Below are 72,089 nucleotides of genomic sequence, written 5' to 3'. Positions count from 1 at the left end.
GAAATTGCTTGCCTATCGGTTATGTGTCAAAATTATCCGAGAAGGTGTATTTGAATCTCACACAGAATGATTTAAAAGATTTAACTGCTATCTAGGGATAGTTAAATGAAGAAAGAAAAGAAAGTTTTTGTAAGAAATACAGGCAGATTGCATCTCTCATTTTAGTAGTGATCGATGAGCAATTGATAAGAGTAACTATACAATTTTGGGATCCATCCTATAAATGCTTCACTTTTAATCAGGAAGATTTGATGCCAACTATTGAAGAGTATTCAATTTTGCTCGGGATAAAACTACAGTGTCCAAATAAAGTATTCACTTGAAAGCCAAAATCAGGTTATCGTAAAAAGTTAGCCAAGCTTATAGGGGTTAAAGTGAAAACTATTGATTCTTTTACAAAACCTAAAGGTGAACATCTCGACATTCGTTGGGACTTTTTCCAAAACTTCATTCAAGAGCATTTAAATAATGACAAAGGTATACTGTGTTTGCTTTATCATTGTATGGCATGGTAATCTTTTCAAAGACTTTGAGTTACATTGAGATAACTGTGGTAGATTTTTTCGAGCAAATTGAAACCCAAGCAATTAATCCCGCACCAACATTTTTAGCAGAAACCATCCGATCATTGAATTTCTATTGATGAAATGGAAAGGGATGATTCATAGGATGTGCATCGCTATTATATATGTGGGTTAGAAGTCATTTTAAATGTGAGAAAAGTGCATTTTCAAAGCCATATCTATGAAACAAAGCACCAATTAAAGAATTCTGTAAGAGTCAATGGTCAACATTGAAGACTAAGAAAGAGTGAGTCATTTTCTTACGAAAGATTATCGATGATGAAATTGAATGGATGGCACCTTAGATGCCTCAAGTGCCTTTGTTGTATCATGAAAAAAATAAGCCGTGGATACTACAGTTAGGATTATGGGGTATTGTAAGTTATGCTCCGTTGATGGTGCTTAGGTAATTTGGTGCAAAACAGTTTGTTCCTACCACTCATGGCTTAGTTCAGGTAGAATTCATTTATAGAGAATTAAATTCACCAAGAACCTCGGAACAGTTAATCCAAGCATGGAAAAAAATACAAAGAATGAGATTATGGCCTCTCATCAACAAAGTCACCCCTGATTACCACATTTGGAAAGCAAGACGGCCTAGAGACATAGTACTCTCTCCTGATGATAGCTCACACCAATAAGCTAATCTTTCAATAGAAGTACAATTATTAGAAGTTGAGCTTATGAAAAAAGAATTAGAAACTGAAAAAGAAGAAATAAAAAGAGAAAATTTGAGACTTCGTGAGAAGGTGGGACAACTAAAGTATGAAACAGAGATACAAGGAGCAGATTAGAAAAAATCATAAAAGAACGAGATATGGCCAATAATGATTTGAAAGATCTGCACCAGAAAAATAAGAGGTTATGAGTCCAATTCAAGACTGTAAAGGTCACTAAGTCTTACCTTAGTCGATAATACAAAGTGGATGAGCTTCAAAAAGAAATAAACCAATGGAAACGTAAAGCTTAAGAAAAGTAAGGGGAAACCACTAGAATTTCTCAAGAATGCCAGAATTGGAAGAGGTTATACTCTACAACCTCAGCAAGATTGGTGGAATGCCAAAAAATAAAAGAAAAGGTTGAAAGCTATGCTTGCAAAAAAGAGAAGAAAGCACTTTGAAGTACTAAATGAGAAAGAATCACTTCACTGGATAATCCGAAGGTTGGAGCTATAACTGCAAGATCACAAGAACCATATTTTAGCAATGATAAATGAGTGGCATAAAAGAGAAAAAGATTGGATCTTCACATGTGATTCAAAAAGAGATACTCGTAAGATATGAAGACTAGAAAGTTTAGAAAGGCAATAGTGTATAGAGCACATAACCAGTCAAGTTTGTAAAATAATAAAAAAGGCATGAAAAATGGTTGAAAAGGTAAAAGCGTTAAGACAAGAAGTAAATCCTATAGGAGAATATGGTCATCACCTAGTAAACTTTCTAGACGAGGCAAAAGACCATCATGAGCAAGTCAAACGCTTCTATTGATATAATTTTAGGATGATAAATCCCATGTAATCAAAGTTGTATGGAATTAATGAAAATTTCTAGTGTTGAAATTTATCCAAAAGCAAATATTTTTCACTTGCATTCATGTATTATTTGTACCTTTTTTTATTTTTTTTCCAAAAAAAATTTTTAAACAAAAATAAAATTTTTGACACATAGCATTCTGATTTTTCTAAAAATTTTGTGATAATAAAGGTTCAAGAATAGCTCGCCCTTCAAAAATTTTGACTCAACCCACTCGTCATTCATATAACACTAAGACTCAAACAAGAATTATGGAACAAGAACAAACCAGTCGATTTAAGAGAATCGAGAAAGCTTAAGAAGAACTAAGAGGGGATCTCAGTACAATAATGGATATGCTCAGGAAACTTGACAAGGGAAAAGCAGTAGAAGAAAATCTCAGCTTTCAAGAGCAATCACTAGACATGATGGATCTTGTTTACCTTCAAGAGTTTGAGCCACAATCGACTGAACATTCTCAAAGAACTAGAGTACAAATTCTTATTCTCGATAGATATCCTAATCCTTATTCATGAATGACATCCACACCTGTTCTGGGATAATTTCAAAATTTTGTTAATCCTGTTATGATGAAAAAATCACTCGAGCCAATCCTAGTTCCTGATTTGGATGATCTTAAAAAAAAAAAGCTAAGGATAAAGATATCTGAGAAAGTGAAAGATAATAGTGCCCAAGAAAAGATGAAGTTATTAGAAAAAAGGCTTAGAGCAGTTGAAAGAATGAATTTTTATGGTTCCACAGATGCAACCGAACTTTGTTTAGTCCCTGATGTGGTCATTCTGCCTAAATTTAAGGTTCCTGAATTTGAAAAATATGATGACACAAAATGCCTGATAACCCATATCACTATATTTATCGAAAGATGGCAGCACATGCTCGCAATAAAAAGTTGTTAATGCATATATTTCAAGATAGTCTTACGGGTTCTACAACTAGATGGTATGTTCAATTAGATAGGACTCGTATTCATTCTTGGCAAGAGCTTACAAAGGCATTTCTTACACAATATCGACATGTCACAGATCTGGTTTCAGATGGTCTATCTCTACAAAGTATGAAAAAAAAGTAACTGAAAACTTCAAGGAGTACACACAAAGATGGAAAGACGTGGCTGCATAAGTTCAACCTCCTTTCACCGAGAAAGAGATAACTATTTTATTTATGAATACTTTGAAAGCACTATATTATGAGAGATTATAGGCAATGTAACCAAAAACTTTATAGATATGATAATATCGGGTGAGATTATTAAAATTATCATAAAAAATGATAAGCTCGATACAGGAGAGACAAGTGGAGTAAGAAAGGTAAAGCTCCCAAAAAGAAAGAGAATGAACCTCAAGCAGTAAACTATGTAGGGCAACAGTTCAAAGATTTTACGCCCTACTCTGTACCAGTCTACCAAACCTATTACCTTTCTGTAAATATGTTACATCCATCCCTCATCCATATCAACCATATCAACTATGACAACCACCAGCTTATCCATCCCATTTTTAGCCATCTTTTCGAACACCATCTATTCCTATAACCATCTTGATGTACCTATAAGACCAGATTGGAAACCTAATAGTGGTCCAAAAGCCTTAAGAAATACCCAAGAAAAATTTACTTTCGATCTCATTCTCATGACATACACAGATTTGTATCCCCGACTTGGTAAGAAACATGTACTTGCTCCTGTTATTGTTAAACCTTTGAAACCTCTGTTTCTCAAATGATATGACCCCAATTCGCATTGTGATTATCACTATGGGATCCAGGTCATTTCACTGAGAATTGTACTGCTTTGAAGTGTAAAGTGCAGGGGTTAATCAATGAAAGGGTGTTAAACTTTGATATCAAATCATACTAGGCCATCAATAAATGCTTTGGTTGATAGGCAAACAAGCTATGTGAAAAGAAGAATAGAATAGGTCAAAACTCCTATGGCTAAAGTGTTTGAAGCCTTAGTCAAAACTGACGTATTGAAGTCAATAAAATCTCAGAATTGCTCTAAAGCAATTAACTCAACTAAGAGCTGTAATTATCACAAAGGTGCTTTAGGGTATTCTATCGAGAATTATCATCAATTTCATCAAAAAGTACAGAAGTTAATGGATATGGGCCAGATAGAGTTTTACGACTAAATAAAAGAGTTGACGAAAGCTGAAGTGTCTACCATTGATTCAAAGAATAAGTTTATGCGTAGACCGGTAACTATCTATTATGATGAAAAGTCGACATTAAAGCTAGAAAAGCTCGTCTCCTAACCAGTGGTCACAATTAAAGTTTTTGGTCTTTTTTCATATCAGAATGATAAAGTAGTACTATGAAAGTATGATTGTGATGTCATAGTCAATCCAGATACTGCAAACATAATGGGTGTAAGAGACATGATCTGAACTAGGAGATGTTATACTTCAAAAGATTTAAAGAAAGCCAAGAAAGAGAAAACAAAGGTAAGAGAAGAAGAGAAAAGTCAGAATAATCCTGTCATAGCCTCAGAAAAAAAATTTCAGAAATTAGTCTCTGATAGTGAAGCTTGTGAATTCTTAAAGCTAATAAAACATAACGAGTATAGCATGGTAAAACAGTTGAATAAGATGCCAGCTAGAATTTTACTATTATCATTATTGCTCAACTCAAAGTCACACCGTAATGCTTTGTTGAAAGTATTAAATCAGGCATATGTGTCTCTCAATGCTTCTGTTGAATATGTGAAACAGCTTGTTGATAATTTGATAATTACAAACTATACCTCTTTTAGTGATGGAGAGATTCCTCCTAAAAGTTGTGAAAATACCAAGGCTCTCCATATTACTATTAAATGTAAGAGTCATATAATGGCTAAGGTTTTGATTGATAATGGCTTATCCATCAATGTTATACCTATGACCACTCTAGCAAAACTTCATGTTGATGAATCTTATATGAAACCTAGTCATATGATAGTTCGAGCCTTCGACAAGACCCGAAGAGAGGTATTGAGAGACATAAAAATGCCATAGATTGGTCCATGCATTTTCAATGTAAAATTCCAAGTTATGGATATTTCTCTTTCATATAGTTACTTATTTGGTAGACCCATATGACAGGTGTTGTTCTATCCTCATTACATCAAAGAGTCAAATTCATTGGTGATGGAAAATTGATATGTGTAGTAAGAGAAGAAGATTTATTGATCACCCAACCAGTAAATATTCCTTATGTAAAAGTAACGGATGAAGCCCTAGAATGCTCATATAGATCTTTCGAGATTGTTAATGCAGTATATGTGGTTGAGGGATCTAAACTATATTCGTCACACTTATCTACAACAACTGAAATGGTTGTCAAATAGCTTACCAAGATGGGATGACGACCTAGAGCCAGACTAAAGAAGAACCTGCAAGAAATCATGAAGCCATCGACCATACATGACAAGAAAAATAGATTTAACTTAGGGAATAATCCAACAATAGGGGACAAAGTGAGAATGGTGAATGAAAAAAAAATAAGATGATGGCTAATCTTAGAGGATATGAGCCGAAGTTAGAGCCCATTGTAATTCCATACCTTTATGATTCTTTTCGTTCGAGAGGATATATTTACCTAGATCTACCTATAGCCCTAAATGCAAGATTCGTGGAAGAGTTTTCTGAGCTAGCCATTCAAATAGTGGATGACGAAGAAAAGAAGAGTCAAGATGAAGAGTTGTTCGTGCAACCTTATCTTATAAATTTTGAGCTAAATAACTAGAGAGTAGTAGAGCTACCTATTAACTTTAAAACTTCTGAAAAGTAATATGAAACTTTAAATCTCTAATTGCTTTTATGAGCATTAGGTGATCTTTTGTGGTGTCTTTATGTTTGTTATTTTAATAAAAGATTTAAAAGATGCATCCATATTTCTTCTATTGATTTCATCTTTATTTTTTTTTCATTTTCTTTTTTCATTATTTTCTTACCATTTCATTTTTGTGTGCCAATATTATCTTCATCTTACCCTTTTGCAGGGCCTCAAATAAAGAACATGAAGATAATCATGGCAATAATTTTGGATTTGATTTTGAAAACTTAATTCATGTTGATGAACTTAATAATGAGAAAGATTCAGATAATTACATACTGCCTCCTGATTTGTTAAAATTAATAGAATATGAAGATAAGCCAATTGAACCCTACTAAAAAACTATCGAATCAGTAAATTTGAGAGATGGTAAAAATAAAAGAAGGTCAAAGTTGGTACATCCCTTTTACCAACTGAAAGGTTGAAGCTAGAAGAGCTACTTCGAGAATATGTTAATGTATTCACATGATCTTACCAGGATATGCCAGGACTCAGTACTGATATTGTAGAATATAAGTTACCTTTGAAACTAGAATTTAAATCAGTATAGCAAAAGCTAAGGCACATAAAACCAAAAATGTTGTTAAAAATTAAAGATAAGGTAAAAAAGTAATTTGATGTAAGATTTTTAAAAGTGACAAAATATCCTGAATGGGTAGTCAACATAGTACCAATTCTCAAGAAGGATGAAAAAGTGAGAATGTGTGTCGATTATCAAGACCTAAATAGGGCAAGTCCTAAAGATAACTTTTTTCTGCTTCATATCAATACTCTAGTAGATAATACAGCTAGGCACTACATATTTTCCTTTATAGATGATTTCTCAGGCTATAATCAGATCAAGATAGCTTAAGGTGATATAAAAAAAATTACATTTGTGACCATATAAGGGACATTTTGTTATAGAGTCATACCTTTTGGGTTAAAAAATACTGGTGCTACTTACCAAAGAACAATGGTGACCCTCTTTCATGACATGATACATAAAGAGATAAAAGTATATGTGGATGATATGATCGTAAAATCTCATAAAAGAGAGGATCATGTAGTTAATCTTAAAAAGCTATTAGATAGGTTGAGAAGATTTCAGTTAAAGTTGAATCCTGTCAAATGTACATTTGGTGCCAAATGTACATTTGAAGCCAAATCAGAAAAACTATTGGGCTTTGTGGTTAGTGAAAAAGAAATCGAAGTTAATCCAAATAAGATACAAGCCATCCAAAACTTATCTCCTCCTCATACCTTAAAAGAAGTGCGAGGTTTTTAAGGGAGATTAAACTATATTGCTCGTTTCATCTCTCAACTTACTTATAAGTGTGATCTTATTTTCAAGCTTCTTTGAAAACATGATCCTGGACAATGGAATAACGAATGCCAAGAAGCTTTTGATAAGATCAAAGAATACTTGTCAAATCCACTTATGTTGGTGCCACTAATGCTAGGAAAATCTTTGATTTTGTACAGTGCATAAAAATTCAATGGGATGCATGCTAGGGTAAAGAGATGAAACTGATAAGAAAGAATGAGCAATTTACTACTTGAGTAAAAAATTCACTGATTACGAGTCCAAATATTTATCATTAGAGAAGATGTGTTGTACATTAACCTGGACAGCTCGAAGGCTTAGACATTACATGTTTTATCACACTATTTGGCTCATAGCAAAGCTAAATCCTATTAAGTATATCATCAAAAAGCCCTCATTGACAGCGAGAATAGCACAATAGCAAGTTATACTTTCAGAATATGTATTGTTTATGTGACTCAAAAGGCTATTAAAGAAAGTGTAATAACTGAATTCCTCAAAAGGCTATTAAAGAAAGTGCAATAAATGAATTCCTTGCTGATCGTGCAATCGAAAATTATGAGTCAATGAAATTAGATTTTTTTTATGAGGATGTGATGGCCATTGAAAAAAATGAACCTATTGAAGAGTCTTTGAGGATGTATTTTGATGGAGCTGCTAATGCTTTGGGTCATGGTATTGGGGTAATTTTAATATCTCCTGATGGGCACTATTATCCCATTATAGCCAAGTTAAATTTTAATTGCATAAATAATGTAGTTGAGTATAAGGCCTATGTTATGGGTTTACAAGCAGCAATTGAAAAGAAAATCAAAGTATTATATGTGTTTAGAGATTCAACTCCAGTCATCTATCAGTTACGAAGAGAATGGGAAACCAGAGATTCCAAGTTGATACGGTACCATAAGTATATCTCTCAGTTGGTTAAACAATTCAAAGAAGTTCAATTTGAGCATTTGCCTAGAGAGGAAAACCAAATTGCTGATGCATTGGCTACTCTAACTACAATGATTAAAATAGATACAAATACTAAAATCCAACCCATCAAGCTAGATGTGAAAGATGAACCAGCATATTATTCAGGTGTTGAAGAAAAAGTTAATGGGAAGCCATGGTATCATGACATCATGCAATACATTAAAAGCCAGCAATACCTAAAACATGTAACAAAAAATGATAAGAGAACTATTAGAAGGTTGGCTATAAGTTTCTTTCTTGATGGAGATGTCTTATATAAAAGGGGGTCGAGATCAAGTGCTCTTAAGGTGTGTGAATGCAGTTGAAGTGAAGAGGATTATTGAAAAAGTGCATGATGGAGTTTGTGGGGCACATGCAAATGGTCATATGATGGCTAAATAAATTATGAGGGCTGGATACTATTAGTTGACAATGGAGAGTGACTGTATTCATTATGCCAAAAAATGCCATAAGTGTTAGATCTATGCTGACAAGATCTACACTCTTCCAATAACATTACATGTTTTGGCTTCTCCACGACCATTCTCTATGTGGGGTATGGATGTCATCAGTCTCATCACTCCAAAAGCTTCAGATAGACATAGATTCATCTTTGTGATGATTAATTACTTCACAAAATGGGTAAAAGTCGTATCATACACTAGTGTGACCCGATCTGTGGTATGCAAATTCATAAAAATAGAGATAATATACAATATGGGCTTTCAGAGATAATTATTTCTGATAATGTCAAAATTTTGATTAGCAAAATGATAAATGAAGTTTGCACTCAGTTCAAGATTAGTCACCATAATTCGACACCATATCATCCAAAGATGAATAGGGCAGTAGAAGCTGCAAACAAGAATATCAAAAGAATCCTAGAAAAAATGATTGATACTTACAAAGATTGACACGAGAAGTTATCTTTTGCTTTGTATGCTTACAGAACATCAGTTCAAACATCTACTGGAGTCATCCCATTCTCTTTGGTATATGAAATGGAAGCTGCGTTACTGGTCGAAGTAAAAATTTCCTCATTAAGAGTCTTGATAGAGGTAGAGTTAGAGGAAGCAGAATGGGTTCGAAATCGCTACGAGCAGTTAAACCTCATTGAAGAGAAAAGACTTACAGCACTTTGTCATGGTCAATTATATCAAAAGAGGATGATGAGAGCACATGACAAGAAAATCCATCCCCGTTGCTTTAAGGAAGAAGATTTAGTGCTGAAAAAGATCCTTCCAAATCAACATGATAATCGAGGAAAATAGACACCAAATTAGGAAGGCCCGTATGTGGTGAAAAAAACTTTTTCTAATGAGGCATTGATTTTGACAGAGTTGGACGAAAATGATTTACCTACTCTGATAAACTCAGATGCTGTGAAGAAATATTTTGCTTGAAAGAAAAAAAAAAGAAAAAAAAGTAAAAAAGGAAAAAATAATGACTCATCTAAGCTGAAAACCTAAAAAAGGTGGCTTGAATGCGAAGAAGAAGCATCATTCTACAATACAGGGGCAAGTGTAGTTTGATGACCTCTGAAGGATCAAGGAAGTCATCTAATATAGTTTTAGAAAAAGAATTTGAGAATATTTTGTTCATGATTATCTTATGATCATTATTTAGGTACTTTTGTTTCAACTCAAATATTTTACCATACACTTGTTACCAGTCTAATAAAATATGCTATCTTTCTTTTGGAAATAATACCTATCCATTCCTTTATTCTCATTTTTTGTCCCCCATATAAATAGGAGAAATGTGTGATTGCATTTTATTGGTCTTGGACTTAAAATAATGAAAAGAAAAACAAACATGAAAGATCTTAGCATTACTTTTTAAAAGTTAACAAAGGCAAATGAAAAAGGATGAGAAAAGCATGATAAGACATTGATTTTGAAGACTTTTGAAGAAGAAAAATATTGTGGTCAGATGTTAAGAACATATTGGTCATATAAGAATTTGATAAAAAAAAAGACAAAAAATGAGAGATTTCGATAACCTTTTTACTACAATGAATAATTTTGATTGCATTACATGCATTGCATTTAGAGCACTCAGTACATGCATCCATGAGCAATTTTAATAAGGACAGAGACTTTTTATTTCCTAATAAAAATAAGATCAAACAAAAGATTTCAAAAGAGAGAAATTTACTTGTTCAAAAATGAGAACTCGATTTAAAGAAAGATTATTTTTAAAGTTGTTGAGCTTCTACTGAGAGGAGCTTTTTCAAGATGAGAATTTTTAAAGTTGTTGAGTCTCTGTTAAGAGGAGCTTTTCTAAGATAAGAATTTTTAAAATTGTTGAGCCTCTGCTGAGATGAGCTTTTTTCAAGAAGAGAATTTTAAAGTTATTGAGCCTTTACTGAAATGAGCTTTTTCAAGAAAAAAATTTTAAAGTTATTGAGCCTCTGCTGATAGGAGCTTTTGCAAGAAAATAATTTTAAAGTTGTTGAGCCTCTACTAAGAGGAGCTTTTTCAATATGAGAATTTTAAAGTTATTAAGTCTCTACTTAAAGGAACCTTTTTCAAGATGAGAATTTTAAAGTTGTTGAGCCTCTACTGAAAGAAGCTTTTTTAAAATTTTTTAAAGTTGTTGAGCCTTTGCTGAGATGAGCTTTTTTTAGATAATTTTGTTTTTAGTTGTTGAGCCTCTGCTAAGAGGAGCCTTTTAAATTTTCAAAAATATCGTTGAACCTCTGTTTAGATGAGCCCTTTTCAAAAAAAAAATTTATGCTCAATGTTTCATCTTTTTCAAACAAAATGGTTGTTTGTTTATCTTTGCCTTATTCCTGATTCTCAAAAATAGGCAAAGAGGGGCAGCTGTAAACATTATTTTATTTTATTATTATTATTATTGTTTTTTTTTCTTTTTTTTTCTTCTTTTTTCTTTTTTGTCACTTTTTTCCCTCTTCTTCTTCTTCCGTTATCCGGTGCATTAAATACACCATCACCAAAGTCCAAAATACTAATGGCCACCATCACCGGTAATTGCCTAACACATTGCCTAACCGACAAGCGTGGATTTTGGGTTGAAAATGTGAGATTCGAATCTAGAAGATCTAAGATTTGAAGTTCAGAAAGCTCTATAAATAGAGCTTCTAACCTGCAAGGAGAAATGGGGGATTGATTAAAAAACAACAACCGAGGAAACCTACTAAAAAAATAAAAAAAAAAGTTCTCCAGAATAAAAAAAATGTTTTCAGAATCAAAAAATTTTTCTTTCTGTAAAAAAAAAAACAAAATAAAAACCACACAATCCTCTCCATAAAAAGGAACCTAGCGTCAGAGAAGCTAACTACAAAAAAAATCAGTTTTAATTGAAAAGAAAAAAAAAACTAAAAGTTTGAGCCCTGATCTACGCTTATCAAGGCCGTTTCCGATCAAAGGAAGCTTAGATCGGTATTTAGGAGGTCAAGGGGCAATTGTGGGTAAGTTTTGGGATTTTTCGACCACCAACGACGACTATCGATGACCGACGAACGGCGACAACGATGGCGGAGGCACGGTTGAGCGACCACCTATGTTTGGCCGAGAAAAAAAAAAGGATATTTTTTTCTGGAAAGGAAAAAATGAATGAAAAAAAAATTTAACTTTTATATAGAAGACTAATAGCCAAAACAACGTCGTTTCAATAAACATCCAAAATGACGTCGTTTTGAGACCTAAGGATCCGCGTGTCGAGCCGCAATCCAACCTGGGATCCGCTCAACCGATCGGACGACCCGTTCTCCCTTTTGACCCTCGACCTATCCAGGTAAACTAGACCAGACCATCGCTGAACTGTCGAATCGCCGAACTGTCGAATCGCCCAGACCAGACCAGCCCGAACCGATCAAACCGGTCCAAACTTGCGTTGACCGGACCGTTGATAGATCTAGTTCAGGTAAAAAAATTTCTTTTCTTTTTTTTAGATTTTTTTTATATATTATTTTTGTTATTTTAATTATTATTATTAATATTTATGCATGTAAAAATGTTTAAATTTACCAAAATAAATTTTTATTGTTTTATAATATTAATTAATATAATAAAAAATAAGAAAAAAAAATTTTATCCGACGATGAAATTTAGAGGTACTCCAAGTAGTGATACTTATGAAATCTCTAGGTGAAAAATTCTTTTTAAAATATTACCAGTGTATTGAAATATTTATAGAAAAACTTCAATACAATAAAAAAATTTTCTTCAAAATTAAAAATAAAACAATTAATAAAATTTTTAAAAAAGAGAATAAAATGCGTGCATCAACATGTTATTATTTGCATTGCATACATGACATAATTTTTTACAAAAAGTAAATTCAGATCTCCAAAAATGAGATTCCAAGGTATTCCGAGAAGCGATGCCTAAGAAATCTTTAGGTGAGAAAATTCTTCTAATGTTACCAACGGACTGAAACATTTTAAGAATTATTTCAATAAAAAGGCTTTAATTTATTTTTCTCAAATAATATTTGAATATAAAGATAATAAATAATAAATAAAAAATAATCAAGAAAGTTAATTTTCAAACACCAAAAATAAGATTATTTTTTATCAAAATCAAAGGATAACACGTAGTTTTGGTACCGTTTTAAACGGGCACTGTGGGGGTGCTAATCATTCCTCACACGTAATTGACTCCCGAACTCAAACTATTACGCAGACCCTAAACTTATCTTTTTAATAAATTTTAATTAATTTTAAGATTTTATTAAAAGGATATATTTTAATAGATGGTCAATCGCACCTAGTCAAAAAAAGATTAGTAGTGACTCTGTTATTTTTTATTTTATTTTTAAATTCGTCGAGCGAATACAAAATCGTTACAACATGTGTGAATTCCATTTTTCAGGTGAAATTCCATCTAGGGTGGGAGCCCGGTTTATCTTGAAGACTTTGATTTTTTCGATGACAACTTGATAGGTATAATATCATCTTTCTTCTCCCTTTTTATCCGTTTTATTTATTATAAGTGCATATAGCCCTTTCAATTAAATACTTGAATATTATTTATTTATGCATTATATGCAATTGTTTAATGTATTAGAGCAATGACATGCATTTACGCTCTTTCTATTACATAATATAAAACCAATTAAAAAATGAAAATTAATTAAGATTATTGTAATTAGTTCCTAATTAATTGAAAATATGACAAAAGAGAGCAGTGATTGAACGTATCATTTTTCCTCTACTTGCTTATTAATTCATCATTTCAACATTCAACATGTTGGACAATAGATTTTAGGGTAGCACATATAATATGAAATGATTTTTTAAAAAGAAATTACAGTCACAAGGTTAATTGCAAAAATGAAATAAATTTCTTTAAGAATACTTTGATAGGTGTGAAATGCTTGTATCAAAGTGGCATAATATTTCATGGCGTAATATATAATATATGAGGAAGAATTTGTGCCCAAAAAATTTCGTTACATTTAATCTATTTAAAAACTCTAAGTAAAAAAACTTTTAATTATTGTCCTATACATTTAGGGTAATTTTTTGTATACTTTACAAGTGAGGTGAGGGAAACATATCACTTATAATTTTTTTTATTTTTTTTATAATCATCTAATCATAATAAAAAAATTATGTAAAAATTCATCACTTATAAATATATATTTTACATAAAATTTTAATGAGTGTCATACAATTTTAATTATAATTTATTAATTATACTATAATGATTATAAGTAAAATTTTCTCATATGAGAATATCAATGAGTAGGATATAAGCAAGATAGAGCATTTCTCATCTCATCTTCGGATTTTTATATTATACTAATATCTATACTCATATTCATATTCATATTCAACTTCAATAGATATTTTAAATTTATCTTTATCTCTACCTGTTGGTATTTAAGGAATATGAATAATCTCCATATTCATAATTAAAAAAAAAAAACTAAAAATTAAAAAATTAGCTTTTTTTATTTTTATCCTATATATTTAAATAATTTTTATAATATATATTAATATATATTTTTAATAAAAATATATTAATTTTAATTAATTTAAAATAATAATTTATATTATTTAATAAAAAAACCTATATGCTATATATATAAATATATATGTACGAGACGAAGACAAGACAAATGTTATATTATCTATTTTTATTTTTATATTTGATAAAAATTTAAAATCATATATATATTTATTTTTATATTCATAATATTATATTTATTCATTTTTTTATTAAATATTAATGAAATTATACCATCGTGAACCAAAGGAATTGACGCATATCTTCTTAAATTATACTTACAATAATTAATAAATTAATATAATAATACTAATAATTAAAAGGACATGTGACATGGCATTTTGAACCTCTTGCGTTGAGGAAGAATTTCAAAGTTAATATATAAAATAATAATCCTTAAAATTTTGCATCTTATAAATTAAACATCTCCTTTTCTAGGTAGACATCTAGGGTGGATTTCGGACAAGAATTTTTAAGTTTAGGCCCTATCAGAATTGTGGGAATATTTTAATAAATATATTTTTTATTAATTTTAATTCTCAAAATATATTCAATAATATTGCTATATTTAAAAACATGTACTGTATTAATACATAATTTTTTTAATATTTTAAAGTTAATTTTAAATTAAATCATTCAAAATAAATTTTTATGGACCGATAAAGTTTTAGACAAAAATTTTAAAATATCAATTAAGATCGAATTAATTCAGTTTTTGAAAATTTTTAATTTTAGATATATCACAAATAAAAATGTTAATGTGTTAGGTTGAACAAGGCTCAAATCGAACCCATACTTAATATTAATGATTTATATATTTATCCAAATTTAGTTCAATCTATCTTATTATTTTGAATCTCAAATTTTTTTTAACTCAATTAAAGTTAAAAAATAAATTTCTAATCTATTTATTAAACTTATTTATATAATAAAAATTTTAAAAAGATATAAAAAAACTTTTTCTTTTAAAAAATAAAATTTTACATATATTATATATTTTTATAATTATAATATTTTAATTATATATTTTATTTGGACTGAACTTAAATTTTAATTTTTTTATTTAAAGCAGCTCAAAATTTAAATAAATTTAAAAATTATGTTTAAATATATTTAATAAATTTTAAAATTTTTTAAATCCCTTTAAAATTTGACCGGACTTTTAAGGCTTGACGGATAAGCCTGCCCAAAATATTCCACAATGCCTAGGAAACTTAAGCTCACAAGTTTCATGGCGCAACACCTGGGCATTTTCCTGAAGGTTGCTTGGGAAGAAGTTTTAACATCAACAAAAACCAACTGGAAGGGTCAGTGCCTCCGTCTTTGCTTAATTACAAGGATTTGAAACTTGTAGATTTAAGGAACAACAGGTTACATGACACCTTTCCGAATTGGTTAGGAAATTTGGAACTACAAGTCCTTATCTTGAGATGTAACAGATTCTATGGTCGCATAGATGATTTCGATGCTACATTTTCCTTGTCTCATTTGCGAATTATCGATCTCTCTGACAATGACTTCAATGGGTATTTGCCAACAAAATTGTTTGGAAATTTGAATGCCATCAAGGATGGGAATCAAAAGAAAGTTGAAGCAGAGTATATGAGGGATGATTATTATAATCGGAATATTAATGTGTACTATGATCAATCTATATCCATTACAACAAAAGGGTTGGAGAGAGAGTTTGTGAAAATCTTAACCATTTTCACAGCTAAAGACCTAGTAAAATTTTTAATATGCATTTAAATAATTTTTTCAAAGCTCAAATTCAATATTTTTTATGTGATAAGTATTAATTAATATTACAAGGTCTCTTACAATTAGGGAAACACCGAGGGAGGACAAATCTGAGAAGTTGAAAAGGAGATTTTCCAAGCTTGTCCCCGCGGCTGGAAAGAGTTCTCTCATTCCCTAAATAGTGGAGGACTTTCTTTGTTCAATCATATATATATATATATATATAAAAGAATAAATCAATTAATACAGTATAAAAGTTTTTTAATTTTACATATTTTTTTAATAATTGATTTTAATAAATTTAAAAATAAAAAATAATTTAATCAAATCCTTCAAATTTATTAAAATTAAAGATTAAAAAATGTATAGATATATATATATATGACACTAAGAAAGCATGTGATACATATATATATATATATATATATATATTCTCACTTTTACTGTTTTATATGAAATTCGTTGTTGTTTTAAGTTTATAAATTTGGTTAAATGTGGATATTGATGTTTGCCTTTGGCCTTTGCATTGGATCATTTGGGCAACAGCAATTCTTCACCATTCTTCTGATCCACTACCACCTTTTCATAATGTCCGTTTTTAATCCAAAAGTTTAATTTTTTTTTTTTTAATTTGCCTTAAATCTATCTAATCTATCTATCCCTCAGTGCTCCATTAGAATTTAAATGAAATATGAACGAAATTTGCCACATTCACCAGGCATATTTTTTTCAGCCAAAATATCATCAACGTTCAATTTCTCTGCTTCCATTTTTGTTTGGTTAATTCCCCAGGAAAAAAATCCTGCTGAAATATTTGCTTCATTTGACATTAAAAAGTATGAACAAATACAAACTTTTGCAGCATGGAAAACAAAAACAATTTTTAATTACTGCATAAATCCAATGCTTCATATTTTCACTTCAAACCTTTCCAAGCAACAAACATTGTAAAAATGCCAAGTCCACAACTGAAACTCTCAGTTGCAAGTATATCTAAAAGATCATTTCTGAAATCTTCTATTTGTTAGAAGAATTAATATAGCTTTAGCAAGGCCTAAACAAAAGTGGTGCTGCCACCCAATCACCTAACTTTAACCAATTCAACATCAAAAACCAGCCAGGAATTGGGTGGAACATTCTCACGAGCTCCTTCATTTCTATAGCTGCAAAGCAAACCCAGGATACATCATGGAAGGATCAGAGGAGCTGGACTCGGCCTAGAAAATTTGAGAAATGAGCTTCAAGCTCTATTTACCATAATTGAATTGCATACCTCACTGATGGTGGAACAATGAGTCTGCGTCTGCCACCAACTCGCATGCCTAGGAATATTGATGAATTATATTCATAAGAAACATAATTCCATCTAGGACAATTAACATTTTTGTTAATGAAAAAACAAAACCTCAAAAAACAAAAGAAAATTTCATACCATCAAGGCCAACATTCCATAGCTCTGGAACTTTTTCCCCTCCTATAAAAGCAACACATTTAAAAGTCTAACATAAAAGTTTAAAAATCAAATGCATGTATTGGCAAAGAACAACATTTAAAACAAATACTTGCCCACTGTCTCTAATAACCAGTCTCCCTATAAAGTAGAATGTCATTTGTTCTTATAGAACAATGTCATATGATAATTAATTGAATAAACAAAACTTCTTTGAATTAAACACTGACCACACACACTATAGTATTTGCAAAGCATGATTTAACAAAAGATGCTACCTAGATGAAACTTGAAAAGAGCTTTGCCAGCACTTGAATCAAATACTTGCCCACTCTCCTTCAACTTTCCAGTGTAATGGACATGAACCTGACATAAAGAGAACTTTGTAAATAATTTCCTTCAGTTTAGCCTGGCAGAACTTACAAGAAAAGTTTTCTTCATTGAAAGAATATGTGAGTGCGTATCTATTTAGCTCAAATGAAATTCCCACCAATAAATTTCTAAATGTTATTACAAAACGGACAGTAAAAATCAAGACTACATGCCTTTTTACCAAGAGTAGCTATTTTGCCTTCTGGTTTCCCCATTTCTAACTCCTCAATGATGATTCCATTCGACAGCTGAATTGCCTTGTCATTAGCATCGTTGCCTTCCATTGCCACAGATCTATTCTTTTCGTGGGCTGATAAGACAGGTGGTTCCATCTTCATAGCATCCCCATCCTCCTTATTCTTACACCTTTTCTTCTTTTTCCTCCTAGATTGGTATAAGAAAGAAAAATTATTAGCAAATGCAAAACATTTGCAATTGCAGATTAGAACTAGAAAACAATGTCATGTGGGGGCCAATTCAACTCACGCACCCATGAGAGATGTAAATTGGATAGAAAATGAATAAAAAGAATGCAATTGTAGATATGGCCATTCAGAAGTCAGTAAGTTAAATGATGAACACTTACTTATCATTAACTTCCTTTTGAGTTTCCTTATCCTCTATATGTACATCCTTAATTACAGAATCCAAATTCAAATCACCCTTCTGACCTTCATCCTCTTTGGCAGCATTGTCTTTGAGCATTTTCTCTTTTGCATGTTCTTTCCTTTTCCTCTTTAGCTTTGCTTTATCTTCAAGACCCACCTGACTGGAAGCCAGCAAGAGATCATTGTGCTTATTTTCCCTGCAGTAACATATCAGATAGCAGTTATTACAAACAAGAACAATTGCTTGCAAAGGAACCAAGTCGACAAGCATGGAAGTACAAATTTCATTGAACACAATTCTTTAAAGTAATAATATCACGCACTCATTACTAGCCAGCTTCTGATTGTGGTCATTTTGCTCCAACTCCATGTTTCCAATCATGCCATGATCAGCTTCAGGAAATCTTTCCTCCTCTGTCAGCTCTTGTCTTTTCTTCTTTGGCATTAAAGCATTATCAACAACAAGCACATGCTTTTGTTTTTCTTCATTCCTAGCACTTGATTCACTGTAAGCCAGTAAGAATTGATTAAAGTCAAACCCAATCAAGCCTAAGCCAGAAATGATTAATGAAGCAAACAACCATAAGTTAAGTTAGTTTAGCAATTGCGTTGTGTTTCTTTATTGTTTGACAGGCTTCTATGTTTCTTTCAAGTCGAACAGCAATCCTACCTTTTGGGCTGAACACCTATTGCAGCATTACTCCCTTCTAACATGGTAGCTTCATCTTTAGTCTCATTGTGGTTAAGCTTTTCTGTTTCCTTCCCAGCTTTTTCCTCCATATCTGCCTTTCTACTATTTGATGCTTGTTTTGCCTTACAGAGAGAGGAAATAGGCAATGCATCTTCAGTTTCACTGTCCAATACTTCCATGGCAGCAACAGCTCCGGTGAAATCATTTTGCTGAAAACTGTCATCATTTTCAGATTCATTAAACTGGAATTTTTTCCTAAGCCGACACCTTCCTTTGCCATCCTTAGATTTCTTTAAGTCCAACATTTCTTCATTTGCTGAAGTAAGAACCAAAAAAAGGACTTAAATTAGAAAAGACCTACAAATGCATATTTAAACAAAACTTCAAATAAAGAACATAATCATGGAAAACAAAAAGGCTTGTTACTTCAAAACCAACAGCTAACCTCATAATATACAGATTTGGACATGTAATTAAATGACATCAGTACGTCACCAAAACAAGTTTTCATATGCAAGATGATTTTGTGCACACTATTTACAATAATAAAACTAGATTGAAAAACGAGAAGAAAATGATTAGCGTTAAAGGGAGATGAGGTGAGATTACATCCTGGTTGAGCATAAGAGTCTGGAGAAGATGGCAAGACTTGTGGATCATCATCATCGATAAAACTGCCGCCATACTCACTTTCTTCGCTATTCTTTGTTCTTTCTGTTTCTGTCTCTGCAATATCTTCTCCATATGATTCTCTGAGCAGCCTAGTCAATGGAAAAAGTAGGAAAAAAAAAAACAATAATTTGAAGCAAATTGGAAACTTAAAAGAAGGATACGATTCATCATTATGACCATTATGGGAGGAAGTGGGCAGATAGAAACCAGAAAGATGAACAGTTCGAGGGCCAATAACAGAAAACACAACTTCATCAGATTCTTCAAATTCCAAATTGACTTGACAACACTCGGCCTTTTCAGGAAGCAAACTGCATACAAACACTGGCCTCTTATTTCCCACATTACATTGAACTATGCTTTTCTGTGCTCCATTACCCATTCCTAGTGTTGCCTGACAAATATATTTATATATACGTATCTCTTTAGCATTTTGATTTCGCCAACAGATGATGAAAATTAACCATTAATAACCCAACAAAGAAAATAGGGAAATTTATAAATATTACCTGGGAAAGATGAAGCCTTCCGTTGAGAGGTGCATGACTGAATGGTCTTCCAGGCTTCACTTCGGTTCCTGCAAAATATTAACCAATTTTCTTTTTAAAAGGAAAAAAAGAAAAGAAAAGAAAACTTCTTTTTCAGACTGCAAAACAAAATAATAATAAGAGTGAGAAAGAAACCGACCCCAGAAAGCCATTGAAGCTTAGCTGCAAGTAAAAGATGATAAACCCTTTATATTGCAGTTGTAAGTTGCAAGTTACAAGGGAAAATGAGAAGTCCGAAGCGTCTCCGCCGCTCTGCCTCTCAATTTTCAATCAATTTTCTTAAATGCTGTTTAAGCCCCAAAAATATAACATTTACTCTTTACCTTCTACATTTAATATTAATTGACAAAAACAACAGAAAAGAGGCGGCAAAATCCAAAAGGGAGGGAAAGTCATACGGCTTCCCTAAAGCCCTAATATATTTTTAATAAAAAATTATATATTTTATTAAAATAATTAAGATAATTTATTGTAATTCATATAAACTGTCTAAAGGTTTGGCGGCCTGCCGGTTGCCTGCTGACTCGAGTGGACAAGCCTTTTCAAACTTTGAGTTAAAGATCAGTTCCATTCGACATATTGTTTAATTAACAAAAATGTTTTTATTTAATTGTAATTTTAAAATATATTTAAAAATATAAAATATTAAAATTTATTTTTTTAATATTTTTAAAATTTTTAATTCTTTTCACTTGACGAATTGAGTAGATATTGGACAAAGATTTTAAAAAATCAACCAAGCTTAATTTAGTTATATATAAGTTAATTATGCCATGCCAAAATCCTTAGTGGTAACATTAGTAGTTTAGAATGTGATGCAATTTATATTGAATAAAAAAATTTAATTATTGATTAATAAAATTATTTTTTATATTAATTTTATTCATATTTTTAAATAATTATATTTGAATAAAAATAATTATTATATAATAAATACTCATAACTATTTGAATAAAAAAGATAATAACCATTTAAATAAAAATTTATGTCAATTCATTTATTATAAATAAATATTTTAATATAACTATTTTTATTACTTCTACTTAAAGAGTTTTGAGACTATATTGTATTCTAGAAGTACAATTACTTTTTAAAAAGTATTCTTCATGCCTCAAAACTAAAATTATTTTTTATTTATTTTTTATAACAATTTAAAGGTAATTATGTAATTAATATTTCGCATGAAAAAGATACACGAAAAAATTTAACAAAATTGGCAAAATTTACATTTGAAATAAGCATGGAAAGCTTTAATTATCCAAATAGTTTTTTCGTGAAATAAAATACAAACTAAGTTTCTTGTTATTATCTTTTGAGTTTTTATATTTTACTAGAACAGTTGATGATTAATAATTCATAAAAAACCTTAAGTTTCATTGAATTTTGCTTTCTATTCTTTTAATCTTTGGATTCTTAATTAAATTATTTAATTTATGATTTATGATTTAATGATATGTTATATGTGGATTTTCGTAATCATAGCATTGAACAATCTTGAGCATAAAACAGAAATGGAGTACTTGCTAACTTTGGTTATGAATCTTTTATAGCCTTGTTATACTTTGTCAATTACCTTCATTGTATCTTTAAAATTTATCGCTAGTAACTCTTTTACATACCAATTAATCAAGTGGTAAGGGCAAATAAACCTTAATGAAAGTGGCACCATTACACACCTTGAAGCCTTTCTTCAATTTCTCATGATTTTTCTAAACCCTAAGTTCTAACAATCTTAAGGTTTATTTTCACAAGTTTATAAGAAATTTTGATTAAAGGCTGTTGATAAAAGCAAAAGATAGAATTATGATTTATCATCGGAATTTAATCAAGTTGAGAGGCGTGGCTTGAATATAGCATTAGATGTGGCATGGAAATGAATTTTTCATCAACTTAAGCCTTCCGTTGTTCATCTTTCTTTGCAAGCCAAGGAAACAAAAGTTTATTGCTACATAAACCAGGTATGTAATCTATGATTCTATATCACTAGGAAAGAAATTAGAAATTTAAAACAAAAAAAATTAAAAAGTCTCAAAGATAAACACAAAACAATAATTTTATACCCACAGTTGGACAATACAGTAGTCTATAAAATTAAGTTGTATGAATCATAAAGAAAAGGTTTAAGATACAACTCAATTTGTGTTTAATGGTTAAAACAAGTAAGACAAACAAAAAATTTGGAATATAAATGTTCTTACTATATAACTAGGATGCTGTATAACTATGATTGATGAAATTAGCTTATAAAAGGTTGAAGATTAAAGAGATGCTTGTTTAAAAAGAAAATATCAAACCATTATAACTATGAGGTTTATAAAAAGGTCTGGGTTCTAAAATATTATTCTCATTGATGATAGCATTTATAAATTGTTTGAATTTATAATGTAATAAGTTAATGCAAGTTTATTATGTGGAATGAGTATATAATTTCACAAAGAACTATAGCTAGTGGTAATGTAGAATACAGTAAGTATGTATATCTATGGCATCCTTATATTTTATAAATTTTATGTTAGTATCACTAACTAAAATTTGACCAACAATTTGAGCTAATTAGATGATTGATTAAAAGAAAATGCATGTCATTAAAAATATTGAAGTATTTGTCAGTTACTGGCATTTTGAAAGATGCTCATCAATGTCTAATTAGTTATGTTTATAAATTAGAAAAGAACATGCAAATTCAATGTTTTAAAGGCACCAGTACATGCATGTGTTTAATTCCATTTTGTGACAGCATAGAGAATTTTGGTACAGTTTGCCATATATTACGAAAATGAAATGAATGGGATACAAATTTCCTTTTTATGCATATAAGAAAGATATGGACTATAGAGATAGAATGCAATCATCAAATTAATACATTATTGATTAAAGACAATGAAGACATTTTTACTTTTTGTACTTGAAAAAATGGCTTTCTGCAAGCTGTTAAAATGAAAAGTGCATAAGTTTTCATGGTTTTCAATAGTTTTATGACAATGGTAAAGATGTGGCTGGTTATACACTATATTAACATATAAGCTTAAGTAATAATATTGGCTTATGAAAATCGTAAGCTTTAAAGTTAGCCGATCAATGATTTAATACCAATGTAAATTCATCACGAGTTTTTGCATGAAATATGAGTAGAACTCATAATATAATTATTGTTTATGCTATTTTATGAAATGAGTCTTTGGATTCATATTTCATGACTTGTGTTGAGATGGTGATCTAGATATGAACATATTGATTACAAAATAATTGTAAAAGTATTTGAAATTAGAGTTAAATATACTATAGACTCTTATTGTACATAGGCATATTAGTCCTATTAGTAAAGTTTGAATTTATTATATTTTTGAAAATGTTATGAATAATTAAAAGTGATAAATAATATAGATATATACTTAGCCTGCACAATGATGGAGAAATAAAGTTCTTATAAAATTCTAAAATCAAGTTTAGAAGTTTCAATAGTCATTAACTTGAAATTGGCTATTGGGCAATTAATATATGCATTAGAAACTCATGATAACATTTGAAATAGTTGGTTTTCACTAAAAGCCATCACCATAAATGAGATAATTTTAATAGCCAAATTTACATGATTTGTAGGTATGATGTGAATTATTATGGTTGGCTTAGAATAGCCATAAGCCAAAATTGATGCCACAATCTTGATCATGTTGTGTAACTTTTTGTTATTTATATGGTCTAACTCATGAATTGTACAATGATTTATCATCTATGATTTTATTAAAAGTTTTGAAATATAATGAAAATTTTAAAGTATATTTACTTTGGAAGTCATAAGTCATTTTAAGATCTTATGAATATGAAAACTTTTATAATAGCAAAAGAAATGCTATTTGATCCATTTAGGTGATGTAAATGGTTTTTTTCATGGTAATAAAAATTATTAATAGTATCTATGATGAAATAAATTCATATAAGTATTTATGAATTGACATAAAAAGTCTTAAAATGAGCCTATAGAAGTATGATTATATTTGAAATCTATTTATTGATTTAAACTCTTATTTTGAGTTAAAATATAAAAGATCTAAAACTTTTGATGAAAAAGAAATATTAAGATGTAGAATATTTGCTAATTATCTTTCACTAAGGGTGAATTTGAAGGTCTCTTACTTAAAAAAAAAAAGAAAAAAAAATCACCAAATAATGAAAAGATAAATGAAATGGCAACTTGATTAAGTATATATAATATATTGATAATTGAACGAGACATTTTTTAATAAAAGAATGCATACTTGTACATGATAAGGGTAATAAGAATAATAAATAAATAAATGCCACCTTATTGTTGTAAAATTTTAGTATAATTTTATGAACAAATTATACAAGCAAATAAGTTTAGTAAACTTATTAAAGTAAAATCATAAAAAGGTCATTAAAAGTCTTAAAGGGACTAAAATGGTTTGATTTATGTCCAATTGTACTAGAAGTATAATTATATCAAAGATATATACAAGCATGAAAATAGAATGGTTGAAAGTTATGAATATAAAGTTGTGGCCACAACCAAAATCAACTATTTCTTAAAATGACAAGAATGAGACAACAATGTCTAGAGTATACAAATGATATGCAAAATAAAAATTTTGGATATATTAGCCTGCAATAATTATTTTACAGATTCAGTCGGAAGTAATTACCACAAAAGCAAATTAAATTCCAAGATATTTGGTTAATAGGACTATAAGTAGAATGGATTTAAACCCTTACTACTAGACACCAATAATGGGAACCTAACTCTGAATTGTAACCTTTAATTACAAAGTTTAATGGGTAAAAACAAGTTATTGTTATGTGTCTGATAAGCACTAATAAAATCCATTCAAATTTTAAAAATTAATATGATCCATTGTGTGAGAATGATGAGTTTTTATACTCTTAATGGAGTTTTAAATGTCTAAAGCAATGGAGACATAATGGAAACTTTACCTATATAAACATAGAAGTGATGTCGCTTTAACAAGAAAAATTGAGATATCTCTTATAAATATTTATGAATAGGATAAGCACATGGTCATAATAGTGCCAAAGCGATTATAAACCTTTGATAGAAGAATAAATTAGTATTATGTGTGTTATATCTTCAATTTTAACACTAAAAGTCGAGGTTTAATCTATGAACACCACCAACTTTATTAGAATTCTAAGATATATACCTTAATTGAAATGTTAATAAGAGATATCTTCTTGTATTCATAATAGTTGTTTGTGTGGAAAGTTAAAGATTAAGCACCAATATTCTGAACTAGTGGAGGATTGTTAGTAATTTAGAATGTAGTGCATCCCACATTGGATAGAAAGATTTAATTATTGATGAATAAAATTAATTTTTATATTAATTTTATTCATATTTTAAATAATTATGTTTGAACAGAAACAGTGATCATTTGACAAATGGTCATAACTGTTTGAATATAAATAGAATATTATTCATAAAGGTTATGATTATACAAAATGTCATAACCATTTGAATAGAAATTTATGTCTGTTCATTCATTATAAATAAATCTTTCAGTATAACCATTTTCACTGCTTCTACTTGATGGGTTTTGAGGCTTTATTGTATCTTAAAAGCATAATTAACTTTAAGAAAGTATTCTTCATGCCTCAAAACAAAAATTATTTTCTATTATTTTTATTCTCTTATTTATTTTTTTGAAAAGGTAAATGATTCAATTTTGAATTAGATCATGTTTGAATTCAGGTTAACTCTTCTCATGAATCTTATTAGGTCAAGTTATTTTTAGATTAGATTATATTCTAGTTTGGATTTTCCATTTATCAAACCACTCAAGTTTCAAGTCTTCTTAAATTGAGCCAGATTCAAGTTACTATACATTTTAGGGATCATTTTAAAACTTGGATTTGGTTATATCGAATTTGAATTTTTTGGAGTTCAAATAATTTTAAGCTAATTTGAATTGTTTTAGATTTTTATTCAATTCAAGTTATTTTGGATTTAGATAAATTTGAGTTGACTTAATTTAGGTTTGGTTTACCATAAATGTCAAATAATTTCGATTTTTGGGTAATAAGTCAAATAAAGTTGTATATTAGATAATTTCATTTACAGGTCATTTTGGGTTTGAATTATCTTGGATTTGAATTAATTAAATTTCAACTATTTAACTATATTATTGAATTGTAATTGACTTTAGTTTTGGATTAGTAGAATCTAATCCTTAGGATTGAGTTAGCTTTCTCACCTATAATAAAAATTGCTTAGACAAAATAAGGATAAGCATCAAATTTACTGTTATATGGATAGAGCTACCAACAAACGAATTACTTGTCCAATCGTTTCGAATTTTAATTCAATTCAAGTCATTTTGGGCTTGAATAAATTTGAATTGATTTAATTCAGGTTTGGTCCATAAATGTTAAATCATTTTGTTTGGGTTATAAGTAAGATAAAGTTGAATATTATATCATTTCATTTACAGGTAATTTTGGGTTCAAGCTATCTTGGATTTGGATTAATTAAAATTTGACTATTTTACCATATTATTGAATTATAATCGACTTTGGTTTTGGATTAGTAGAATTTGATTCCTAGGATCGAGTCAGCTTTCTCACCTATTAAAAACTATTTAGATAAAACAAGGATAAGCATCAAATTTACTATTATGTGGATAGAGCTACCTACAAACGAATTACTTGTCCAAGCTCATGGCCCTAGTTTGATTCAAATCTAAAATAGACTTTGAGTATTTGTTATATAATAATAATAATACAATGAAAGTTTTGCAAACAATTAATAATTTACAATATATTGATTAGAGCTAAAATCATTATATTAAGATTAGATTATAACATTTTAATGAAATTAATTGTCAAAAAATTACCAAAAATTTAGTCCAACTAATTCATTTTTTTCTCTTAAAAAGTAGGCTTCAATAATATTGAAATTCGATTCTCAACACTTACAAATTCCCTTTCACTCATTTTCCTTAGACTTTGACTTTTCTTGTACCAAAATAAATATAATAATAAGATTCCTTCAAAAAAAACATACAATAATAAGATAGAGTTTTTGGTATTGAACAAAAATGTTGATTATTGTATGTGAAGCAATCTTGGCTCTTAGCATCAAGGAAGAGGGAAGACACCTAAAACTAATCAAGCTTAGCTCCTACTTGTCGCCACCTTGCCACTATCTTGGATATGTTGGATATCAAGTAAGGTTGTTAATATTATACCATATAATATTTCAATTTTCTATAAAAGTATGGTATATACCGGTACAATGTTTTGGTATATTATTTTGGATTTTTTAGTTTAATATAAATATATTTATAAATATGTATGAACTTATACATTATAATACTATTAATAATTTACAAAATAAATATGTAATATTTTCAAAAATCAAATGAATAAGTTTAAAAGTATAAAAAATAATATCATAAATTTTTCATGATGTTTTAAATACTTAATTTGATCATATGATATTTAAAAAAGTATTTTTTTAATGTAAATATTAAGATAAAAACAAAGAGATAAAAAAAAATTAATCAAGACTTTATGATTCTTAAACTTTATAAATGGAGCATAACTATTTTTTTAAAAGAGATTGAACATTGATTTGAAAAAATAAAGCATAAAATTATAAACTTTGGTTTTAAAAAATTAAACATAAAAGAAAATAAGTTATAATAAAAAATAAAGAAACTCAACTTTTAAAAGTTATTTTATTAATTAATTTTATTTTTATTAGATTAAAATAATTAAACAATAAAAGACAAGTTAAAATTACAAAAATATATTTTATATTCATGTATCGACTGAAATATGCTAATTCACCAAAATTTATTGAAACCAATGAAAGCAACCGGCATTATCTGATATTAAATCTTGTATAAAAAATCATTCTTAGGTGTATCATATTTTAATATAATTAGAGCATACTAACTAGTACAATTGGTATTGAAATAAAATTAACAACTATGATATAGAGTGTCAAAGGGATATAATTTGCCAAATACTTCAAAAAATTATATAATTTGCCACCTAAGATTATATAATTTAATTTACATTTATAATTTTTTGTTATAAATATAATTCAAAATTTTTGAGTAAAACATATATAGTTTATAATAATTTCTATAGTTAAGATTTGAAATTATTTTTTTTTAAAATGACTTTTAAAAATAATATATTTTTAAAAAATAAATTATTTTTTTCTAAAACAATTGATTTTTTAAAAAAATAATTTTTATCAAAATTTTTTCTATTTTCTACCTTTCTTTTTTTTTAAATATTTATTTTATAAAAGTTTATTCCCTTAATTCTATGTAATCAACTTTTATAAAGTTTGAGAGTTTATTTGAGTATTATTTCAAGATATTTCAATATAAATTGATAATTAAAATAATAAAACAATTTATTAGAGTATTAAATTTTATAAATATTGATGAATAAATCATTGTAATTCCACGTGAACAATGAGAAATTAATAATAAAAATAAAAATATTAATAAATTTCACAAATATTGGTAATCAAATTTTAATTTTTCAAAAACTGAATGACCAAAAGAAGAACATCTAAAAAGTAAAGTGACTCAAACATATAATATAAAATTTTTTATTTTTTTAAAATATTTTGTAATATCATGTTCATAATTTCATATAAGATCTCAGATGATATAGTAATATTAAATGAGGAATGTCAAAAGACATAACAATGTCATATTAATCCGTCACTAGTAATAATTGAATGATTAAAAAATTCAATTTATGAAATTTTAATAATGAATTTTTTAATAATCAAATACTAAATCAAAATAAAAATTCCCCAAAACTTTAATAAGGAAACAAGTGGTTTACCCATTAAAAACGCGCATGGTCATATATTTTTTTTTCTTTGCTACTGTGTTTGACCACTTTCTTCGACAAAAAAAATGGATGAAAACCACTAGAGAAGAGCATTCATCGCTTTAAACCAATAAAAAACCACTCACTTTAAGTAAATGGAGTCCATTTTTTCGATTTAAGACAGTAAATCAGTAGGACTTTCGGTTTAAGCGATTTTAATAATTAGCTTTTTATGTTGAATTTTTAGACTCCAATGGATTGAAAAATTCAAAATTTAATAATTAAATATTTTAAATAAATAAAAACATTATTAATATTTTCATATTGTAATTAATTTTACCCTTTCTTTCCTTTTACTGTTGTATGCTACCCATAAGTATACGACTTGAATAAATAATATAGTAATATAATGTGAATAGAGTTGAGTAACGTTTTTACGAGAATTATAAATAAAATTATAATAATTATAAAGCTGATGAACATCTTAAATTATATCGAAAATATCAAAATTAACTTATCTGATATGCAAAATTGAAAATTAAACTAACAATTAACTTAACTGAATGCAGTGAATTAACATGCAAAACAGGACACTAAAAAAATGCAATAAACTACAACCTAAACGATGCAGTAAATTAAACAGTTTTTTAAACTGATGCAGTAAATTAAAACTAGTGTAATAAGCATAAAATAGTACTAACTTTACAGGCAGAAAAGTAAAAACTGCAAAAACTGTAATGTAGAAACTAAAAACAGTGAATTAAACCTAATGCAGTAACTAAAATTAAGGCAGAATTATGCAATCTAGCTTAAAATAATATACAGAAAAATTTAAGAGACCCAAAAACAGTAAATAAGTGCCTAAACTAATGTAGCAAACTGAAACTAACGCAAAAAAGTTAATGCAAATGAACACAAAACTATTTACAACAAAAGCCTTCCCTTCTTTCATTTCTTGAAGAGAAAGTAATTCCATTTCTTTCTTGCTTTCAAAGTAAAACTCTTCAGCCTAGGCTCCCTAAACTAGCTTGAATTAAATCTTCATGCAGCTCACTTGTAATCACGTTCAGCCCATGCAGCTTTGGTCTATAAAAATTACGTCAACTTCACAGGAGACTAGGACTCTTGCATATTTCGGTTTTCAAGCTCTAAAACAGAATTTAAATCCTTATCATGTCATCATCCGAGTCAGCCTTGTTATCCAATTAAATTTCATCCGGTGCCCACTCATCCAAAATAACTGTTCTGCACTACATGAAATCACGTGGAATTGCTCAAAATTAAAGTCTGCCTTCTTGATTTCCAATAATTTCAATTTGACAACACTTTTAAAAAATTTCTACTTAAACAATACTTTTTATTGAAACCCTAACCAAGCCAAACAGGACAAAATTTGAGAAGAAAATGGAAGCAGAATAGAAACAATCAGTTTATTAATTTGCAATGACAGTTTGGTGGTAGACTAATCTAATAAGGATGACCAGGAATTATAACAGAAGCTAAGATTTAAGCATCATGATGTTATTTTTGAAAGCTATATATCTGATGTTTGCACAAGAAAATGCATGAACTTAAAACATTTTTGAATAAATGTAAAATATACAGGATGAGAGTGATATGATACAAAATGACTACAATATTCATGTGTCACGACCTTGTTTTACTGAAAGAACGCACACGCCATAAATGCCAATTCATAGCTACTGATTACAGGTATTTTAAGGATTTTATTTTTCTGAAGGGTCCTCTTGAGCAATAATTGAGGTTTAGCAAACAACTTATAATAGCATGTTATAAAAGGGATAAATAAGTTAAGAGAAAACCAAAAGCGATGGTCGTATACCAGCAGAAGGTCCAGTCTAGAAATATTTTATCTTCTTGCCTTGCATTTCATCATGTGGACTACCCTTTTCAATTAGCAGGCATTGTGCTAAAGCCACGGTCTGCTGGACTGCTGTTAAAGTGGCAGCAGCACCAGCACACGCATTCTTTCCAAAATCATCGCCATTCTCTATCAACCTTGGGGTCATAAATATGTCAGAGGTCTCACTGATGTTTGGACGTGACAACAGTTAGCCAGGACCTATGGAGGTGCAGATATCAGCACTCATTGACTTTGAGCTTGTATTTGCACTAGTAAGAAAACATTTATTTATAGTTGGTTATAATATTACAATTTATATTTTTATATTTTTAGAATTAAATATTTGTATTTTTAAAATTAGAGATAAAAAATTATGATAAACAATCTTTTAATTATAAGATTAGTTTTAGAAAGATTTAGTTTCTTTTACCCACTAGTTAGTTGTATATAAACTTAAAGTGTTTGTATAATTCTTTATGAGCAGTTTTTTAATATACATTCAGTTTTACTCTTAGTTTTCTATACAATTTTATTTTTTAGTTTTTTCACATGATATCAAAGCTTTAGGCTCTTCTTGTTAAATCTTGCCAAATCTTGTTAAATCTTTCAGTCTTATTTTTTCTTTCTTTAGCCTTCATTGCCTAGAATCGTCTCTAGTTAAACATTTACTATGAAGACTCATTTTAGTTTTGAGAAAGATAACTATGCCAAAATTGCAAAATCTGCCACTATTATCTAATTTGAGAAAGTGACAACTTGTAAAATCACTAGAGTACTACAAAAGTCTTGAGAGCAAAAAAAATTGAACAGAAAAGAGATTGAGAAATTAAGAAGCCTATTGAAAACTCTTAAAAGCATACTGGGGTATATTTTTTGGGTAAGGTCTCTTGTTCAACTAAAGCTTCTGGTTTTCATGGATTAAATGTCTCGATTAAGCCTATTATGAGTTTTTGGGTCATTAACTCAGGAGCCACAAACCATATGACATATTCCTCACAGAAGTTTAGTATAAATACCCTATGTCCTAGTAATAAAAAAATTATTATTGCTGATAGTTCATTTATTACAGTGGCAGGCTTAGGAGATGTTTAAATTAATCTCTCGTTTGTTTTTAAAAATGTTCTTCATGTTCACGAATTATCTATTAATCTGATATTTATACAAAAACTTACCAGAGACATGAATTGCAAAGTGACTTTTTATCCTTCTTTTTGTGAATTTCGAGACCAGAGTTTAAGAAAAATGATTGGACTTGCTATGGAGAATGATGGATTATACTATCTTAAGACATCAAACAATATAAATAATATCAAAATTAGTTTACCTTTGTCATTTCTTTATGAAAAATCTCCATTAAAGACAAAATATAGCTTTATCATTTTTATCTTAGACATTCTTCTTTTAGAACTTTGAAAAACATGTTTCCTTCTTTGTTCAAAGTATTAAATGTTGAGAATTTTCATTGTGATATTTGTGAACTTGCAAAGCATAAACGTGTGTCTTTTTTAGTTAGAAATAAAATAAGTTTTACTCTTTTTTACTTGGTTCATAGTGACATATGAAGTCCCTCTACAATTTTTAATATTTTTGGTGTAAGGTGGTTTGTTTCTTTCATAGATGATTGTATCAGATGTAAATAATATATTTTTAAGCTTTTAGAACATGATCCAAAATCAATTTGAAGTGAAAATCAAGAGATTTAGGTTTAATAATACAAGAGACTATTTCAATAAGAGAGGTTTATCCATGAGTTATTTTGTATTAATACTCTACAGCAGAATGGAGTCGCAGAGAGGAATAATAATCATTTACTAGCCATAACCTGAGTTTTACTTTTTCAAGCAAATATATCCAAATCTTATTAGGGGGAAGCTGTTCTCACTATCGCACATATTATAAATAGGTTATCTTCAAGGGTTTGAGATTTAAAACTTCTATGAAACTACTCTCACAATTCTATCACAACTTTAATACCACAAATAACCTCACACCTAGGATATTTAGTTGTACATTATTTGTTCATATTCACAATCATAATAGGAAAAAGTTAGATTCTAGAGCAATTAACTACATTTTTATGGGGTATTCATCAACTCAAAAAGGGTATAAATGCTATTATCCTTTTACTAAAAAAATTTATGTATCTGTAGATATCATTTTTGAAAAAAGTAAATTATTTTTTTACTCAACTTTATTTTTAAAAGGAGACTCCATTCATGAAAGATAAGGATGAAGACTTCTTTTTGCTTGATTTGTCTTTTCCTTCAATATTTTCACCTATTAATTCTTTTGAGTCTAAACTTGCTTTTTTTTAGATCAAGTCAAACACTAAATTTGAGTCTGAACCCATTTCAAACACAGAAGATATGACAAAGGATAATATTATTCTTGATTCTATGAAGGAATTATAGGTATACTCAAGAAGAAAAGTTTCAGATCCTGAACTTGTGCAAGTTTAAAAATCTGATCCTAACTCCGAAAATGAGGTAACTATAGTCTTTGACTCTATTTTTAAAAATGAGCATAAATCTTCTAAAACTATGACTAATGATTATGATCTGCCTATTGTCATTAGGAAAGGAACTAGAGAATGTATTAAGCATTCACTATACCCAATCTCTAATTTTGTGTCATTTGAAAAGTTCTCACCATCCCATAAAAACTTTCTTGTGAGTCTAAACACTATTTTTATTCCAACTACATTATTCGAGGCATTATCTAATGGGAAATGGAGGCAAGCCATGAAAATAAAAATAAAGGCTTTAGAGAAAAATAAGATATGGGAATTGGTAGAGTTGTTTAAAGAAAAAAATTCAATTGGGTATAAATGAGTTTTCACTATAAAATATAAAGTGGACGGTACTGTTGAAAGGTATAAAGCCTAGTGGCTAAGAGCTACACCCGAACTTATAAAGTGAATTATTAAGAAACTTTTACTTTAGTTACCAAGATGAATACAGTTAAGATTTTATTATCATTGGCTACAAATTACAATTGATAGCTTCAACAATTTGATGTAAAGAATGCTTTTCTACATGGTGATTTGGAATAATAAATATATATGAAGGTTTCATGGGGATTTGGAGGTCATCTAGAAGCAAACAAATTATGCAAGTTGAAAAAGGCTTTATATGACCTTAAACAATCTTTTAGGGCTTGGTTCGAGAGATTTACCAAAGTGATGCTAACAATGAGATATAAGCAAAGTCAAGAAAATCACACATTGTTTATTAAGTAATTTGATTTAGGTAGAGTCACAGTTCTATTAGTGTATGTTGATGGTATAATTATAATCGAAGATCATGAAAAAGAGAGAGAATCTTTAAAACAGTGTTTGGATAAAGAATTTGAGATTAAAGAGCTAAGGAGATTATAATACTTCTTAAAAATTGAAATAACTCACTCACGGTATGGTATTTTCATCACAACTAAACTATATGATAGATCTTTTGAAGGAAATTGAGAAGCTCGCATGTAAACCTATAAATACACCTATAGATCCTAATCATAAACTTGAAGAAGCTAATGAAAATGTTATTGTAGATAGAGAGATGTACCAAAAATTAGTTGAAAGACTCATTTATTTCTCATATACTAGACTTAATATAGCATATGTTGTGAGTGTGATAAGTCAATTTATATATAGTTTTAAAAAAATGTACCTCTAGGTTGTCTATCGTATATTGCACTACTTGAAGATCAATCTTGGAAGAGGTATCTTATTAAAAAAAAATTCATGGCTGGTTTTAAAGACATATACAAATGTAAATTATGCAAGTTCAGTAACTAATAAAAGATCCATCTCAAGCTACTGCACTTTCTTAGGTGTAATCTTGTGACTTTGAGGAGTAAAAAAATAGAATGTGGTGGCAAGATCAAGTGCTGAAGCAGAGTTTAGAGCAATGGCTCAAGAAAATTATAAACTAATATGGTTAATGATTATCCTAGAAGATTTTAACATCAAGTGGGATAGACCAATTAGACTCTACTGTGATAATAAGTCTACAATAAGCATTGTATATAGTTCTGTGAATATGACAGAACAAAATACATTGAAGTAGATTGACATTTCATAAAAGAGAAACTAGATAGTGGGTTAATTTGTACACTGTATGTATCAACCAAGGGTCAACTTATAGATGTGTTAACTAAAGGTCTCAGCAGTGCAACATTTTAAGAAATTATTTCCAAGCTGGGAATGAAAAACACCTATTCACCAATTTGAGGGGGAGTGTGAGAAAACACTTATTTATAGTTGGTTGTGATATTTTAATCTGTATATTTATATATCTAGAATTAAGTATTTATATCTCTAGAATTAAGGACAGAAAATTAGGATAGATAATCTCTTAATTATAGGATCAGTTTTAGAAAGATTTAGTTTTCTAGTTTACCCACTAGTTAGTTGTATATAAACCTAAAGTGCTTAGATAATTCTTTATGAGTAGTTTTTCAATATACTTTCAGTTTTACTCTTAGTTTTCTATACAGTTTTATTTTTTAGTTTTTTCATAAAAACTAATTTTATTTGTGCCTTTAGTAGAAAACCTATGAAAAATTGATTCATAATACTAAGAATAATTTAACAAGAATTTGAAAAAAAGGTAATATTAAGACCTTTTCAAAATTTACTTGATGTACAGTACGTAAGCTGAGAACACCAGTAACAGGAACTAAAACCTAGATGCCACTTTAGTTGACTCCAAGTTTAGCCTGAAATGAACAAAATGACTTCAATCAATAAAAATAAGCTTGAAAATAACAACATCTAGTATACCACTTAGAAGTTCAGGCTATGCATTAAATAATCACGGTTTGAAGAATTAAAAGAATGGCTTGTGTTGAAAAGAAAATTTGCAATGCATGAGTATTATATCTTAGAATGAGAACATTAGGCTCTTAATTTTTTTTCTATTATTGAATAAGCATATTGCCTCTTCATATGTCATACATGATTTAAAATCTTAAAACTCAAAATAAAAATTTTAAGCAACTATATTACCTTGAGAAAAATGTCTATTAGGTAAAACCTGTTATTGGTTCAATAATGCCATAAATACATATTGACATGCAAAAGAGACTTCGAACATACTAATCTCTCAAATTTTGAAGCATGATACAAATGAACCAAAATAATATGCAATTAATTGCTAAATAAGAATGTATTCACATTGAAAGAAAAACAAGGAGGAAAATTTTGTCCAGATGTGTGAATAAGCAACTCAATGCATGTATGTACAATCCCTAAAAAGATAAAATTAAACTACATATAAATATTCCAATTAACTTTATTCAATATTTTTACAAATAAAAAAATCAATATACAAGCCTATCTAATCAAAGGTGTTTCCTTAAAACTCATCTATAAGGATTAAGTCGCCATAAATGTATTCTAGCACCCCCTTTTTTAGATAAACCATTGAAACAATTATAAATGTTTCGCCATCTTATAATTAAGCACCTTCGTAAGTTGTTATTTTTTCCAAACTTCCAAAATGACTTAAAGTTTCACCCATAAATACTTGGAATAAATAAAAAAGATAAGAAGACTACTAATCCAAAATTTATTGGTGAACAAGCAAAGTTTTAAACAGCCACAATGAAATGCTTTTGATTTTAAATGTTGGACATGGCATTTGCTTCAAATAGTAGATCTTTTGTCTTCAGGAGCAACATTTTGGCAAAAATTATTTACCATAAAGCAAAAAAGACTATCTTAACAAAATTTAAAGAACTCAAAGTATAAAGCTAAACACATGAACACTATACAAAATGATACAACTAGATCCTCAAACCAAAGGTATTCAAGAAGCAGATTTCTAATTTCATATAAAAAAGTTAATATTACTTTATACAATAATAAAAAGTTGAAATCACCTAGGCATACACATGCAGGCATTATTGAACTATAATCAGGCTCACCTAGAAAGCACTTCACTACTATAATAGATGATTAATTAAGACTTGTTTAATCATATTTAATGATATATGATTTGCACTTTATCATCTACTTCTATAAGAAAAAGCAAAAACAAATTATGAAAAACCAAGTAACAAAAGAAAACAATCAACTAAAGCCTAATACTTTGCCTAGTTAAAACTATAGGAAGTTGAGAAGAAAAGATTAAAAGGAATGCAAACATTAGTTTTCTTTTAACTAGTGTTATTGTTTGGAAAAATTTGAAAGTGTATGTATGGAAAGAAAAATTTTACTTTTGTCTTTTGATTTATAGAGCCTAAAAGTGAAAGAAAAGAAAATGAAACCATTATTATTTTAAATTATAACCCTTGGTAACTAGAGATAAAACAACAAAATTAAATAGATATGGACAGGATTGTAAATTTGCTACACTTGTTCATTTTCTTTTCCCTAATCTTTTTAGTTGGAGTGAATTGATATTTGTTAGGATGTATAAAAATAGTAATCACTTGTATTTTCCCTCCTCTCACTATTCTCTCTTACTAAGCACAAGTAAAGAAAATCAGCAACCTCTTTTCCATCCTCCCACTTCTATATTTTATCAAGCAAAACCAAATTCACTATTTTGATGTTATTCTCCTACTTGCTTTCTACTATTTGGTTAAAAAAAGGAAATAGCTGAATATAATTATTTAATAAAAAGATTCATTTAAGTTTTTAATTTTTCAAAATATTTTCTTTTGTACTTTTAGATCCTAATGTAAAATTTTGCTTATTGCTTCAAAAGGTAAAAGAAAATAGTAAACGTAGCCACAAGAAAAAGAAAAATCAAATGAAAAAAAATACTTGAAGATAAGAGAACTTCTCAAGCAAGTCAAAGTCATTAGCCATGAGTTGATTCTTCATCTAATTCTCCCTCTTCGCCATTTCATTTCCTTCTTACCATGCTTTCATTGACAGTGGATGCTTTGGTAACCCTTTTACCGACCTAATTTTTAAATTCCATATTTATTAAAAAAAATTAAACAGCATTATATTTACAAGAAAAAAAGTAACTAACAGATTATAGTATTCATTTTTACATTTACAAGAAATTGAAGGCCTCATCTAATCAAAATGCACCGAGTGAACTAGAACAAAGCAGCCACAACAATGCATACAACAAAAATAACCTTACTTGTATGTGCCAAGTTGCCTAAGAATGGCAAAATCCTGAAATCACTTAAAAGTGAAAAAAAATAGTTAAGGATAAAAGTTGTTGGTGATCTCAATGATTGTATTATTATTTTAAGTTAGATATCGATCTAAAAGTGAAAGGTGAAAGTAATGAGATAAAGACTTAAAAGTAAGAGAGTTTAAGATAGATAAAGAAGAAAGTAATGAGGTAAAGAATTAAAAGCTTCTGGTTCATGAAATCTTAGAATTTAGGGGAAAGTGTGATATTTGAAAAAGTTTGATACTTGAAGTTTATGTTCATTTTTAGGGCATCTTATAATCAAATTCACTCATTTGGTTGCAAAAAATCTTAGTTTATTAATTCATATATAATTATCATAATCTTTTTGACAAGCTGTAAGTAACTTTTCATTTTGTTTTAATTAAAAAAAAACCCAAACGACAAATAATGCTTTTAGCAGCAAGAGAAAAGAAAGATTTTAAAGGTTTTTAATTAAATATACACAATTATGGTGTTTAACTAGACATCAAGCCATAATTGTTGTACTAAAATATAAAAAAAAAATCAATTATGGCATTTTGTAAGAGCTTAACACCTTATTTGCTTTTATAAATATATTAGAAAAAAATATTAAATAAGGCGTTTATTTAAAGAAACACCTTATTTGCTTTTGTAAAAATTTTGAAAAGTCGTTTATCAAATAAGGTTTTGTAAGAAGAAACACCTTAATTAATATCAAATAAGATGCTTGTAGGAAGAAATGCCTTAATTGATGTCAATTAAGACACTTGTAGGAAGAAACGCCTTAATTGATATCCAATAAGGCGCTTTTAGAAAGAAACGTCTTAATTAATATTAAAACTGAATTAAGAATAAGGCAAATTTTTTTTAAAAAAAAAAGCTAAAACTAAATTTCAAACTTAATTTTCAAAAAGGTAACGGATTATGATAAATTTTTTATTCAAGTCAAATTTGGAAATAAGATAACTTTCCTCCCGAAATCCTTAAATACTATAAGGAGATGTGGGTTTTTGATTTCATGACTTTAGGCACTGTTGGGAATATGACATTTTCTCCTGTAATCGAATTACCTTGAACCAAACATGGAAAACAAATATTCGCCATCAAGATTTCAAGAAAAAATTTGTAAATTCCCCGAACCAAACATACTTTTAAAGGAAGAAAGTTTAAAATAGATTAAACATGCTTGGATAATACTATTTATATCTATGTGATGATGTTTTGGGTCTACACTGCTAGATGTCAGCTATAATCATAAGTTCGAGCTGAGTTAACAGTTGATTGCCCATTCATGGTTCAATAAGTTAGCATCCTAAGGGTTCAACAAATTAGCATCCTGGGCACTATCTTGTAGGCTATTAAGGTGGTCGAGTTGACGTGGACTTTAAGAACTCAAGTCAGCACGATATGTTAGCTTACCAAAATGACAAAAATACTCCAACTTGTCAGCTAACTTATACTAATGAGGGAAAAGTTCATTTTGATTTTTAGACATTAAAATGCCTCTAACATTCTATTCCCTATTGAGCAGTTTGATGTGTTAGCCTGAAAAAGGTAAGGTTAACCGATCTATTTCTGTTCTAACTGAGTTGTTGATTAGGCATTGGTTTTCTTTTAGAGCTCTTGTTTAATCATTGGTCCGACCTTAATTTGTTGAGGTGGCAAGCAAAAAAATGCTAATGTAAATATAGTAGCATTATTCAGGTTTGTGGCTGATGTGTGCTACTATAAGATGATAGAAGTCACATTCGTAGCACTCATGACATATTCGACGTCCTATCATGTTGGTAATCAAAGTGGTATTTGTAAATTTTTTATAATGAATCGTGTGAAATCTAATGTGATACAAATGCATGGTTGAAGTGATACTAACACATTTTATTGGGTAAGCTTTGCATGATGGGTGAACTGATGTGCCTCTTGTAAAGATTTATTTGAATCTGTATTTATTGAAGAGATAAAATTTCATAATTTTTTGAATTAAGATTAAGAATGTGAAAGGTCAATCCCAGTAATTGTTATGGTGATATGGCCTAATCTGGACTATTTGTTTGATCTAGTACTTGGCTATATAAAAAGCCTTCTAGAGTCTCGTTTCTTTACTACTTGACATCTAAGATTTCAAGTCGATTAGATTTAATGACCTCTAAATCTTTTAGCTTTTTTTGGTTGACCTTTTTTTTTCTCAAACTCTTCGATACATTTTTTTTTATTATGTTTTCTTATTCTAACATATCTAACAATTTTAGGGTAGAAGTAAAGAGAGGTCAGCTTGGCCAAGAAACTGTTTTTTTGAATGATGAAGTCCCCTATGTCTTGCAAAAATGGACAACATCGAGCTACCAATTAGTTAAATCCAATGTCTGTTAAGGGCCCAAAACAAGTGGAAGATAACGCTCGAGCAAGGGAAAAAGGGTTTGTCGTGGAAAAGATGAGCTTCTAGCTGTAATTGATTTCAACCTCTAAAACCTTTCAGTCTCGATAGCAATAGTCAGTTTGGCTCTTTCGTCTGACCTTTTTTTTTACTTCTTTTGCTTCTATTTTTTTGGTTTCACCCTTTCTTCTCATCTTGATCTTTTTTTTAGAAATCCCCTTTCTTTTATTCCTAACTTTATCAGTCTATAAATATATTTAGCCAATCTCTTCTGATTAAATACTCAATTTTATTTTTCAGGTTGATGTAATCTTCAGTGTTATGTTTGTAATCTCTATGAAAGATACATTTTTTTTTGAATATTTTCTACTATTTTACCTCAGTGGCTTAGCCCATTTAAGCTTAGGGTATCTTTCAATTTGCATCAGAATCCTATACTGAGAGGTATTAAATGTAGTGTAGTTACTATATCATTGACTTAGGCTTTTAGCCCTAAGGTAACCTTTTGATTTTGTCTTTCTTAAGGAATTGTAGATTTCCTTTCTTTTTCACCAATCAAAGAAGGAGATGGACTTGTTTCACCTTGAGTGTTTTTCATTATAACTTTAATGTTAATATATTTTTCAATGATAAGTAAGACATCGGTGAGAGACTTCAGCTGTTCTAGGAAGAGGGTAAAGTGTTATTCTTAATCACTTAAACCATTGGTCAGGGTGGCCACTGTTACAACTTGCTCTAAGTCTTTAACCTGAAGAGTTTTAGCATTAAATCGCTTCACGTACTCTTTTAAGGATTCATTTTTGTCTTGGTAGATTGACGTCAGATTAAGTGTCATTTTCTTTGTTCGTCGGTTGTAAATGAATCTAGATAGAAAGAATGGTTGAGTTGCTTAAAGATGACAATTGATCTCGACTCGAGGCTATTGTACTAAGACTAAATTGCTATTTTCAACGTTATGATAAGCCTTTTGCACATGAAGGCTTCATTGACTTACTGAATCATCATGTTGATATGATAAAGTTTAAGATGATCAAAAAAGTCAAATGTATAGTCATATGTCTCCAAAGTAAGCATCTTAAATTCGTTGAGAGGTATAACTTAGTTTATCTTTTTTGTCTAAAAGGGAGATTTCCAAAAACCTTAGCTCGTCATTAAAAATGGAGGCCTTATTCTTCAATTCTTTCTTTATTGTCTCCATCCACGCTTGTAAATTTTTGTTTGGCTATGGTTTTGAGGTGGCTTAGGTGGAAGTGTGTGTAAGATAATGGGTTATTCGTGTTTGGTTTTCTTTTGATTGCAACCAACGAGACCATTATATCATCGTAGGTTTATAACTTTTGAGCGAGTGAATTTTTGAGAATTATTGGGTTTGATGCCTTTGAAGTTTCTGTTGGTGTCAAGTTTTGTGTTATTTTTTTAAGGGATTGGAGTTGTTGGGCGAGCACTTCAAATTGTACGACGGTTGAGATAGTAGGTCGATCTGGATCAGGTTAGTTAATTTGGATTTTTGTTCCAGCAACAGTTTCTTCTTCCTTTATAACTCTCTTTCTAGCAAGCATCTTTTAACTCGACTAAATGAATATTGTCTTTACTTGACACGTTAAATATTTGTGCTTAATTGTTCGAAGATGATAAAATCTTGAAATCATTAGATATGGAAAGACAGAAATTAATAATAAAAGCTAAAGGTGATCTCAACGATTGTGTTCCAATGCAAAAAAAAAAAAAAAAAAAAAACAATTTGAAACTAAAAAGAGAAAGTAATGAGACAGAGGCTTATAAGTAAGAAGGTTCAAGACAGATTAAAGATATGTAGATGAGAATATTTATACCTATATAACGACGGCTTTGGGTTTAGACTGTTCGAGATCAATCGGCGACTAGAATTAACTTCGTAAACCCAAACTAACTTAATAGTTGACTGATTTTTCAAGTGCGACAAGTCAGTGTTGTGATACACTGTCCTATAGGCTATTGAAGTGACCAAAGTAACGTGAATCCTGAAAATTTAAATCTGCGAACAAAATAATGAAATGCCCCCGTTATCAACCTACTTATATTAAAAAGGCAAAAATCCATTTTATCCTTTGCACGCTAAAATGCGCCTAACAAAGCTTTTTCCAAATCGTCAATGAAAGTTTTGTTGATAAACGATTTCACTCGGTCCAATAACTCGGAGAAAACTTGGTCAGGCGAGTCATAAGAGAGGTCAGGGTCGGGGAAGGCAAGGACGAGCCGTGCCGAGTCGGAGGAAAGGGCTCCGATGCAGTCCCCGGACTCGATGGGAGTGAGGATGTTGGAGAAGAAAGCGTGGTGAGGAAGGGAGGCATTGACATCTGAGGGTTGGGAGTGCGAAGAGGGTTCAGGCCGCGATGGACGGCGGGTGCAGCGTAGGAGTCCTAGCTAATGCCCGCGTAGGACTTCTGTTTCGTATTACTTGAGAAAGTGAGAAATCAGGCCATTTCAACTGGGGTTTAAGCGTTTAAGAAATGATAAAACGGACTCGAAACTATTTACGTATGATATTGACAAACCAATTATAATATGACACGTGTAATCAAAAAATATAAAATGACGGAAGTTTAGACAATTTCGACAACCCAAAACCTTTGTTTTTCTCCCGGCAGCACGCAGCCGGCAGTCAGCGTAGTTCAAGGAAGTTTTCTTCTCCGTCTTCGTCTCTCCCTTAGGTGTTAGAGTAAGCTTTTCTGTCTCTTCTTCTTCTTTCTCTCTCTCTCTCTCTCTCTCACAACAACTATGAGTTTTAACCTTTGATTTTCCGATGAGTTTCTGTTGTTTTTTCAAGTGCAGATTTTAATGAAGATGATGAATAATTTTAGTCTCATAAATAGTTTTTTTTTTATCTGTATTTAAAACTTGTTTATTTTTAATTGTGAGTGAACAACAATTTTAATTTTTGTTTTATTTTATACTTTTAATTGTTAGTTGTGTTTACTAGATGCAAATTTAATTTATTCCTTGCTCGGGCTTGGATTCCCATCTATTAATCTGATATCCATGAAATGAGTTTGGGAACCAGACTTTGACTTAATCAAAATAGATGTCCTACTGGTTGCTATTTCTAATTTCTTGGTATTGGGCATTGTTAGAAATTCAAAGAGTTTCCAAGGTGGATTAGGCTTAGGTTTTCCTTCTCAGTTACTCGCAGAAGCACAATTTGTTGGCTTAAGCCATGCGGTTGTTGTTCTATTTGCACGTTTGTTGGTTTGGAATTGCGAAATTACGGGTTTGAGGAAAAAGAAAGGTTTTGGGTATGGCTGATAATAAAGAAAGAAAAAATTGTTTTTTATTTTTTATTGCAGATCATTGTCTTATCTTGTTTGCCAGTTCATGAATATTGTTATGGTAAAACAATCATAACCTTCAATTTCATTTTTCTTTCCATTGGTCCAGAAATGGATCCAGAATCGTTGCTGGAGTTCAACGGACTAGAAGATGTTTTGCAGCCTTTACTTTGTGCATCAAATTCATCTTCACTGAAAGAAGCCCTTGAGCTTCTTATAGAAGCTTCTAGGACTACTGTTGCCCGTGCGGAACTTGCCTTAAGGAATATCCTTCCTACTGTCCTTAAGCTTGTTGAATCTCTCCATCACACATCAAATTGCGAATATCTCACGAAATCTCTGAAGCTTCTTAGGAACCTATGTGCTGGAGAAATTGCCAATCAGAATGCATTTTTGGAGCAAAATGGAATTGAAGTTGTTTTGAATGTTTTGAAGTCTGCAGCAGTTCTTCCTAATCCAGATTTTGGGGTTATTCGTATGGTTTTGCAAGTTCTGGCAAATGTCTCTTTGGCTGGAGAAAAACATCAGCAAGCTATTTGGCATAAGTTTTTTCCGAATGAGTTTTTGGTGCTTGCAAGAGTTTGTAGTCAAGAGACTAATGATCCTTTGTGTATGATTCTGTATACCTGTTGTGATGGAAGGCCTGGACTGGCTACTGAGCTCTGTAGAGATTTGGGCTTGCCTATTGTAGCGGGTATAATACAGACTGTTGTCTCAGGTACAGATGATTAGCCTTTGATTTTTGAGTTTTCATTAATCTGTCCCCAACCTACTTTGTTTTCAATAGATTTAGATCTACCAATAGCTAACTCTAAACCTGACTTTTTTTTCTATTTTTTCTGCTGTTGTCTTATCAGTTGGTTTTGGAGAAGATTGGTTTAAGTTACTTCTCTCAAGGTTATGTTTAGAAGATATTCACTTTCCTCGACTGTTCTTTAAATTATGTAAAAGCAGTGCCTCTGAGAATAGTGGAATTTCTGATCCCCGTGATGATCTTTTCTCATCAGAGCAGGCTTTTCTTTTGAGAATCATATCAGAGATCCTAAATGAACGAATGGAGGAAATAAGAGTTCCCAGTGAGTTTGCAATGTTTGTTCTTGGAATATTTAATAGATCAGTGAAGGTTGTTGATTTTGTCACCAGAGGCAAGTCTGGTCTTCCAATGGGCTCTATATCCATTGATGTTATGGGATATTCACTCATCATTTTGAGAGATATCTGTGCCCAAGAAGGTGTAGGAGACTTGAAGAAGGATTCCTTAGATGTTGTTGATATGCTAATCTCCAATGATCTTATAGACATTCTTTTATCTTTGCTTCGTGACCTTGAGCCTCCAGCAATCATAAGAAAAACCTTGAAGGAGAGCGAAAACCAAGAATGGAATTTGTGTTCATCTAAGCTTTGCCCTTACAAAGGATTCCGGAAAGATATGGTTGCTGTAATAGGGAATTGTGCCTATCGAAGGAAGCACGTACAAGATGAAATAAGACAGAAAAGTGGGATTCTATTGTTGTTACAGCAGTGTGTTACTGATTATGACAACCCGTATCTAAGGGAATGGGGCATTTGGTCTTTGAGAAATTTATTAGAAGGGAATGCAGAAAACCAACAGGCAGTGGCTGATTTAGAGCTACAAGGGTCTGTTGACATACCTGAACTTGCCAGACACGGTCTTAGAGTGGAGGTTGATCAAAATACTCACCGTGCAAAACTAGTAAATATCCCAGGAAGCTATCCTAAGCCTGATGATTAATTTTATTCTGCTAATTTAGTATGCTAGACTATCAAAGTGCCACGTTCTTTGAAGTTGTTCAATTTGTACACTTTTTTGACAAACTGATCCTGGAAGGCAAGAAGCTTGACTAAGATTTGGTCATGGTAATATTTCTTGATCTTGATATTGAAAATTGTCTTTTCCCTCCGTCTTGATGTATTAAGTTTCTGGTGATATTCTGGGTATGAATTTTCATTGACATGCTTTTTTGTCATTTTCCAAACATTTTATATTCTTAATAGGGCTTATGATGCATTGACCCTCGATTAATCCTGAAAATTCTATGTTGTCAGTCATGTGTTAGAATTGTCTGTCTTATTGAAAAAACAAAAAGGAACTCTCACATAATATTGATGGATAATTGAACCCCTAAATGTTACTGGATCATGTAGACAAATACTTCTGATGATTTTTTTTTAATTGTTTCACATCATTATTTTTATAGGTAAGAGTTCCCTTCACATTACCCCCTCTTCCTTCTTAGGTTTAATAATGCCTTAAAACAATTACTTGAATGGTGGTTGCTCCTATCTCTGTCTTAAAACTATTTGAACTATTGCTTAGTATCTCACCCAGTAAATCTAAACAATACTGGAACTCATTCATTTATTACTTTGTTGGTAAAGTCCTTTGCTGCTTTAATGCACAGCGTTAGTATTAAATTAATGAAAAATTCTTTTCTTTCTTCTCCTTATACATGAGTTTTGATGTTAAATGTCCCTTAATTATGATAGTGAAAATCCAGTTAATTATTGGGATTTAAGTGTTTGTTTAGTTTAGTTTATTTGGCTCTTTGTTTCTCTTCTTATTTACTTTTCTTTTCTGTAAAAAATTTCTGATTGAGTTATGTTCCTAGTTTTGAAATTTTTAGTTGATTCTATCTTGATGTTGAAATAGTGTGATAAATTTTATTCTTTTTTTTTTTTTTGGTTTTGCTTTGATTAACTCCTTATAATGTTTTTTTTTTTTCTTTTTCTTTTTGGATAGTTTCTATTTCCTTTTTACTTGGAATTGTGATCATTTGTACTTGGTAATATGTTTGAAATTTTCAATGCTTTAGAAAGAGGTAAAGTAAGAGAAAACAAGGTTGGGTCAAAGGATTTTTTTGCATCAATCAAATAGCTTAAAGGATTCATGCATTATATGCAATCTTGTAAGTTTCACCTTAGTTTGAGCTCTTCAAACGTAGTTAGGTAGCTAGCTAGCCCTTTTAAACCATTTTGATTGCTGATGCTGCCTAGAAGGGGTGGGGGTGGTGAAATTTTTTTATAAACTCATAATTGGATGTTAAATCATAAAATAAGCAAAATGTAGTTTAGAGGTTAGTTTATTGAGCAAAATTTTGTTGTCTGTTTTCAAGATGGAGGTGAGCACTGCATTGTTTGGAAACATGTTGCTCTAGTACTATGTGCTACTCTTTGAGGTAACAAGGAATGTTGATGGCAGTAACTGAGTATGGTGGATGTGTGGAATCATTGAATAAGAATGTGAGCGAGAAGTATGGCTTTGATTTTAAGGAAATATGATGGAGCAAATACAGGAACCCAATGATGTGCTAAATGGCGTCATTGAAATGCAATGTTATTGTAGTGTGAAATAGTGTATCAGAAAGAGTTGGGTTGTAAAGTGGAACCCTTGAAATTGTGACTATGTGGGTGTGTTTAAGGGTTTTGCACAACAAACTTTTTTCATTGCATAGAAACCTTGTAAAACACACAGAAAATTCAAAGAAACAAAAGAATATGCGAATAACATGCATACAGAACTATGTAAGGAATCTAATAGGAACTAAGGTAGAAATAATATTAGGTTCAAATTGAGGGGCTTCTTTTGTTTTAGGGTTGATGACATGCATGCTTAGAAGGTCAGGATGGTTGATTGCAGGAATATTTAGGTGCATAATAACTTGGTTGACTTGCATTTTGTGTGGTAAAACTTAAGAAAAAGGCAAAGGCATTGATGGAGTTTTTGACGAAGAAAAAAGTAGTTGTTTCCTACTTTGTTTTGAGCATTGCTTGTAACATATTATGGTTATTGTGATATAAAGTTAGATGTTAAATTTTTATCTTTAATAGTAGTTACTGCCTCAACTGCAGCAGAAGGCTCAACTCCTTTGGGTGAAAGCAATGGAGTTCAGTGTCCATGAAAAAAATCAAGGTTTTACTAGTAGGAAGCAGAAAAAGATTAAAGTGGAAATGTACATCCTATGAAGTAGTGAATTGGTGGACCAATGAAATGAAAGACTTACTTGTGGAGCCGGTTCTTTTGAGGCATTAAAAAATCTTGAAGAAAACCAGATGGGGAGACGTTGGTAAATTGGGAACTCACAGGTATGCCACCACAAATATAACTTGTTGTATGGTTAGTATGAGATTATTTATATTGGTTTGATGAATGAAATGAAACATTGTTATGGGTATTATGCCGGCTGGTTTAATGACTGATTTAAACAGTTTTGCTGGATCCTTATTGTTGGGTTCATGGTGGGAGGGAGGGTGTCTCAGTTGTCATGATTAATGTTTTTAAGCCATTAAATTTTATTAATAGCTGCTTTATCTCATATATGCTTTCAAGCACCCATCTTATGACTCAAAATGAGCTTTAAGTTGTTGTTTCAGTCAGATTCGAAAACTATTATTCAATTGTCTTAACATAGGTTCACACATACATAAATTGAGCCAATAAGTCTATATATGATGATATTGAAATTTTAAATTTATATTTTCTCCAAACTATATAATTTGACATGAGGCTACTCTCACCATGCGCATATAATTTTGATTTAGGGAGGATTTGGGCGCAGCTCTTTGAGCAAGGAATACGTACTTATCTACCAATAAGCAGGGTTGGTATAATATTTTAGCTTTCTTATTTCGTTATGTCCTTTTAAACCATCAAGATTACGGCGGCTTCATGTTATTTGTTATTAATCTTTAAATTACAATAGTTTTTCCCACTATTTATGTATATAGAGTGGAAAAAGTTTACATAACCAATCAATCTTCTCTCTATTTAGGATATATATATATATATATATATATATATATATAGCTGCAAGATATTTTTAGATTCCATCCAATACATCTCTCTGGACCAGTTTCAATAGATTTATTTATGTCAAATTTAACGAATTCATACAAAAATTAATTTTTCATAACTTCCTAATAATTGCGAATTAAGACAACAAAAAATAGAACTGCACTTTTTTATCGATTGAGTCAACAAACTGCTGGTAGTGGGATAATGTATCAGTCCACCAACTTCTTTTAGTACATGATACTGTTCATAGCCATATCCAAGCCAATAATCCTACTTTAACCATCTTAAAATTAAAAGCTCCAAGCCTTTCTGGAGTCTCAAGTTTCTAGTAATAGTTTGGTGTTTCATTACTAATTTTGACATTTTGAACAAGAATATAATTTTTCATCCTTAAATTAAAAAAAAAAATTTATAGCATAATATATGTGTATAGGCATGATTAAAATCTTAAAGATTAAACAAAAATTAAGCAAACTATATTAATTCCAAACCCTGTTGCCATGTCATTTTTTTGAGTAACTCTTCAAAAATGAAATAATTGAATTGGAATATGATCAAGTATTTACGACCCTCTCATATTTTCTTTTTTCAATTTTTTAGGTATCTCAAAGCAATGTCCTCTATTAATGTAATCAGAAAATAATTTTAATGGGATCATATTCATATATTAATTATTAATTCATATTTTATAGAGATAAGGACTTTCTACGTTTTATTATTAAAAAAGTTTTAATTTGCATTAAATTCAATTGTTTTAAATACTAAAAAAAAGTAATCTTCATTAGAAAACTACTACAATGGGATATTATTTAATGCAATCGTGCTAATGATGTAATTATTCTTAAATTTATAAATTGATTTAAATATCGTTTGAATATTGTTTTTTTTTTTATTTATCTAAGTGTTTTTATAAATTACATCATCCAACGAAAACGTTTTTAACAACAAATTAAATATTTTATAATATGAAAATTATAATTATAATAAAATAAATGTTCATAATCTTAATTTCATGTAATAAAAAATCAAGAATTTATTTTCGTTTTTTAGTAAAGTTTGAGAATGCATTTGTATATTATTCATACTTACTTTATGATTATACTAGGTTTTTTCACCCGTTCTTCACACAATTAGTCTTTTATCTTTAAAAATACTTAAATAATATATATGTGCATAAATATATATACGTATGTATATATGTACATACATGCACATGTCACGGACCTAAGAGAGAGTCTTGAATCCCATATCGAATATAATAGGAAGGTCCCTGGAGTATATAAGAGTTCACATCACCTCCGCCTTGTGAGACGCCTTTTGTAGGACAAAACCGTGAGGTCAGGGGGCCAGAGCGGACAATACCTCACAAGGGTGTGAATCGTGGCATGTAGGCTGATATGGGATACCGGAAGGGTGAATGCCCGGGTCCCGGAGCCGCGCGGGTTGGGAGCTTGAGTCTCGACCCGTGACAAGTGGTATCAGAGCCAGCCCTAAACCGTTCGATCCACGCCAAGCACCTTGAGGGAGGTAGGCAGGGTGGCCAGCCTCCGTGACGAGGGCGTCACGAGGTTGGGTGCGAGAGAATGTCACGGACCTAAGGGAGAGTCCTGAATCCCACATCGAACATAATAGGAGGGTCACTGGGGTATAAAAGGGTTCACACAATCTCCGCTTTGTGAGGCACCTTTTGTAGGACAAAACTGTGAGGGCAGGGGGCCAGAGCGGACAATACCTCACAAGGGTGTGAACCGTGGCGATCAAGCTGATCTGGGATGCCGGAAGGGTGAATGCCCGGGTCCCGGAGCCGTGCGGGTTCGGAGCTTAAGTCTCGACCTGTGACACACACACACATACATCTAAAACGTTTCTCTTTATTAAAATAAAAATTAAGATAAAAAACAAAATTTTTTAAAAATAAACCAAAAATTTTAAATAACAATCATATTAAAAGGAAAAACATTATTAAGAAAAAACATTATTATGAAAGACTAATGAAATCATGAAACCTACAAGAGAAATAAAAGTAAAAAATCAATAAAATTTATTTATGTTTTTTATTTCTAAAAGATTTATTTTTAAATCATTAACTCATTGGAATATGTATAGATTGACATTAATATAATAATGATTTGTAACTTTTCGACTCTCTATTATTAATTAAATTTAAATAATTAGCAACATATGAAAAATTATATTTATCTATTAATTGTGATAATTGATTGTGTCTTTTAGGGTTTTTTTTTTGTCTTTTAGTTTTTTAAAATTTTAAATATAATATTCACTTATATAAAATTGGATTAACTGTGATCATTTAATATTGTTTTATTTTATTTTATTTGCCTTTTGACTTTTTTTGATTTTAATAAAAAAAATCTTTTTATTAATTGTGATAATTTATTTTTTCTTACCTTTTGATTTTTCTTCATTTTAAAGAGATACATATATATATATATATTATACTAATTGTGTATTGCTTTCTTTACCTTTTGGCTTTCAATAGGCTTAAAAATATATAGTTATGTGTGTGTATGTATATATATATATGTATGTATGTATGTATATGTATATATATATTTAAACTCTTTATTTATTTAATGAAATTTTCAAATAATCTGCTTTAATATGTATTTAATAAATTTCATAACAGGAATAAAAAGAAGTGTAAACTTACTAATAGGTAGCGAGGTGTATTTAAAATAACAATCCTACAAATATAAATTGCATTATAATAATTTATTTAATATATGATATTTAAAATTTTGTAGAGATATATTTAATTTTTAATTTTAAATAATATATTAAAAAATGATCATGTAACACATGGGTTAAAATAACCTACTTGAATAATGAAAAACATTTATAATGTTAGAATATCATTAAAAAATATTCTTTTAAGTGGTATATATTTTTATTTGCTATAAACCAAATTTTGTTTAGGAAATTTTAGTGGATGTTGAAAATTACCAATATTGCAATTTAACTAAAAAATTGATCAATATCTAAAAGAGTAAGGTACAAACAAATTTAAAAGAAAAATATAAGATAATTTAAGAAATTAACTATACTTAAATAATGTGAAAAGGTAAGAAATTCATTATTCAATATTGATTATTAAATTTATTTATTTTTTTAAAAAAGAAATAATCGATTGTATAAGAAAGAAGAGGTCAGCTCCTAAGAGATAAAAATGTTACTTAGAGTACTTTTCATTTATTTTTTTATTTTACTCTAAATAAAACTATCATATTTAAATGATGAAATTTGTCAATTTGGCATTAAATTTATAGTATTCATTTGACTTCAAATTTGTTTAAAAAGAAAATTTTTAACTTTTCTTTTTAGCTATACTTGTGCCTTTTATAAATGAAAATTTATATGAAAATTTATAGTTCAAACTTGAGCTTTAAGTCATGGATGTAAAGGAAAAAATATAAAAAAATAATTATTATTTTGTTAATTAATAAAAAACGTAAATTGCCTAGAGATGTAAGATTTTGGACTTGATCTTAGAGCCACTAATCAATGTCATAGTTAAAAAGAACTATTATCATTAATAAACTCAAGACATTCTTTTGATAAAATTAAATTTAAAAAAAAATTAAAAAAGTTAATAAATTTAGTCCCGGTTTTAATAGTGGGTTTTATGAATTAGCATTAAATCCAAAAAGTTTATCCAAATTCATAGATATTTATAATATTTAATATTTTTATCTGTCTCATCTTTATATTATTAAAATAGGAATTTAAATGAAAGTTCTATTATTATAAATTATTGCTTTAATTCATGTTTTAAACTATGAGTGTGAATGAAAAAAAATAAAAGAGTATTTAAGGTGTTGTTTTGAAAAGAATTGATGTACAAATAAATTTAATTAACCATGAGATTTCTAAAATTGAAATTAAACCCTTAGAATCCAATCGAGTTTATATATATATATATAAAATATAAACATTAACCACCTTCTATTTTACTATAAAAGTTTTTATTATATAAATAATCACTTTAACCTTTATTTTAATTAAATAATAGGTGCATAAGAAGAGAAATAAAAATATTTATTAATGAAGTTAAAATATTGTTTTATGAATAGTAAATTGCAAAGAATATATAAAAAAAAATTTTATTACGATTTTTATAGTATTTATCAATGTCATATTAAACTTTTAACTTCTATTCAAATTCATGCAACATTTTTTCAAATAAATTTTTTTATGTATTTAATCTTTTTAGAAGAAAAACTATACAAAAATTCTATTATTAGATCTTTAATTGAAGACCTTATTTTGAACAATTATTGGATAAGAAAACAAATATATCCATTTTTATTAACCATGTTAAGTTATTATTTTCATAAAAATATTAAATTTAAAAATAGTAAAGTAAATAAATTCAATCATAAGATGTAGACACTTATTTTTCAGACTTTGTTTTTTTTTTTTATTCGATGTGTTTCAGATAAGGATAATAAAAATAAAAGTAGAGTTTTGGTCTTAATAGAACTTTAGGGTAAGGAGGTTTGTATTTTGAAATTAGGCTGATAAAAAGATTCCTTTGGAATCAAAATAAAAGGGATGAATGAATAGGGTTTTTTTAAAAAAGAGGATTTTTAGTTTTTTGAATTTTTTGGCTAATTTAGGACTTAGTCTTTTGCGATTTAATCCCTATATAAACTTTTTATCACACACACAAAAAAGAGGGAAGAAAAGAAAGTAGTCAGAAAGTATCAAAAAAAATTTCAAAGAAAAATAGATTTCTGAAAAGGGTTCTTTTGGAATTTTTGTAGTTAGAGGTTGGATTAGAGCCCAGGTGGTGCTTTGGAGGATTTCAGGAAGTAGAAAAGTGATTAGGTTATTTTTTGGGATTTGTTTTTTGGAATTTTCTGGAAATTCTAGAATTTGGTTGAATTTTTTGGCGAAAATTCAAACTTTTTAGTGATAAACTTAGTTTTAGACATTGAATCCTAGAAACCAACAAAAGTTCAACCGATATTTTTCATATTTTAGAAAAAGAAACAAAGGAAAGAAGAGGAGGAGAAGAAAGAGCAAATAAGCACTTGAAGGAAAAAAGAAAATTTTTGCCTTTTTATATTGGTATGAAAGGACACTGTTTTGGACTTTAAAAGTAGGCAAGATCCACACGTCACCCAAGGTCTGACTTAATCCATTGCACTTCAACTTGTCTGCCTACTTCATTAAGTCATTGCTAAGCCGTGGAATCAAGCCGTGCATCGAGCCGTTTCAGCTTGAATCTGTCTCTGGAGCTATGCCCTATTCAAGCTAAATCGAGCCAAAGTAAGATATGGTATTTTTTTCTTCTTTTACCTATTTATTTATTTATTTTTGTTTATTTTTTACAAATCAATAGCATTTATTCAGTTATGTATAAGTTTTTTTTTTAGGAGAATTAAAATGTGAAGAAAAGGAAAGCATTAATTTTCTTTAAATTAAAAATAATAAAAATATTTCAAAAATAATACTTTCTAAAGGTAATAAAAGTTCAAAAAAGTATTTTCTTAGGAAGGATTGAAATATCAATTTTCCTAAAAAGTAAAAAATTTTAAAAAATCTATTTTTTTGAGAAAAAGTTGAAAGAATCAATTTTTCTTAAAAAATACAAATTTCAAAATTTTTTTTGAGGAAAAGTTGAATGTATTGATTTTCCTTGGAATGAATATTTCAAAAGAGAGATTTAAGGAAAAGTTGAAGTATAAAGTTTCTTTAAAAATAAAAATTTTAAAAAATATTTTTTTGAGGAAAAATTGAAATGATCAAATTTTTTTAAAAATAAAAAATTAAAAAGAGATATTTTTAAGGAGAAGTTGAAAGCATTAATTTTTCTTAGAAAATAACAATTTTTCAAAAAATGTATTTCAAAAGAAATGTTTTTAAGGAAAAGTTGAAAGTATCAATTTTTCTTAAATAAATAAAAAAAAAGATTTTAAGGAAAAGTTGAAAGTATCAATTTTCCTTAAAAAATAAAATTTTTCAAAAATATATTTCAAAAGAAACATTTTGAAGAAAAAGTTGAAAGTATCAAATTTTTTTAAATAAAAATATTCTCAATTAAAAAAAAAGCATTTACGTAAAAAGTTAAAAGTATCAATTTTTCCTTAAATAAAAGCATAAATTTTTTTAAATAAAAATAAGAAAAGAAATCTTAAGAAAAAACTGAGGTATTAATTTTTTTCTTATAATTTTTTTAATATTAAATAATTCCACGACAGAGCTCCTGTAAGAGAAACAATAGTTTTCTTGTATATTTTTGAGATGAGAGAATTTTTTTAATTTTTTACCCAAAGTGTTGAATTCAATTAATAATAATTTTCAATAATTAATTATCTAGTAAAATTTTTTAAGGCTTAATGGCTAATACTAAATTAAACTGGTACCATCTTTTGATGGGCATTGTAAGGGTGCTATAACTTTCTTCACACGTAATCGTACTCTTGGACCTTATTTTGGTTTTGTAGAAATTGAATCTACCTTTTTAAATATACTTAAGTCAAGCTTAAGATTTTTCTTTAAAACATGATAGATTCAGTTAGGTGACCAATCGCACCTAAACAAAAAAGATTGGTGGTGATTTCCTAAGTCAAAGTCTACGATAGGTCACTGATCTATACGTTATGATAGTTAGACGACTCCACTGAGGATATGCTAAAAGTCAAGCCAGCAAATAAATTTGTGTTATCCAAAAGCCTAATAAAATTGGATTTTTTTGCAAAGATTTTTCTTTATTCATTTATTTTATTTATTTATTTTGGTCACTATGTGATTCATATGTATGTGCATAACATAAGCTCTTTACTCAAGCTCTGTCCCTCTAGAGTAACTATGCTTTCATGAGGTTTTAATACCTTTGCAGTAGCTAGCAAAATACTCTCACTCAAATTGAATCTTTTTTGCTTGTAACATATAATAGGTAAGGATTATGGTGCCTTACTAGTCTGTGATCGATAATAATGTAAGGAGTAATTTGGGAACCTTTAGATTTTAAACCTTAAACCATATACAATGAACCTTAGAAATGCCTAACCTATAGGTAGAGCCATCTTCTTCCCTTTAGAATTACCAGAAGTTTAGGATTTATTCTTTTTATTGTGTATGATGTTCTAATTCATTTATTTATTTTATTTTTCCTTACTCAGTGTACTAACTAATCTTTTCTCGTATTTATTTTTGCATGATTCATACTCATATCATAAAGTTGCATAAGGAATATTTTCCCAAAAAGTTAATTTTTAATAAAGTTTTTCATGGAGTCCATAAAATGACTAGTCTGCTCTTTATCTGTATTAGCTCTTTGTGAGTCACCAAATGAGGTAAAGGTTCAGTCAGAAAAGATCTAACAAAAAGAAGGGGATTGTCTACCAGTCGATCATGGTTTTACTTTGTCTAAAGAAATATCTATCCTCCTTAAAAATAATAATCTAGAAGATTTGGTTACTGTATGGAAAAAGATAAGTCCATCAAAATGAGAGGATTTTTATAAAAAACATGGACACATAGCACACCTTCTTGCGGTGAATGTTAAGAATCAATTAGTTAGAGCTACATTTCAATTTTTGGATCCTTCATACAAGCATTTCATTTTTAATGAAGTTGATATGACATCAACCATTAAAGAATATTCAACTTTGCTGGGTCTGCACCTCAAGGTTCATGACAAGATATATGTCAAGAAACACAAGTCGGGATTCCGTAATAATCTGGTGAGTTTATGGGTATAACTAAAGAGATTGTAGATAAGGGTAGATCTGTATACCTTAGAAGTTTTTTCATGATTTCATAATGTAACAAGCCAACGAGGAGCAAGGGTTAGATGTGTTTACCTTAGCCTTATATGGAATGAAGATTTTTCCAAAGGTTTTGGGTTACATTGAGAAAGTAGTGGTTGACTTCTTTGAAAGTGTGGTAAATAGTTACAACCTTTTAACAGTAATATTGGCAGAGACTATTAGATCGTTGAGTTATTGTCGCCAGAACGAGGACATTTCTTGGGCTGTATATCGTTATTGTATCTATGGATGAAAAGTCACTTTGAATGCAAAAAAAGTGCATTCTTGAAGCTTTACTTTCGTAATCGAGCTCCAATTAAAGAATTTCGCAAAAGCAAGTGGCTAGAGCAAAAATCTAAAAAAGAATGGATGGCTTTCTTACAAAAGCTGATGAGTATTGAAATAAATTGGTTGGTCCTATGGATGAACCCAAAACCCATGTTATATCAGTGTGGATAAGAGACTGTAGTTCCACTCTGAGTCTATGAAGGGCAACATGTTATGCACTACTTTTAGTGAGAAGACAGTTTAGGGTAGAGCTGTTTGTTCTTATAACACATAAACTTCATTAATTAGATTTTTTTTACAGTGAACTGAAGGCATTTTAAAAGATGATTGATGTGATTAAAGCATGGAAGAATCCCCAATGGGTGAGTCTTGGATCTTTTATTGATAAGGTAACTTATAAGTACTTGGTTTGGAGAGCAAGACGAAGAAAGGAAGTTGTATTTACTCTTTAAGACTTTTAACAACCAATAGGTGAAAAGCTTAAAGAAATACAATCAGAATTGAGCTTACGAAAAAATAGTTTGACACTGAAAAAGATAAGCTAAAGTAAGAGATCCAGAAGCTTTAAGAGAAGAAGGATCAATGGAAGGATAGAACTAAAAAACAAGAAGTTAAGGTTTACAAGATTGCTAGAGAGCGTGACACAGTTGTTAAGACCTAGCGGAGTTGCACCAGGAGCATAAAAGGTTATGTATGAAGGTAAAAGCCAAAGAGATAACAATTGTTGAGCTAACTGATGAGAACGAGCGATTGAAGTAGGAATATACTGAGTTGGAAGAAAAAAGTACCCAAGTGCAAATAAAAAATAACATGCTAAATTGTTACATAAGCAAGTTGAGACAAAGATTGAATGAACAAGAAAACTACATTACTACATTGGTCAAAGAGCATAGAGAATGATCATACCAAGTATGGTGTGGTAAAAGGGAAAATTTAGGGAGACAGAGGTATATTGAGCACTTGACAACCCAGATTTACAAAGGGATATGTAAGGCAAGAGAAATGGTCGAAGAGGAAGAAGCACTGGGGCAAGTGGTGATCCCAGTAAGAAAACATGGACAGTGTTTGTTGAATTTCATTGAGGAAGCAAATAATCAATATAAATAGATCAAGCAATTTTATAGTTATAATTCTAGGATGATAAATTTTATGTAAACAAATTTTTAGAATAAATGAGATCTTTTGGTTGAATACTAACTTAAGGCAAATATTTTTTACATGCATGCATTTTCATTCATTACATTTAACAAAATAATCATCTTAGGTTTTCATGAAACAATCATATAAGTTTGCTAATTCTAAGATATGGTATTAAAGGTTCAAGGATAGCTAGATTATTGACAAAAGGCCAACCTGCATATTACCCTTATAATACTTGATCATGAATGAGGCAAATGGAATAAGAACAAAGAAACCATATGGATAGGATCGAAAAAGCTCAAAAAGAGTTGAAAGGGGAGTTGGCAAAGATGATGGAAATGCTAAAGAAATTGGATAAGGATAAGGCAGTAGAAGAGACCTAAATTTGAATAAAAGACAAGACATCATGGATCTTTCATATCCCTCTGGGTTTGGTCCAAATCAAAGTCAATCTTCTCAAGATGTACAAGCCCTACACATGCCATTTTATGGGGCAAATGTTTACACCTATCTTGAAGCACCATATCACAGTTACACTAACCTTGCCTTCAAGGCAAAGGTATCAAACCCAATTGAAGTCCTTGATTTTGATAACCTCAAGGAGAAGGAGAGGTTGAAAACAAAAACCTCTAAGGTAATAGAGGAGTCAAGCTCCCAGCAAAAGATGAATATTTTAGAGGAGAGAGTTTGAGCTATTGAAAGAATGGGTTATTTTAGTTTTATAGATACAGACTAACTATGCTTAGTCTCTGATGTGGTTATTTCGCTAAGGTTTAAAGTCCTTGAGTTTGAAAAATACGATGGGACTAAATGCTTGGTTACCCATGTTACCATGTATTACCACAAAATGACTGCCCATTCTTATGATGAAAACTACTGATGCATTTGTTTCAAAATAGCTTTACAAGCTCTACGGCTAGATGATATGTGCAATTAGACTGATCTCATATCCATTCTTGACAAAAAGCATTTATAATTCAAGATAGACACATAATGGACTTGGCTTATAATTGCCTTTCCTAACAAAGTATGAAAAAAAAGCCATAGAAAGTTTTAAATAATATGCCTAAAATTTGAGGGATGTTGTTAACTAAGTCCAACCACCCCTCATAGAGAAAGAGGTAATAGTGCTATTTGTCAATACTCTTAAGCCTCCCTATTATGAAAAACTAATAAGAAATGCTATGAAAAAATTTGTCGACATGGTTATGTTAGGTGAGATGATTGAGAATGCCATTAAGAATGGCACATTAAATGGAGGAGAGATGATTGGTATAAGGAAAAGTGGCCCACCTAAGAAGAAAAAAGGGAGAAACTCATGCTGTGAGTTACGAAAGCCAATAGTTTGGAGGTTATACTCCTTTTTATAACCAACCCATGTATCTAGTTCAAGTAGCTTCTACCCACTACCAATATCAACCATTATACTAGCAGGTTTATCGACCAACTCTTCGACCTCAAACACTTGTTCACATGTATAACTCATCCACCATACCCTAAGCAAGATTTATCTCTAAACTAAATACCTAGCCAAACAATTCAAGAGGACTATGAAACAATAAGGGAAAAGTCACATTTCACCCAATCTCTATGCCTTATGTAAACTTACTTCCATAACTGATATAGTAAAATTTAGTAGCCTTTATCCCCATAGATCCTTTAAAATCACCTTGCCCCAAATTATATGACCCAAATGCCCACTGCAATTACCATTATGGAATTATAGGCCATTCTACTAAGAATTGTATTTCTTTGAAACATAAAGTACAAAGCTTGATTAAAAAATTATTGATAATCTTTAAAGAAAAAATGGCACCTAATATTAGTGGTAATCCTTTGCCAACCCATACTGAAGTAACAATCAATGTCATACATAAAGATAAAGCTAGCCAGATAAAAAAAAAGTAAATAAGGCTAAAACCCTTTTAGCTAAGGTGTTTGATGCCTTATTTGAGGCAGAGATGTTGTATCCAGTAGATCCACATACCTATTATGGAGAACATAATCTAACTAAAAGGTGTAAATACCACAAAAGAGCTATAAGGCATTCGATTGAAGATTGTGACCAGTTTCATCAAGTATTATAGTAGTTGATGGACTTATTCCAAGTTGAGTTCTACGAAAATGAAAAAAGCTCAAAAAATGCAAAAATATCCACTATAGATCAGGTTCTAAGATTCGCTCTAAAACTAGTAACAATATATTATAAGAAGTCAAAGCTAGTGGAGAACTAACCTACATTTAAGTAAGTTATAACCTTTAAAGTCCTTGGTCCTTTCCTGTACCAAAGTAATAAAGTGGTACCATGAAAATACAACTGTGATGTTGTAATGCCAAGATTAAATGGTGAAGAGATGTCGCACAATTTTGATATTACGAACATAGCTGGTGTGGGTGGCATGACTAAAAGTGAATTATGTTATTCTCCAAAAATGTTAAAGAAAAATAGGAAGAAAAAAGAAAAAGTTGGAAAAGAAGAAGGCAATAAAAAAGATTTTATGGTAGTGACAAGTCAAAAATACCAGAAACCCATTTTTTGAAAAAGAAGCCTGTGAGTTTTTGAGGCTAATTAAACATAACGAGTATAGTGTGGTAGAAAGTTAAACAAAATGTCGGTTAGGATCTCACTTTTATCACTATTGCTAAACTCAGAGCCTCACTATAATGCTTTATTGAAAGTATTGAATCAAGTATACGTATCTTATAATGTATCTGTAGAATACATAGATAATCTTGTGGGGAATCTAGTAGCCTCAAACTATATTACTTTTAATGATGAAAAGATTCCTTTAGAGGAAAAATGAGCACTAAGGCTCTTTATGTTACTATGAGATGTAAGAGCCATATGATGGCGAAGGTTTTTATTGATAACGACTCTGCAATTAATGTAATGCCTATGTTTACTCTGGGTAAGTTGCCCATTGATATGTCTTACATAGGAACTAGCAACATGATTGTTAGAGCTTTTAATGAAGTCAAGTACAAAGTAGTAAATGATATTGAAATACAGTTATAGATTGGGCCATGTGATTTCAATGTTAAATTTTTAGTGATGGATATCTCACTATCATATAGTTGTTTACTAGGTAAACCGTGGATCCATATGGTGGGTGTTATCCTGCCCTTATTGCATAAAAAATAAAGTTCATTATTGATGGAAAGATGGTGTGTGTGTCAAAAGAGAAAGATTTACTTGTGACTTAACCAGCAAACACCCCATATGTGAAAGCTACAGATGAAGCCGTAGAATGTTTTTATAGATCCCTTAAGTTTGTTAGTGCAACTTATGTTGGTGAAAGATTTAGATTGTATGCACCACAATTGTCAGCAGCTACCAAAATGGTTGTTAAATAGATGGTTGGGAAAGGTTGGTGTCATAGGAAAGGACCAAGAAAAAAGCAACAGGAAATTCAGAAACTACCAGTTATGATCTACAACAAAGTAAGGTTTGGCTTAGGGTACAAGCCTATGAAAATGGATAAAAAGAAGCTAATGGAAGACAAGAAGGAGAAAGGGATGGCTAAATTCAGGAGACGAGGTGGAGTAAAAAAAAATAATTATCCGTTATCTTTATGACACCTTTCAATCAGGGGGATGTATTTATCCTGAAAATGATAATTGAAATGTTGAGCTGGAGGAATTTTTTTTCGAGCTTACCATCCAAATGATTAAAAGAGTGGCGATTGATAGTCAAGATAAAGAATTACTGGTGTATCCAACCCTGTAAGGTTCAGAATTAAAAAATTAGGATATCATAAAGCTACTTATTATCCTTGAATTTTTTCAAAAGTAATGTAGTGAATAAAATTCCTGTGTTTTTGCCCAAAAGTATTAGGATATTTTTATGGATAGGCCATTCATTTTCATTTCAATAAAAGATCAATGTGATGCATTTCTATTTTTTTTTTCCATTCTTTTATCTTTATTCCATACATCTTGCCAATATTTTTTCTTTTTTCACTCACTTTCAGGTACCCAAATAATAAATATGAAAATAATCATGATAGTAATCCAGGGTTTGATTTTGAAAATCCAATCTATATTGATGAACTTGATTGATGAAGGGACTCAGATGATGACATTTTGGCTCTTAATCTAGTAAAATTGATAGAACAAAAGAAGAAACCAATTGAACCTCACTGAGAAAATACAAAATTAAGAAATATGAAAGATGATAATAATAAAAAAGAAGTAAAAATGGGCACGTCATTACCTCCGAATGATAGGCAAAGATTAAAAGAATTGCTCTGTGAATATGTGAATATCTTCGCATGGTTTTACCAAAACATGCCGAGACTTAGCATTGAAATAGTAGAGCATAAGTTACCTTTGAAGCCAGCGTGTACGCTGGTGCAACAAAAATTAAGACGAATAAAACCTGAAATGTTATTAAAGATCAAAGAAGAAGTGAAAAAAAAAATTTGATGTAGGTTTCTTAAGGATGGCTAAGTATTTAGAGTGGGTAAGAAACATAGTCCTAGTCTCGAAGAAAGATTGAAAAATTCAGATATGTGTTGATTATCGAGATTTAAATAGGGCAAGCCTAAAAGATAACTTTTCCTTACTTCATATTGACACTTTAGTAGACAATATAGCCAAACATTCCATATTTTCTTTTATGGATGGATTTTTAGGGTATAACGAAATCAAGATGGCTAGGGATGACATGGAGAAAACCACTTTTGTAACTATGTGGGGGATATTTTGTTATAAAGTGATGACTTTCGGGTTGAAAAATGCTGGGGCCACTTACCAAAGAGCTATGGTAACTTTTTTTTATGACATGATGCATAAGAAAATAGAATTATATGTGAATGGTATAATTGTGAAGCCTAGGGAAGAAGAAGATCATGTTGCCAATCTTAAGAAATTGTTCAAAAGGTTAAAGACATTTATGTTTAAATTGAATCCTTCTAAGTGCACATTTGGGGCTAAGTCAGGAAAGCTATTGGGTTTTATAGTAAGTGAAAAAAGAATAGAGATAGATCCTGATAAGATCTGGGTCATCCATAATCTATTACCTCCGTGCACACCAAAAGAGGTACGAGGTTTCTTAGAGAGATTGAATTAGATTTGTCGATTCATTTCTCAACTCACTCTTAAATGTGATCCTATCTTCAAACTTCTTTGTAAACATAGCTCTAGCAAATAGGATGATGAATGTCAGACAACCTTTGATAAGGTTAAAGTGTATTTATCAAATTTACCTGTGTCGGTGCCACCTATTTCATGAAAATCATTGATTTTATATTCAATAGTGAATGAAGCTCGATGGGATGTATGCTTGGGCAACAAATGAAACAATTAAGAAAGAGGGAGCTATTTACTATTTAAGCAAAAAATTTATTGACTATGAGTCAAAGTATTTCTCATTGGAAAAAATGTGTTGCTCCTTAGCTTGAACTACCCGTCCGCTTAGGTAATATATGCTATACCATACCACTTAGCTTATTTCAAAATTAAACCCTCTTAAATATGTTTTTGAGAAATCCTCTTTATCTCGAAGAATCGTTTGATGGTAGGTAATGCTTTTCGAATATGATATCATCTATGTAACTTAAAGAGTAATTAAAGGAAGTGTCGTAGTTGAATTTCTGACAAAACAAACTGCTGGATTTTATAAGCCAATAAAGCTTGATTTTTCAGATGAAGACCTAATGGTTGTTTCCCAACTTGATGAAGAAAAGCCTATCGAAAAGTCTTGGAAGATGTATTTTGATGGAGCTGTAAATGTTTTAAGACATGGAATTAAGGCAATCTTGATATCTTTAGAAGGAAATTATATACCTATTATAGCAAGATTGAACTTAAATTGTACTAATAATGTAGCTGAGTACGAAGCTTTTGTTATGGGCTTACAAGCTACAATTGAAAGAAAAATCAAAATATTAGAAGCTTATGGAGACTCACCTTGGTTATTTACTAGTTGAGAGGAAAGTAGGAAACAAGGGATGCAAAGCTGATTAATACCACTCGTATATCATTGACTTGGTTAAATAGTTTGAAAAGGTTCAATTTAAACATCTACCTAGAGAAGAGAATCAAATTATCAATGCCCTAGCCACATTGGTAGCTATGATCAAGGTAGAGACCGATATTGAAATTTAACCCATTAAACTTGATGTGAAAGAATTCATGGTGCATTGCTCAAATGTTGAAGAGGAGGTCGATACGAAACCTTGGTATCATGATATTTTACAGTATCTAAAGAGTTAACAATACCTAGAGCATGTAACAGAAAATGACAAGAGGATCATTAAGAGATTGGCCATGGGATTTTTCCTTAATGGAAATATTTTGTTTAAAAAGAATTGAGATCTATTTCTCTTAAGATGTGTGAATGCGACAGAAGCACGAAGGATCCTTGAAAAAGTTCACGATGGGACTTGTAGAGCTTATGCAAATGGCTATATAATGGTAAGATAAATTATGAGGGTAGGGTATTACTAGTCAACCAGGGAAAGTGACTGTATATATTATGGTAAAAAATGCCATAAATGCCAAATCTATGCAGAGAAAATACATGCCCTTCCAAATGCTTTACATGTTATGGCATTTCCATGGCTATTTTCAATGTGGGGCATGAATGTCATCGGACCCATCACACCGAAGGCTTCAAATAAACATAGGTTTATTTTTGTAATGATTGACTATTTTACAAAATGGGTTGAAGTTGCATCATATGCTAGTGTGACCTGATTGGTGGTGTATAAGTTCATCAAGAAAGAAGTAATATGCAGATATGGGCTTCAAAAAGGATTATCTCAGATAACATCAAAAATCTCAATAGTAAGATGATGAAAGAGATACGTGCCCAGTTTAAGATCAAACATCGTAATTTGACACCTTACCTTATGAAAATGAATGGGGCAGTGAAGCAACAAATAATAATGTTAAAAGAATTCTTGAGAAGATGATTGAGACTTATAAAAACTATCATGAAAAGTTACCTTTTGTTTTGCTTGCTTATCGGATATCAGTATGTACCTTTACTAGGGCAACCCCATTTTTTTTGGTTTATGGGATGTAAGCCGTGTTGCTAGTGAAAGTCGAAATTTCATCTTTAAGAATATTAAGAGAAGTTGGTTTGGAAGAAGTCAAATGGATTCGAGAGCGTGATGAGCAACTAAATTTCATTGAGAAAAAAAGACAAACAACATTATGTCATGGTTAGCTATACCATAGGAGAATGATGCAGGTACACGATAAGAAAATTTGGCCTTAATTGTTTCATGAGGGAGAGTTGGTTTTGAAGAGGATTCTCTCAAGTCAACATGATAATAGAGGAAAATGGACTTTAAATTGAGAAGGTCCATATGTTGTTAAGAAAGTTTTCTTGAAAGGAGCTTTAATCTTGGTAGAAATCGATGGAGAGGATTTGCCCAATCTAATAAATTTAGATGCTATGAAGAATTATTTTTCTTAATAAAAAAAAAAAGAGGGCTCAAATTGAAAACTCGCAAAGGGCGGTTTAAGTTGAAAAAGGATATCTAAGTTGAAAATCTAAAAAGGTGGCTTAGAAAATCAAGTCCTTACTCTTATAGCACATGGGCTAGCATGATTAGATGAACTTGAAAAAATCAAGGACTTAAGTTGGATGGTTTTTAAGAAAAACTCTGGTAGCTTTGATCATGATTATTTGATAGCCCATTTAAGCCCATCTTTGTAACCCATTCCCATGATTATTTATTCACTCAATAAATTTTATCTATTTCTTAATGTCAAAATTTACCTATTTTATTATTCTCATTTTTTCATTTATTCCCTCACCTGGGTTAGAAAAAATGTGCAATTGCTTTACATCTGTCATTATTTTGAAATGATAATGAATGAACAAATAATGATATGAAAATTTTTTTCGTTACTCTGTAAAGCTAAAAGTGGCATGAGCAAGTAAAATGAAGGCAATAGGAACTTAGTGGAATGTTGATATCAATTTGGCTAAAACTAAAAGATAAGGATGATTTGATTCATTAGTCAATTATGCTTAGAAGTTGAATGATCCATAACTGGTGAGTAAATGGAAACAGAAAAGGGCTTGAGAACCTTTTACCATATCGGATAAGCCTGACAATTCATAACAATTCATGTATGCATTTTAAGAAAATTAGCATTTTATAGCATTTCGTGTACGCATGTCAGGAAATTTGCTTTCATAGAAAGATGTTTCAAAATCATAGTTGATGAAGTGGCAGTTGTTTCAAATTTGGGTATAACTTATACTATTGTATTTTGGCTTAGTCTAGATTGTTTACTCTCAGTTTTCAATTCAATCCAGGTCATTTTGTTTTTGGATTATGACCTATTCTAGATCCTTCTTTGGTTTGGTTCAAGTTATTCATTTTAGACTTGGGTTCAATCCAAGTCATTTGTTTTCGGATTTTGGCCTATGCCAAATCTTTCTTCGGCTTAGTCCAAGTTATTCATTTTAGACTTCGGCTTCGTCCAGATCATTTTGTTTTTAGATTTTGACCTATGCCAGATTGTTCTTCGGCTTAGTTCAAGTTATTTATTTTAGACATTAGTTCGATCTAGGTCATTTTGTTTTCGAATTTTGGCTTATGTTTGATTCTTCTTCGGTTTAGTCCAAGTTATTCATTTTAGACTTTAGTTCTATCTAGGTCATTATGTTTTTGGATTTCCACTTACGACAATTCCTTTTTTGACTTAGTCCAAGTTGTTCATTTTAGACTCTTATTCAATCCAAGTTATCTTATCTTCAAACCTTAGATTAGTACTGGTCATTCAATTTTCAGACTCAATTCAATTTACACCAAATTGTTTTTATTATTATTTTCTTTCTTGAGTAAGGTCATGATGGATGTCTATGTCTTTACATAATTTTTGTTTCACAAAAAGTATACAAAGAGGGGCAACTATAGACACCCATATTTCAGACATTATTTTTTTCTGATTCGATGTGTTTCATATAAGGATAATAAAAATAAAAGTTGAGTTTTGGTCCTAATAGAACTCTATAATAAGGAGGTTTGTATTTTGAAATTAGGTTGATAAGAAGATTCTTTTGGAATCAAAATAAAATGGATGAATGGATAGAGGTTTTTTGAAAAAGAGGATTTTTAGTTTTTTGAAATTTTTAGCTAATTTGGGGCTTAGTCTTTACGATTTAATCCCTATATAAACTATTGATCACATACACAGAAGGGGGGAAGAAAAAAGAGTAGTTAGAAAGTATCAAAATTTTTTTTGAAGAAAGATAGTTTTCTGAAAGAGGTTCCTTTGAAATTATTGTGGTTAGAGGTTGGATTAGAGCCCAGGTGGTGTATTGGAGGATTTTAGGAAATAGAAGAGCGATTAGGTTTTTTTCTAGGATTTTTTTTGTGAATTTTTTGAAAATTCTAGAATTTGGTTGAATTTTTCGATGAAAATTCAAACTTTTCGGCCACTTTTCAATGATAAACCCAGTTTCAGACGTGGAATTCTAGAAATTGATGAAAGTTCAACTCGCATTCTTCATTTTTTAGAAAAAGAAATAGAGGAAAAAATAGAAGAGAGAGAGAGCAAAGAAGCATTTGAAGGAAAAAAAGAAAATTTTTGCCTTTTATATCGACGTGAAATGATGTTGTTTTAGACTTTAAAAGTAGGTAGGATCTGCGCATTGCCCAAGATCCGACCAGACCATAGCGCTTCAACCTGTCTACCCATTTCATTAAGCCATTGTTGAGCCATGGAGTCAAGCCGTGCATTGAGCCATTTTAGCTTGAATATGTCTCTAGAGCTGTGCCCCATTCAAGCTAAGTCAAGCCAAAGTAAGATAAGGTTTTTTTTTTTCTTCTTTTAACTATTTATTTATTTATGTTTATTTTTGTAAATTAATAGCATTTATTCAGTTATGTATAAGTTTTTTTTTTCTATGAGTTTTTTTTTTTTTTGGAGAATTAAAATGTGAGGAAAAGGAAATATTAATTTTTTTAAAATTAAAAATAATAAAAATATTTTAAAAATAATACTTTTTGAAGGAAATAAAAATTCAAAAAAGTATTTTCTTAGGAAGGATTACAATATCAATTTTTCTAAAAGGTAAAAAATGTTAAAAAAATATTTTTTTTTAAGGAAAGGTGGAAAGTATTAATTTTCTTTGGAAATGAATATTTCAAAATAGGGATTTTAAGAAAAGTTGAGGTATTAATTTTTCTTAAAAATAAAAATTTCAAAAAATATTTTTTTGAGGAAAAATCAGAAGTATCAAATTTTCTTAGAAATAAAAAATAAAAAAAAAGATATTTTTAAGGAGAAGTTGAAAGTATGGACTTTTCTTAGAAAATAAAAGTTTTTCAAAAAATGTATTTCAAAAGAAACATTTTTAAGGAAAAATTGAAAGTACCAATTTTTCTTAATTAAAAAAATAAAAATGATTTTAAGAAAAAGTTGAAAGTATCAATTTTTCTTAAATAAAAAAGTTTTAAAGAGAAGTTGAAAGTAGTAATTTTTCTTAAATAAAAAAATGATTTTAAGGAGAATTTAAAAGTATCAATTTTTCTTAGAAAATAAAAATTTTCAATAATATATTTCAAAAGAAACTTTTTTAAGGAAAAATTGAAAGTATTAATTTTTCTTAAATAAAAATCTTTTGAATTCCTAAAAAAACATTTGGGGAAAAAGTTGAAACTATCAAAATTTTCTTAAATAAATGTATTAATTTTTTAAAATAAAAATAAGAAAAGAAATCTTAAGAAAAAGCTGAAGTATTAATTTTTTTCTTGAAATTTATTTTAATGTTAAATAATTCGACAACGGAGCCCTTGCAAAAGAAACTGTAGTTTCTTGTATACTTTGAACTTGAGAAAAATTTTTTAATTTTTTTGCAAAAAATGTTGGAGTTAATTAAGAATAATTTTCAATAATTAATTATCTGGTAAGATTTTTTAAGGCTTAATGGATAACAGTAAATAAAGGTGGTACCATTTTTTGATGGGTATTGTAAGGGTGCTATAACCTTTCTCACACGTAATTGTACCCTTGGACTCTGTTCTGGTTTTGTAGAAATTGAATCTACCTTTTTAAAGATACTTGAGTCAAGCTTGTGATTTCTTTTTAAAATGGGATAGATTTAGTTAGGTGGTCAATCGCACCTAAACAAAAAAGATTGGTGGTGATTCCCTAAGTCAATGTGTAGTGATAGGTTACTGATCCATATGTTATGATGTAAGATTTATAAACCCTTTATGTATTTAATATTAACTCTGTCACTTTCTCTTTGTGAATGTTTGGGCCTTTTAAAAGGAAAAATCTATAAAAAAATTGTATTATTATAACTAAATCATTACCACTCAATGCATGTGCTTAACAAAGGGGCATAGTGAAATGAAAAAAAATCATAAATATTTTAACTACATATTTTGGTATAATTTTCTTTTATCTAGTAAAGTTTATCTCTGTGATTTTGCTTAATTCAAGACCTACAAAATAAAAATGTTAAGGTTTACATTAATTTCAAGTTTTTGAAGAATCTAAACTGCTACTTTAACATAAAAATCAAACTATAATCACATAGAGAAACTGTTAAAAGTGAAAAGAAATCTTCTAAATAAAACATAAATTTGTTAACAATATAAATGAATATAACATCATAAAAAATCTATATTTTATAGTTTAATTATTTCATGAAAACTAAAGAAAGAAAAAATGAAGAAAAAAAATCAATAAATAGATTAAGGGAAAAAATGAGAAACATATGGGATAATAAAAGGAATCAAAATCTTATTAAAATATTGAAACTTTAATATCATCTTCCATTTTCAATGATCTCATAGATTACAAAAAATTTAAAATTTCTGTAAAAAATCAAACACAATGAAAAAAATAGAAAAAGAAGCAAATTTTATGTTAACTTGAATCCTAAAAAATAAAATGCAAATAAAATGTCAATTTGTACTTTCAAAATAAAATGAAAATTTATGTTACAGTTGAGAAATCAAACATTTCAATCTTCTTTGCAACAATTTATTTATCGCTTAAAAAATGAAATTCAAAAGCCATAAGCAAAAATAGGTTTTAAGCATGTCTCAAATGTCAAACAGATATATTTGAACAGCAAAAGCATCAATTGTCATAACGTTTAGACCCAAGGATCTATCGCTAGACATTGACCAAGGAGTCGCTACCAATCTTTTTTATCTAGGTGCGATTGGTCACCTAAGGAATCTATCCTTTTAAGGAACTCCTAAGCTTGACTAAAGGTCCATAAAAGAATAGGCTCAGGTCTACGAACCAGAACAGGGTTCGGGAGTTCGGTTACGTGTGGGGAAGGTTATAGCACCCCCACATGCCCATCCAAAGGATGGTACCATATTATTTTGAATTTATCCTAAGGTTTAGAATCTAATGGCTTCAAATTTTATGTTAAATATTGGAAACAATTTTTAAGATTTTCCATTAATCTGGTAGTACTCTCAAAAAAATTCTTCATCTCCTCAAGAGTATACAAGAATCCCATTTGATTTCTTTAAAAGGCTCCATCGTCGGAAAAAGATTTATTTATTATTTTTTATTATTACCATTTTTGTTGAAAATAAATCTAATTATTCCATCATTTGGGCCAAATTAGAAATATTTTCTTTTTTGAATTTCTAAAATTTCCACCATTTTGGTCTATTTAGAAATTCCCTTTTTCTTTTTTTTTTCTTGGAAAGAAAATAATATGACAATTATTTTTATTGAAATTTCATCTAAATTATTCCACCATTTGGGTCAAATTTAGAGAATTTCTCACTTAGAGATTTCTTAAAAATTGATCATTTCAAATTTCTAAGAATCTCATCTTTAGATAATTATCAAATATTTTCAATCTAAATTTTTATTTGGAAAAGAATACAATTACTTGTATTGAAATTTCATCTAAATTATTTTACCATTTGGGCCGAATTTAGAGGAAATTTCTCACCTAGAGATTTTTTAAGAATTTACCATTTGAAATTTCTAAGAATCTCATCCTTGGGTAATTTGTATTTAATTTCAAAAATTTTTATATTTTTATATTTTTATGCTTTTTATGTTTTTAATTTTTCCTTTTTGGTTTGAAAATAAATATTAATTATTGTTATTGAAATTTTATTTATATTATTCCACAATTTGGGACAAATTTAGACTAAATTTCTCACCTAAGAATTTTATAAAAATTTACCATTTGAAATTTTTATAAATTCCATCATTGGATAATTAATATTTATTCCCAAAATTTTATTTTTATTATTTTATTTTATTTTGATAAAATAAAAAAAAGTAAAACAAAGAAATAAAATAAAATAAATAAAAAATACTGAAAATCCGAAAACAGCTTGGCTCAGGCTTGGGATATGACTCGACTTAAGACCAAAAATCACGGCTCAGATGCGCAGCTCGAGATCTTGACTCAGCTCGGCTCGACTGGAACCTAGGCGGAGAAATGGGTCACTGGTTCAGGTGCGCTACGGGTTAGGTCGGATCTTGGCAAAACGAGCGGATCCTGTAGGTTTACTAACACAAAAACGACGTCGTTTTGGGGAAGGTATATAAGGCTGAAGATCAAATTTTTTTTAGATTTCCCTTCTTCTTTTCTTTTTCTTTTCTTTCCCTTCTCTCTAAACAATTTCAAATTTCGGTTGAATTTCTACCGAAGTCTGGAAAAAGCCGTTGGAAACTTCAAATTTGGCCAAAAAGCTCGTCGAAAAATTCAAACTTCATCAAAAAATTTCACCGGATTCTGGACAATTTCCAAAAATTTTACAAAAAAAGAACTCCAAAAATTAAAAAAAAAAACTTCTAAAAATCCTATACTGCCTCTGAACACTTTTTGCTTCCGTTTAACCTCTTTGCTTTCTTTTTTCCTCCCTGATTCCTGTGTTCTATTGTGTGATTTATGGACCTATTTATAGGGATTGATCAGAAGAGTTTCTGATCAATCCCAACTTCTTCTAGGATTTGGATTCAATCTTTGAATCCAATCCCAACTCTGCCAATTCTCAAATCATAGTCAAATTCATTCCAATTTTTTTTATCCTAATCTAATCTTAACCGAAAATTAATCAAAATAAAAAAGATAAATATATTAATAGGTAACAAACAAAAAAAATAATTAGATAAATAAAAAAATAGATAAATAATAATAATAAAAAATAAAAGCAAATAAATAATAAAAATATTAATAGATAAAAAATAAAAATAAAAATATATATTAATAAATAGACAAATAATAAAAATAAAAATAAAAATAAAAATAAAAGCAAATTGGGCCAGCTAATTGGATCCTGAATCGGACCCAATAGGCTTAAGCCCAAACCTTATTGGACCAGGCCCAATGGCCTTAGGCCCGAACCAAATAGGGTGTCTACAGCTACCCCTCTTTGCA

The 72,089-nt window shown here is 29.8% G+C and overlaps 2 protein-coding genes and 1 pseudogene across 6 annotated transcripts; 1 reads left to right on the top strand and 2 right to left on the bottom strand.

Moving 5' to 3' along the window:
* Window positions 1-16,689: 16,689 nt before the first annotated feature.
* Window positions 16,690-20,623, bottom strand: LOC111276655 (peptidyl-prolyl cis-trans isomerase FKBP43-like). Of its 2 annotated transcripts, none has more exons than XM_022862409.2 (12): window positions 20,367-20,623; window positions 20,189-20,256; window positions 19,841-20,073; window positions 19,617-19,759; window positions 18,987-19,323; window positions 18,640-18,822; window positions 18,295-18,513; window positions 17,882-18,092; window positions 17,615-17,702; window positions 17,319-17,360; window positions 17,160-17,208; window positions 16,690-17,049 (listed from the first exon to the last, which is right to left on the bottom strand). In XM_022862409.2, the coding sequence occupies exons 1-12, from the start codon at window positions 20,377-20,379 to the stop codon at window positions 16,968-16,970; spliced, it is 1,668 nt and encodes a 555-aa protein (XP_022718144.2). In that variant the 5' UTR covers window positions 20,380-20,623; the 3' UTR covers window positions 16,690-16,967. The 2 variants fall into 2 exon arrangements, with proteins under 2 accessions (XP_022718144.2, XP_022718142.2); XM_022862407.2 differs by having other exon boundaries at window positions 16,785-17,049; window positions 19,617-19,768; window positions 20,367-20,516.
* A 15,654-nt stretch (window positions 20,624-36,277) lies between these two features.
* LOC111276394 (uncharacterized) lies at window positions 36,278-43,522 on the bottom strand (annotated as a pseudogene).
* On the top strand, window positions 43,004-48,493 carry MEE50 (ARM repeat superfamily protein). 4 transcript variants are annotated; one of them, XM_022861870.2, is made up of 5 exons: window positions 43,004-43,116; window positions 43,833-44,441; window positions 44,581-45,601; window positions 47,597-47,827; window positions 48,284-48,493. In XM_022861870.2, exons 2-3 carry the CDS (start codon window positions 43,835-43,837, stop codon window positions 45,474-45,476), a joined length of 1,503 nt encoding a protein of 500 aa, XP_022717605.2. In that variant the 5' UTR covers window positions 43,004-43,116; window positions 43,833-43,834; the 3' UTR covers window positions 45,477-45,601; window positions 47,597-47,827; window positions 48,284-48,493. The 4 variants fall into 4 exon arrangements, with proteins under 4 accessions (XP_022717605.2, XP_022717604.2, XP_089610664.1 ...); XM_022861869.2 differs by having other exon boundaries at window positions 47,594-47,827; XM_089754538.1 differs by lacking the exon at window positions 48,284-48,493 and adding an exon at window positions 43,529-43,690 and having other exon boundaries at window positions 43,021-43,116; window positions 47,594-48,041.
* The last annotated feature ends 23,596 nt before the right edge of the window (window positions 48,494-72,089 follow it).

This window comes from Durio zibethinus, chromosome 25 (assembly GCF_047325235.1).
Source record: "Durio zibethinus cultivar Kanyao isolate XHJ-2024 chromosome 25, ASM4732523v1, whole genome shotgun sequence".
In the NCBI taxonomy this organism is placed as follows: domain Eukaryota; kingdom Viridiplantae; phylum Streptophyta; class Magnoliopsida; order Malvales; family Malvaceae; genus Durio; species Durio zibethinus.
This window is presented reverse-complemented; position numbering and strand designations above follow the sequence as displayed.

What these genes read in the sequence shown, in the direction of transcription:
- LOC111276655 (XM_022862407.2), bottom strand. An exon ending in CAGAAGCTGGCTAGTAATGA is followed by an intron (nt 18,514 to 18,639) that starts GTGCGTGATATT and finishes ATGTTACTGCAG; the next exon opens with GGAAAATAAGCACAATGATC. An exon ending in TAGCTACTCTTGGTAAAAAG is followed by an intron (nt 17,703 to 17,881) that starts GCATGTAGTCTT and finishes TCTTTATGTCAG; the next exon opens with GTTCATGTCCATTACACTGG.
- MEE50 (XM_022861870.2), top strand. Translation starts at nt 43,835, where the DNA reads ATGGATCCAGAATCGTTGCTGGAGTTCAACGGACTAGAAGATGTTTTG. An exon ending in AATACAGACTGTTGTCTCAG is followed by an intron (nt 44,442 to 44,580) that starts GTACAGATGATT and finishes TTGTCTTATCAG; the next exon opens with TTGGTTTTGGAGAAGATTGG.